The sequence below is a fragment of the Eleutherodactylus coqui genome, chromosome 8 (assembly GCF_035609145.1).
Source record: "Eleutherodactylus coqui strain aEleCoq1 chromosome 8, aEleCoq1.hap1, whole genome shotgun sequence".
In the NCBI taxonomy this organism is placed as follows: Eukaryota; Metazoa; Chordata; class Amphibia; order Anura; family Eleutherodactylidae; genus Eleutherodactylus; species Eleutherodactylus coqui.
Genome location: NC_089844.1, coordinates 37,877,582 through 37,949,670, shown reverse-complemented (window position 1 = coordinate 37,949,670; position 72,089 = coordinate 37,877,582). Strand labels below are relative to the sequence as shown.

At 45.9% G+C, this 72,089-nt stretch overlaps 1 protein-coding gene across 2 annotated transcripts; it reads left to right on the top strand.

The window, feature by feature from the left end:
- The first annotated feature begins 41,900 nt into the window (after positions 1 to 41,900).
- DES (desmin) lies at positions 41,901 to 70,770 on the top strand. 2 transcript variants are annotated; one of them, XM_066575509.1, is made up of 10 exons: positions 41,901 to 42,525; positions 53,529 to 53,589; positions 53,760 to 53,855; positions 54,328 to 54,489; positions 54,599 to 54,724; positions 54,974 to 55,194; positions 56,507 to 56,550; positions 56,649 to 56,731; positions 64,202 to 64,237; positions 66,207 to 70,770. In XM_066575509.1, the coding sequence occupies exons 1-9, from the start codon at positions 41,993 to 41,995 to the stop codon at positions 64,208 to 64,210; spliced, it is 1,335 nt and encodes a 444-aa protein (XP_066431606.1). In that variant the 5' UTR covers positions 41,901 to 41,992; the 3' UTR covers positions 64,211 to 64,237; positions 66,207 to 70,770. The 2 variants fall into 2 exon arrangements, with proteins under 2 accessions (XP_066431606.1, XP_066431605.1); XM_066575508.1 differs by lacking the exon at positions 64,202 to 64,237 and having other exon boundaries at positions 41,902 to 42,525.
- Positions 70,771 to 72,089: the final 1,319 nt, after the last annotated feature.

The window sequence follows — 72,089 nt, the reverse complement described above, 5'->3', positions numbered from 1 at the left end:
TATAACTACTATAAGGCCTCATGTCCACGGGGAAAATCGGGCCCGCTACGGATTCTACATGTAGAATCTGCAGCGGGTCCCTCCTGCCCCGCGGACATGAGCGCTGAAAATACAAATAAATGACAATAAACTCACCTCCCATCCGCTCCGTTTCTTCTCTTCGCGGCGGCGTCATCTTCTCTCGTCGCGGCCGGATCTTCATTCTTCGGCTCGGCGGATGTGCACGATGACGTCGGTGACGTGCCCCGCGCATGCGCCGGGCCGAAGCAAAATGATCCGGCCGCGGCTGAGAGAGTATGGCGAGGCGCCGAAGAGAAGAACCGGAGCGGGTAAGTAAAATGTGATTTTTGTGTCCCGCGGATCCGGACGGCTTCCATAGGCTTCAATAGAAGCCCGCGGGAGCCGTCCCCGCGGGAGACCCGCATGAGAATGGAGCATGGTCCAGATTTTTTCATGCTCCATTTTTTTTTAAATCACTTTTATTGACGATCCGCGGGTATTTATCTACCCGCGGGTGGTCAATGCATCCCTATGGGGTACGGTTCCGCGCGCGGGAGAAGAGTTAAAATCCGCTGCGGATTTTAATTCTTCTTTTCCCCGTGGACATGAGCCCTAATACTGCTCCCTATGTACAAGAATCTAACTACTAAAATACTGCCTCCTATGAACCAGAATACTTGTCACAGAAAGGGTTTAGAGTGTCCCTCTTAAAACTTAGCTTTTATTAATAAAAATGTATATACAAAGGATTTTTTGTGAATCCTAAAACAGACACAGATACAGACAACAAAAATCAGGATGTATGTACTCCTCATCTAGGTGGTACTCTCTACATTTTGGGAGTCTACCACACCAAATTTTTCAATTTGATTATTTGTACCTGTTTGTAGTGGAAACGCGTAGAACCTTTGTACTTTGGAAATTTAGTACCTAATCAAATTTGGCTGGGTCTTTTTCAATTTCCCTTCTTGCTGCCTAGAAACATGGGGACTTACGTGGCATTGACCAGGCTATATCCATCATCCTTTTTCTCTTGGTACATACATCCTGATTTGGGACATTCATGTTCTTTATGCATTGATGTGTGTCCAAGATAGGAGTTTATCAGACAGCGACCTTTATAAGATATAACCGTGCACCGTTCATTTAAGCACAAACTGTCTTCTTGAACAGTACGCTAGCTGATATAACTATTTACAAGTCAGGAACTTGATTTTTCAAAATTGACCCTTGAAATATCCCCAGCCAATAACTACCTTTTAGGTACTGGGTAACAGGATTCACTTATCCGCTAAGGGAGGTTTTTTTTTCTTTTACCTAAAAACGTCTCCCCAGATACCTGACTTTGGCTTACATTTTTTCGGGAGATAACGCCGGTCACGTTATACTAATTTTTGTTGTCTGTATCTGTGTCTGTTTTAGGATTCACAAAAAATCCTTTTTATATACATTTTTATTAATAAAAGCTAAGTTTTAAGAGGGACACTCTAAACCCTTTCTGTGACAAGTATTATCGACATCCAGGTGTTTATCCTGCTACTGTGAAACACCCTATGTACCAGAATATAACTAATTTAAAGGGGTTGTCCCGCGGCAGCAAGTGGGTCTATACACTTCTGTATGGCCATATTAATGCACTTTGTAATGTACATTGTGCATTAATTATGAGCCATACAGAAGTTATCAAAAGTTTTATACTTACCTGCTCCGTTGCTGGCGTCCTCGTCTCCATGGTGCCGACTAATTTTCGGCCTCCGATGGCCAAATTAGCCGCGCTTGCGCAGTCCGGGTCTTCTGCTGTATTCAATAGAGCCGCTCGTGCAGAATGCCGGCTCCATGTAGCTCCGCCCCGTCACGTGCCGATTCCAGCCAATCAGGAGGCTGGAATCGGCAATGGACTGCACAGAAGAGCTGCGGTCCACGGAGGGAGCAGACCCCGGCGGCCATCTTCAGCAGGTGAGTATGAAGATGCCGGACCGCCGGGATTCAGGTAAGCACTCTCCGGTTTGTTTTTTTAACCCCTGCATCGGGGGTTGTCTCGCGCCGAACGGGGGGGGGGGGGGGGGGGGGGGGTTTAAAAAAAAAAAAAAAAACCCGTTTCGGCGCGGGACAACCCCTTTAATACTGCTCGATTGTACAAAAATATAATTACTATAATACTGCTCCCTATGCACAGGAATAGAACTACTATAATATTGCTCCTATGTACAAGCATATAGCTACTATAATACTGCCCGTATGTACAAGAATATAACTACTATAATACTGCTCATATGTACAAGAATATAACTACTATAATACTGCCCGCTATGTACAAGAATATACCTACTATAATACTGATCCTATATATAACAATATAACTACTATAATACTACTCCTATGTACAAGAATATAACTACTATAATACTACTCCTTTGTACAGGAATATAACTACTACAATACTGCTCCCTATGTACAACAATATAACTACTATAATACTGCCCTCTATGTACAAGAATATAACTACTAAAATACTGCCCCCTATATACAAGAATATAACTACTATAATACTACTCCTACATACAAGAATATAACTACTATAATACTGCGTCTGATCTACAAGAAAAAAACTACTATAACACTGCCTTCTATGTATAAGAATATAACTACTATAATACTGCCTCCTATGTATAAGAATATAACTACTATAATACTGCTTCCTATCTATAAGAATAAAACTACTATAATACTGCCTACTATGTACAAGAATAAAACTACTATAACACTGCCTTCTATGCACAAGAATATAACTACTGTAATACTGCCTCCTCTGTATAAGAATGTAACTACTATAATACTGCTTCCTATGAATAAGAATATAACTACTATAACACTGCCTTCTATGTACAAGAATATAGCTACTATAATACTGCCCCTAAATACAAGAATATAACTACTAAAATACTACTACTACGTACAAGAATATAACTACTATAATACCGCCCTCTATGTACAAGAATATAACAACTATGATACTGCCCTCTATGTACAAGAATATAACTACTATAATACTGCCCACTATGTTCAAGAATATAACTACCTTAATACTGCCTCCTATGTACAAGAATATAACTACTAAAATATTGCCTACTATGTATAAGAATATAACTACTAGAATACTGCTCCCTATGTGCAAGAATATATCTAGTATAATACTGCTCCCTATGTACAGGAATAGAACTACTGTAATATTGCTCCTATGTACAAGAATATAGCTACTATAATACTGCCCCCTATGTACAAGAATATAACTACTACAATACTGCCTGTATGTGCAAGAATATAACTACTAAAATACGGCTTCCTTTGTAAAAGAATATAACTACTATAATACTGACTCCTATGTACCAGAATAATACTACTATAATATTACTCCTATGCACAAGAATATAACTACTATAATACTGCTCCCTATGTACAGGAACAGATCTACTATAATATTGCTCCTATTTACAAAAATATAGCTACTATAATACTGCCCCTTATGTGCAAGAATATAACTACTATAATACTGCTTCTTATGTACAAAAATATAACTACTCTAATACTGTCCCCCTACATACAGAAACATAACTACTATAATACTACTCCCATCTACAAGAAAATAACTACAATAATGCTCCCCCTATGTACAAGAATATAACTACTATAATACTGCCCCATATGTGCAAGAATATAACTACTGTAATACTGCTCCTTATATGCAAAAATATAACTACTATAATACTGTCCCCCTACATACAGGAACATAACTACTATAATACTACTCCTATCTACAAGAAAATAACCACAATAAGGCTGCCCCTATGTACAAGAATATAACTACTATAATACTGCCCCTATGTACAAGAATATAACTACAATAATGCTGCTCTCTATGTACAAGACTATAACTACTATAATACTGCCCTTTTGTACAAGAATATAACTACTATAATACTGCCCCTATGTACAAGAATATAACTACTATAATACTGCCCCTATGTACAATAATATAGCTTCTATAATACTGCCCCCTATGTACAAGAATATAACCACGATAATACTGCTACTATGTACAAGAATATAAGCACTATAATACTGCCCTCTATATACAAGAATATAACTACTATAATACTACTCCTATCTACAAGAAAATAATTACAATAATGCTGCCCCTATGTACAAGAATATAACTACTATAATACTGCCCCCTATATACAAGAATATAACTACTAAAATACTACTACTACGTCCAAGAATATAACTACTATAATACCGCCCTTTATGTACAAGAATATAACAACTATAATACTGACCCCTATGTACAAGAATATAGCTACTATAATACTGACTCCTATGTACCAGAATATTACCAATATAATACTACTTCTATGTACAAGAATATAACTACTATTACACTGCCCCTATGTACAAGAATATAACTACTATAATACTGCCTCCTATGTACAAGAATATAACTACTATAGAGCTGCCCTCTATGTACAAGAATATAACTACTATAATACTGCCCTTTTGTACAAGAATATAACTACTATAATACTGCCCCTATGTACAATAATATAGCTTCTATAATACTGCCCCCTATGTACAAGAATATAACCACGATAATACTGCTACTATGTACAAGAATATAAGCACTATAATACTGCCCTCTATATACAAGAATATAACTACTATAATACTACTCCTATCTACAAGAAAATAATTGCAATAATGCTGCCCCTATTTACATGAATATAACTACTATAATACTGCCCCCTATATACAAGAATATAACTACTAAAATACTACTACTACGTCCAAGAATATAACTACTATAATACCGCCCTTTATGTACAAGAATATAACAACTATAATACTGACCCCTATGTACAAGAATATAGCTACTATAATACTGACTCCTATGTACCAGAATATTACCAATATAATACTACTTCTATGTACAAGAATATAACTACTATTACACTGCCCCTATGTACAAGAATATAACTAGTATAATACTGCCTCCTATGTACAAGAATATAACTACTATAGAGCTGCCCTCTATGTACAAGAATATATCTACTATAATACTGCCCCTATGTACAAGAATATAACTACTATAGAGCTGCCCTCTATGTACAAGAATATAACTACTATAATACTGCCCTTTTGTACAAGAATATAACTACTATAATACTGCCCCTATGTACAATAATATAGCTTCTATAATACTGCCCCCTATGTAAAAGAATATAACTACGATAATACTGTTACTATGTACAAGAATATAAGCACTATAATATTGCCCTCTATATACAAGAATATAACTACTATATTACTGCCCCTATGTACAAGAATATAACTTCTATAATATTGTCCCTTATGTACAAGAATATAGCTACTATAATACTGCCCCTATGTACAAGAATATAACTTCTATAATATTGTCCCCTATGTACAAGAATATAGCTACTACAATACTGATTCCGATGCACAAGAATATAATAACTATAATACTTTCCCCATGTACAAAAAATATAACTTCCATAATACTGCTCCAATATAGTTTTATACAATATAACCACCACAAGAAAATAACTACTATAATACTGCTCCCCTATGTACAAGAATATAACTGCTGTAATACTACCCCTATGTACAAGAATATAGATACTATAATACTTCACTTTGGGCTACTTACATAGTAGTATTGTAGAAGTTATATTCTTGTACATAGAAGTTAAAGTTCTAGTAGTTATATGCTTGTACATAGGGGGCACTATTACAGTAGTTATATTCTTTCTATATAGGGGGCAGTATTATAGTAGTAATATTCTTGTACATAGGGGGAAGTATTATAGTAGTTATATCATTGTACATAGGGGCTGTTTTATAATAGTTATATTCTTGTACACAGGGAGCAGTATTATAGTAGTTACATTCTTGTACATAGGGGCAGTATTATGGTAGTTATATGCTTGTACATAGAGGGCAGTATTATAGTAGTTATTTTCTTGTACATAGAGGGCAGTATTATAGTAGTTATTTTCTTGTACACAGGGAGCATTATTATAATAGTTATATACTTGTACATAGGGGGCAGGATTATGTTAGTTATATGCTTGTACATAAAGGGTCATAGTAGTTATTTTCTTGAATATAGGATACAATGTTATAGTAGTTATATTCTTGTACATAGGGGGCACTATTACAGTAGTTATATTCCTTCTACATAGGGCGCAGTATCATAGTAGTTATATTCTTATACATAGGGGGCACTATTACAGTAGTTATATTCTTTCTACATAGGGAGCAGTACTATAGTAGTTATATTCTTGTACATGGGAGGCAGTATTATAGTAGTTATATTCTTGTACATAGGGGGCACTATTAAAGAAGTTATATTCTTGTATACAGGGAGCAGTATTATATTAGTTATATTCTTGTACACAGGGAGCAGTATTATAGTAGTTATATTCTTGTACATACGGGCAGTATTATAGTAATTATATTCTTACATAGGGGGCAGGATTATGGTAGTTATATGCTTCTACATAGAGGGCAGTATTATAGTAGTTATTTTCTTGTACATAGGAGACAGTGTTAGGGCTTAGTCAGACGGGCGTTTTTTGCCGCGATTTGCGCATGCGCATGCGTCCGGCGATTTTTTAAAACCATTGCTTCGCAATGGTATCGGACACATGAGCGCTTTTTATGCGCTCGTCCGAAAAATTATAGTACAACAAAATCGCAGATCGCACCTATCTGCGATCTGCGATTCCTGTTCGCTTCTGTATATGCGCTCAATGGGGCCGGCGGCAGCAGCGCCGACCCCATTGAGAACATATAGAAGACAAATCATTCTTCTCTGCCACAGCTGTAACAGCTGTGGCAGAGAAGAACGATGTTTGCCCATTGAATTCAATGGAGCGGCAATACAGCCGCTCCATTGAAAGCAATGGGCTGCCGGCGTGCGCGGGGTGAATTGTCGGGAAGGGGTTAAATATATAAACCCTACCCTGCAATTCATGCTAAAATGTGTTAAAATAAAAAAAAATTGTATACTCACCTTTCCGCTGCAGCCGGAGTCCAGCCGCGGCCGCTGTCAGTTCTCCTGAACTGCTTCTCGGCACTATTCAGCCGGCGGGGCTTTAAAATCCCCGCCTGCTGAATGATCTGCTCTGATTGGTCACAGCCTGACCAATCAGAGGCCGGTTTCACTCACACACCCATTCATGAATTCATGAATGGGTGAGTGACTGCTGCCTCTCAGCGCTGAGCCAATCAGGGGCAGGTCTGACTCACATCCATTCATGAATTCATGAATGGGTGTGAGTGAGGCATGCCTCTGATTGGCTCAGCGCTGAGCCAATCAGGGGGCAGGTCTGACTCACACCCCCTTCACACCCACTGCAGGACGGCTGCCCGGAGCTGCAGGCAGAAGGTGAGAATGCAATTTTTTTTTATTTTAACACATTTTAGGATGGATTGTAGGTAAGGGCTTATATATTTAAGCCCTTACCGACAATTCATCCCGGGCTCGCCCGCAGCGCATTGCTTTCAATGGAGACGGCTGTATTGCCGTCTCCATTGAATGCAATGCGCTGGACAGCTCCGGCCCGTTTCTAATGAAACGCGGCTAGGAGCAGATTTTCGGGCGATTTGCGGGCGACTTGCGCGCACCGGTCACGCGATTTGCGGATGCGCATCCGTCATGCGATCCGCAAATCGCGGCAAAAAACGCCCGTCTGACTAAGGCCTTATAGTAGTTATATTCTTGTACATAGAGGGCAGTATTATAGTAGTTATATTTTTGTACATAGGGGGCAGTATTATAATCTTTATATTCTTGTACATAGGAGGCAGTATTATAGTAGTTATATTTTTGTACATAGTGGGTAGTTTTATAGTAGTTATATTCTTGTACACAGGGAGCAGTATTATAGTAGTTATATACTTGTACATATGGGCAGTATTATAGTAGTTATATTCTTGTACATACGGGGCTGTTTTATAGCAGTTATATTCTTTTACACAGGATGCAGTATTGTGGTAGTTATATTCTTGTACATAGGGGGCACTATTATAGTAGTTATATGCTTTTACATAGGGGGCAGTATTATAGTAGTTATATTCTTGTACATGGGAGCAGTATTATAGTAGGTATAGTCTGGCACATAGGGGGCAGTATTGTAGTTATATTCTTGTACATAGGGACAGTATTATAGTAGCTTTGGTCTTATACATAGGGGCAATATTATAGAAGTTATATTCTTGTACATAGGGGGCGGTATTATAGTAGTTATATTCTTGTACATAGAAGGCAGTATTATAGTAGTTATATTCTTGTACATAGGGGGCAGTATTATAGTAGTTTTTTTTGTACAATGGTGGGCAGAATTATAGTAGTTATATTCTTTTACATGGGGGGCTGTATTATGGAAGCTATATTCTTATACATAGGGGCAGTATTAGAGTGGTTATATTCTTGTACATAGGGGGCTGTATTATACTAGTTATATTGTACATAGGGTGCAGTATTATGGTAGTAATATTCTTGTACATGGGAGCAGTATTATAGTAGTTATTTTCTTGTACAAGGGGGGCAGTATTATAGTAGTTATATTCTTGTACATAGAGGGCATTATTATAGTAGTTATATTCTTGTACATAGGAGCAGTATTATAGTAGTTATATTCTTGTACATAGGAGCAGTATTATAGTAGTTATATTCTTGTACATGGGGGCAGTATTACAGTAGTTATATACTTGTACATAAGGGACAGTATTATAGTAGTTATATTCTTGTACATAGGGGGCAGTATTATACTAGTTATATTCTTGTACATAGGGGGCAGTATTATAGTAGTTATGTTCTTGTACATAGGGAGCAGTATTATAGTAGTTATATCCTTGTACATTGGAGGCAGGATTATAGTAGTTATATTCTTGTACACAGTTGGTAGTATTATAGTAGTTATATTCTTGTACATAGGAGGACAGTATTATAGTAGTTATATTCTTGTACATCGGGGGCAGTTTTATAGTAGTTATATTCTTGTACATAGGGGGTAGTATTATAGTAGTTATATTCTTGTACATAGGGGGCAGTATTATAGTGGTTATATTCTTGTACATAGGAGCAGTACTATAGCAATTATATGCTTCTACATAGGAGCAGTATTATAATAGTTATGTTTTTGTACATAGGAGCTTATGATTCTTTTATGCTAATATGACTCAATTCTGATTTAATATGTAAGCAGCAGTTTTCCTCTGGGGTTTATGTCATTTATGATTCATTTAGTATACTACACAGAACAATGGCCTTTACAGCAGGGTTCTACCCCATTAGAGGACCACCTATGGTGAGTTTAGTTAAAAGCTCTTGTAGGAGAAGACAGCACCCTTATACATTAGCTAACAACCCTGGTATATTTAAACCTTGTATAATAAAATGTCTTAATACCTATAACCAGTCATCTTAGAACAGTACAGAAGGTATTTCCTTCTTGTAAAGTCATATTAACACCCTATCTTATGTCATATAGCCAAAAGAGAGAGCACAAATATGATATAGACTTAATACTTTGGGTATGTGCATGCCAATGTTATAGATCTTTCTAGATGTTCTCACCTCTCCCGGCTCACTTGGAAAACAGAGCTAGAGTTACAGGGCAATAAAGAAATAAAACATTGCAGGGTATTTTATGTCATTGAATGACTGAAAGTTAATAGTAAAGATCCTGATAACTGCCGTCTCACGTCATCTGCTATCAGAAAGGAATGCACATAGAAGTATTCCCCACTTTAAAAATGATCCCCTGAAAATATGTCTACCGAGACACTCTATTCCATCAAGTGGCTATATATCAGTTTTTGCTGGTTTGTCTGCACAGCTTCTACATGGGTTCTCTTGCAAGTGTACCGAATGGCAACTTTTCATTAATAGTACCCCCATTATGGCAATTGCGAGGTTTGAGTATTAAAGTGTATTTCAGGACATTTACTACTGGTGACCTATTCTCACAATAGGTCATCAATAGTTGATCGGGAGGGGTCCACCACCTTGGAAGTGCAATGGGCCGGATATCATCATCATCGATGATCAGGGCCAGAATTGTAATAGCTAGCTTCTCTTTTATTGAAATCAATCGGAACAATGCTTCTTATTACAGTTCTGGCCTTGACCACCGATTATGACATTCGGCCCTGCTGCACTCACAACAGGTCAGATGATCAGTTGATCGGCGGGGATCCCACCACCACTGAGCAACCATTGATGACCTATCCTGAGGTAGGTCATCAGTAGTAAACGTCCAGGAATCGCCATTCAAATATGGCATCAGGGTAGCTACTCTGGTGCCCAGGTCATCACAGTGGTGCCTCCTTCAGTAGTGACAGGTGATGCGTCCTGTGCGACTACACCTACGGTTTAGCTCTCCCCACAATGCATTTTGCGCCATATATTGACATGTTAGTCAATTCTGGGAAAGATGGGTGACCACTCATGTTAGAACTGCAATAGCAGCTAGCTTGGTTGCTGCCCGCTGATGATTTTTCGTACAACATGCTCGTTAACAAAAGCTGGAATGTGTTAATGTAGTTGGTTACAGCTTTGGAGACATTTGCCCTTTCCACCTCCCTTCCCCTCCTTCGGTTCCAGCTGAGTCCTGTCAAAAAAATGGGAGAACGAAGAGCCTGGACTGGAAGATAAACATCATAATTCAGTCTAATAGCGCAGAGCAGCTGTCCACATCGCCAGGATCTGTGGTGACCAGAGATAATTAACCACTTCACTACTGGGGACCGCTAAAGACGTGCTAAAAATATACATAATCCAACTGAAATGAAGAGATAAAACTGTGGCCCCTTCCATCTCTAATAGGACACTCTGGTGCTCGTTGATCCTCTGACCCATCATTTGCAAAAAGGAAGAAACTTTTGGCTAATGTGTGGAACCCTGTGGAGAAGGATAGTGTGGGTCAACCTGATTTGGGCTCCCTTTATTTATGGGCCCCATAGCAGCTGCTTTGTCTACCTCTATGGTATGTGCATCTTTCACTGCTGCAATAATGGGTGCACTTAAGGTGATCAAAGGTTTAGCTTCAAAGTGAATTAGTCAGCGAACTCTATATTAGGAAATGGCTCACAGCACAATTCCCCATATATAGAGAGTTCAATTACAGTAGAACACCTCCACAATGTCTGTGTACTAATGTATGGTGCAGAATCTGACTGAAAGGGGTTGGGATGGTGCAATTGTAAAAGGAGCTATTTAGTTTAGATAAGATGGCTGAGGGGCGACCTAATAACTATGTATAGATATATTAGGGGACAATACAGAGATCTCTCCCATCTATTTACACCCAGGACTGTGACTGTAACAACCCAGCGCCCTTTAGAGGAAAGAAGGTTTCTACATCGACATAGCAGAGGGTTCTTTACTGTAAGAGCAGTGAGACAGTGAGACTATGTAACTCTCTGCCTGATGATGTGGCAATGGTGAACTCATTATACGAGTACACGAGGAGCCTGGATGACTTTCTGGAGCGATACAATATTACATGTTATATCACTGATTACTTCACAAGGGTCGGTGATCTGGGGATTATTCTGATTGCCAGATTGGAGTCAAGAAGGAATTTTTTCCCTTAGGGCGCCTACCCACTGGCGATTTTTTTTCCCTGCGATGCTAAATTGCGTTTTGCGTTTTTTCTGAAGAGCAATTAGTATAGAATGTGTTCTTGTCCATTGGGGGTTTTTTTTTCCCGGTCCGTTGCAATTTTTAACATAGGAACTGTCAGTTGTATAGGTCTCCTTATTTTTCTCTTAATGCACCCATGATTGTCAATGGAAATTAACGAAAAAGCCGCGGAAAAACGCGCAGAAAACGCTGCGCTTTTCACGCACGATAATCGGCAACGCCAGTGGGTAGGCGCCCTTAAGGGTGCCTACCCACTACAGTTTTTTTTCCCTGCGAAATTCGCAGCATTTTTTTCTCTGCAGGGGTCTATGGGACTTGTAATGTTAAAATCGCGACCGCGCAAAATCGCAATTTACCGCGAAATCGCGATTTTGCGCGATCGCGATTTTAACATTACAAGTCCCATAGACCCCTGCAGAGAAAAAAATGCTGCGAATTTCGCAGGGAAAAAGAGCGCTAGTTGGTAGGCACTAGAGATGAGCGAACGTGTTCTTCCGAGCTTGATATTCGTGCGAATATTAGGGTGTTCGGGATGTTCGTTATTCGTAACGAACACCATGCGGTGTTCTGGTTACTTTCACTTCCTTCCCTGAGACGTTAGCGCACTTTTCTGGCCAATTGAAAGACAGGGAAGGCATTACAACTTCCCCCTGTGACATTCAAGCCCTATACCACCCCCCTGCTGTGAGTGGCTGGGAAGATCAGGTGTCACCCGAACATAAAAGTCGGCCCCTCCCGCAGTTCGGCTCAGATGCCTTGTGAGTTAGATGAGGGACAGTGCTGTTTGTACCGGAGCTGCTGTAGGGAAAGAATTGGTAGTTAGTGTAGGCTTCAAGACCCCCCAAAGGTCCTTATTAGGGCCACTGATAGCTGTGTGTTGGCTGCTGTTAGCAGTGCCATTTTTTTTTTCTCAAAATCGGCTCTGCAGAGCGTTGCACCCGGCATTAGGGACAGAAGTGCTGCATAGGCAGGGAGAGTGTTAGGAGTGAGTGTAGCCTTCAAGAACCTCAACGGTCCTTTCTAGGGCCATATTTATCCGTGTGCAGTACTGTGCTGGCTGCTGTTAGCTGTGCTGCATTTTTTTTTGCTTCTCAAAATCGCCTCTGCAGAGCATTGCACCCTCCATTGATACTGCAGGGAAAGAATTGTATAGGCAGGGCGACAACACAGTTATTATTCATAGAATATACGCAGTGCTGCCTTTTGCTTGTAAAACAAATGAAAATAATTCTATTTGTCCTGCCTCTGTCCGTCCTAACGCCGGTGGACACGTGTCGGCTACGTGTGCAACCTGTAAAAATCAGACGCACCCAGCTACGTTTTACTCCTGGCTTCGCCATTTGCTTTCCTTAATTGGGAAAAAAAATACCTGCTCTGCCACAGTTAATAACTCTGCTACCCTCACGTTCTGTGACACATTAGCAGGAAAACAGCACAGTTATTAAACTTCTCATGTTCATAGAATATACGCAGTGCTGCCTTTTGGTGCAAAAAAACGGAAAATAATTCTATTTGTCCTGCCTCTGTCCGTCCTAACGCCGGTGGACATGTGTCGGCTGCGTGTGCAACCTGTAAAAATCATACGCACCCAGCTACGTTTTACTCCTGGCTTCGCCATTTGCTTTCCTTAATTGGGAAAAAAAATACCTGCTCTGCCACAGTTAATAACTCTGCTACCCTCACGTTCTGTGACACATTAGCAGGAAAACAGCACAGTTATTAAACTTCTCATGTTCATAGAATATACGCAGTGCTGCCTTTTGGTGCAAAAAAACGGAAAATAATTCTATTTGTCCTGCCTCTGTCTGTCCTAACGCCGGTGGACACGTGTCGGCTGCGTCTGCAACCTGTAAAAATCATACGCACCCAGCTACGTTTTACTCCTGGCTTCGCCATTTGCTTTCCTTAATTGGGAAAAAAAATACCTGCTCTGCCACAGTTAATAACTCTGCTACCCTCACGTTCTGTGACACATTAGCAGGAAAACAGCACAGTTATTAAACTTAGATTATTCATTCACTAGAGGCAGTGGGGCCTTTCGTTTTCAAAAAAGGGAAAAAATTATATTTGGCCTGCAGTCTTGCGCCAATTTATTAGCTGCCTGTGAAATCAAATCACTGGTAATACAGCATGCTGAGGGGTAGGGGTAGGCCTAGAGGACGTGGACGCGGCCGAGGACGCGGAGGGCCAAGTCAGGGTGTGGGCACAGGCCAAGCTCCTGATCCAGGTGTGTCGCAGCCGACTGCTGCGCGATTAGGAGAGAGGCACGTTTCTGGTGTCCCCACATTCATCGCACAATTAATGGGTCCACGCGGGAGACGGTTATTAGAAAATGAGCAGTGTGAGCAGGTCCTGTCCTGGATGGCAGAAAGTGCTTCGAGCAACCCATCGTCTACCCGCAGTTCTGCGCCGTCCACTGCTGCCAATCCGAATCCTCTGTCTGCTGCTCCTCCTTCCTCCCAGCCTCCTCACTCCACTACAATAACACCTGCTCAGGAGCGGGAACACTCCCAGGAACTGTTCTCGGGCCCCTGCTTAGATTGGGCAGCAGCGGTTCCTCTCCCACCAGAGGAGTTTATCGTCACTGATGCCCAACCATTCGAAAGTTCCCGGGGTCCGGGGGAAGAGGCTGGGGACTTCCGCCAACTGTCTCAACAACTTTCTGTGGGTGAGGAGGACGATGACGATCAGACACAGTTGTCTTGCAGTGAGGTAGTAGTAAGGGCAGTAAGTCCGAGGGAGCAGCGCACAGAGGATTCGGAGGAAGAGCAGCAGGACGATGAGGTGACTGACCCCACCTGGTGTGCAACGCTTACTCAGGAGGACAGGTCTTCAGAGGGGGAGTCAAGGGCATCAGCAGGGCAGGTTGCAAGAGGCAGTGCGGTGGCCAGGGGTAGAGGCAGGGCCAGACCGAATAATCCACCAAGTGTTTCCCAAAGCGCCCCCTCGCGCCATGCCACCCTGCAGAGGCCGAGGTGCTCTAAGGTCTGGCAGTTTTTCACAGAGACGCCTGACGACCGACGAACAGTGGTGTGCAACCTTTGTCGCGCAAAGCTCAGCCGGGGAGCCAACACCAACAGCCTCACCACCACCACCATGCGCAGACATATGATGGCCAAGCACCCCGCAAGGTGGGACGAAGGCCGTTCAGCGCCTCCGGTTTGCACCCCTGCCTCTCCCCCTGTGCCCCAACCTGCCACTGAGATGCAACCCCCCTCTCAGGACACAGGCACTACCGTCTCCTGGCCTGCACCCACACCCTCACCTCCGCTGTCCTCGGCCCCATCCAGCAGTGTAGTTCAGCGCACCGTCCAGCCGTCGCTTGCGCAACTGTTGGAGCGCAAGCGCAAGTACGCCGCCACGCACCCGCACGCTCAAACGTTAACCGTCCGCATAGCAAAATTCATCAGCCTTGAGATGCTGCCGTATAGGGTTGTGGAAACGGAGTCCTTCAAAAGTATCATGGAGGCGGCGGCCCCGCGCTACTCAGTTCCCAGTCGCCACTACTTTTCCCGATGTGCCGTCCCAGCCCTGCACGACCACGTCTCCCGCAACATTGTACGCGCCCTCACCAACGCGGTTACTGCCACGGTCCACTTAACTACGGACACGTGGACAAGCACAGGCGGGCAGGGCCACTACATCTCCCTGACGGCACATTGGGTGAATTTAGTGGAGGCTGGGACAGAGTCAGAGCCTGGGACCGCTCACGTCCTACCCACCCCCAGGAATTGCGGGCCCCAGCTCGGTGGTGGTATCTGCGGAGGTGTATGCTTCCTCCACTAAAGCACCCTCCTCCTCCTCCTCTGTCTCGCAATCAAGATGTGTTAGCAGCAGCATGTCGCCAGCAGTCGGTGTCGCGCGGTGTGGCAGCACAGCGGTGGGCAAGCGTCAGCAGGCCGTGCTGAAACTACTCAGCTTAGGCGATAAGAGGCACACGGCCCACGAACTGCTGCAGGGTCTGACACAGCAGACCGACCGCTGGCTTGCGCCGCTGAGCCTCCAACCGGGCATGGTCGTGTGTGACAACAGCCGTAACCTGGTGGCGGCTCTGCAGCTCGGCAGCCTCACGCACGTGCCATGCCTGGCCCACGTCTTTAATTTGGTGGTTCAGCGGTTTCTGAAATGCTACCCACGCTTGTCAGACCTGCTCGTAAAGGCGCGCCGGCTCTGCACACATTTCCGCAAGTCCCACACGGACGCTGCCACCCCGCGCACCCTGCAACATCACTTTAAGCTGCCAGTGCACCGACTGCTGTGCGACGTGCCCACACGGTGGAACTCTACGCTCCACATGTTGGCCAGGCTCTATGAACAACGTAGAGCTATAGTCGAATACCAACTCCAACATGGGCGGCGCAGTGGGAGTCAGCCTCCTCAATTCCTTTCAGAAGAGTGGGCCTGGTTGGCAGACATCTGCCATGTCCTTGGTAATTTTGAGGAGTCTACCCAGGTGGTGAGCGGCGATGCTACAATCATTAGCGTCACCATTCCTCTGCTATGCATCTTGAGAAATTCCCTGCAAACCATAAAGGCAGCTGCTTTGCGCTCGGAAACGGGGGCGGGGGAAGACAGTATGCCGCTGGATAGTCAGGGCACCCTCCTGTCTATTTCTCAGCGCGTACAGGAGGAGGAGGAGGAGCATGAGGAGGATGAGGAGGAGGGGGAAGAGACAGCTTGGGCCGCTGCTGACGGTACACCGGCTGATTGCCTGTCATCCTTTCAGCGTGTATGGCCTGAGGAGGAGGAGGAGGAGGATCCTGAAAGTAATCTTCCTAGTGAAGACAGCCATGTGTTGCGTACAGGTACCCTGGCACACATGGCTGACTTCATGTTAGGATGCCTTTCTCGTGACCCTCGCGTTGCACGCATTCTGGCCACTACGGATTACTGGGTGTACACACTGCTCGATCCACGGTATAAGGAGAACCTGCCCACTCTGATTCCCGAAGAGGAAAGGGGTTCGAGAGTGTTGCTATACCACAGGACCCTTGCGGACAAGCTGATGGTAAAATTCCCAGCCGACAGCGCTAGTGGCAGAAGGCGCAGTACCGAGGGCAAGGTAGCAGGGGATGTGCGTAGATCGAGCAGCATGTACATCCCAGGCAGTGCAACAGTCTTTAAGGGCCTGGCCAGCTTTATGGCTCCCCACCAAGACTGTGTCACCGCTCCCCAGTCACGGCTGAGTCGGCGGGAGCACTGTAAAAGGATGGTGAGGGAGTACGTAGCGGATCGCACGACCATCCTTGGTGACGCCTCTGCCCCCTACAACTACTGGGTGTCGAAGCTGGACACGTGGCCTGAACTAGCGCTGTATGCCCTGGAGGTGCTTGCTTGTCCTGCGGCTAGCGTCTTGTCGGAGAGGGTGTTTAGTGCGGCTGGGGGAATCATCACAGATAAGCGTAGCCGCTTGTCAACCGACAGTGCCGACAGGGTAACACTCATCAAGATGAACAAAGCCTGGATTTCCCCAGACTTCTGTTCTCCACCAGCGGACAGCAGCGATACGTAAGCAATACGTAGGCTGCACCCGCGGATGGAAGCTACGTTCTCTCTCACCATCCAAAACGGGGACATTTCTGCTTCATCAATCTGTGTCTAATATTCCTCCTCCTCCTCCTCCTGCTCCTCCTCCTGAAACCTCACGTAATCACGCTGAACGGGCAATTTTTCTTAGGGCCACAAGGCTCACTCAAATAATTTTTCTGAACAATTTTTATAAGTTTCAATGCGCTTAAAAGCATTGGAACTTTAACTTGAACCAATTTTTCGTTACACTGGGCTGCCTCCAGGCCTAGTTACCACTTAAGCCACATTAACCAAAGCGATTAATGGGTTTCACCTGCCCTCTTGGCTGGCCATGGCCAATTTTTGGGATGTACATTAGTACTGTTGATACAGCAATTTTTGTGGGCCCTCGCCTACAGTGTAATCAAATTAATTTTTAGCCCACCTGCATTACAGCTGACGTTACCTCAGCTGTGTTGGGCAATGCAATGGGATATTTTTGTGTACCGCTGGTGGGTTCCAGAGAGCCACCCATGCTGTAGGTGCACACGGAGTTTTTAACACATCTGTACACTTGTAAAGAACCCCAGTCTGACTGGGGCATGCAGTGTGGGCCGAAGCCCACCTGTATTACACACAACATTACTACCTCAGCTGTGTTGGGCAATGCAATGGGATATTTCTATGTACCGCCGGTGGCTTCCTGGCACCCACCCATGCTGTGGGTCCACAGGGAGTTGTAAATGCATCTGTGTCCAGTCCACTTCTAAAGAACCCCAGTCTGACTGGGGCATGCAGTGTGGGCCGAAGCCCACCTGCATTATGCACGACATTACTACCTCAGCTGTGTTGGGCAATACAATGGGATATTTTTGTGTACCGCTGGTGGGTTCCAGGGAGCCACCCATGCTGTAGGTGCACACGGAGTTTTTAATACATCTGTACACTTGTAAAGAACCCCAGTCTGACTGGGGCATGCAGTGTGGGCCGAAGCCCACCTGCATTATGCACGACATTACTACCTCAGCTGTGTTGGGCAATGCAATGGGATATTTCTATGTACCGCCGGTGGCTTCCTGGCACCCACCCATGCTGTCGTTCCACAGGGACTTCACAATAGGGAGTTGTACCTGCCTGTGTCTATGAATTAAAAAGCCCGGTCTAACTGGGGCATGCAGACACCTTGACAGAATGAATAGTGTGTGGCACATAGGTTCCCCATTGCTATGCCTACGTGTGCAGCTCCTGATGGCGGTGGCACAGGATTCTATTTCTCATTGCTTCTGTACAGCATTGTGGGCTATCGACCCGCCCCTTTTAAAGAGGGTCGCTGCCTAGCCGTGCCAACCCTCTGCAGTGTGTGCCTGCGGTTCCTCCTCATGGCAGACGCACTTCTAAATAGACATGAGGCTGGTGTGGCATGAGGGCAGCTGAAGGCTGCGCAGGGACTGTTTGGTGTGTGCTGTGGGGGGGAGGGGGGGGGGCGGTTGGTCAGCATGTAACCCAGGAGAAGTGGCAGCGGAGTGTCATCCAGGCAGTGATTGTGCTTTGTTGTAGCTAGTGTGGTGCTTAGCAAAGGTATGCCATGCTAATGAGGGCTTGTCAGAAGTAAAAGTTGTTGGGAGGGGGGGGGGCCCACTCTTGCCGGTATTGTGGCTTAATAGTGGGACCTGTGAACTTGAGATGCAGCCCAACATGTAGCCCCTCGCCTGCCCTATCCGTTTCTGTGTCATTCCCATCACTTTGTTGAATTGCCCAGATTTTCACACATGAAAACCTTAGCGAGCATCGGCGAAATACAAAAATGCTCTGGTCGCCCATTGACTTCAATGGGGTTCGTTGTTCGAAACGAACCCTCGAGCATCGCGGGAAGTTCGTTCCGAATAACGAGCACCCGAACATTTTGGTGTTCGCTCATCTCTAGTAGGCACCCTAAATGAGGAAATTTGGCTTCTATCTCATTGGGTTTTCTGTTTCCTCTGGATCAACATTGGTGGGAAGGTAGGGTAATAGGCTAAACTGGATGGACATGGGTCTTTTTTTAGCCCTACAAACTATGTTCCCTTAAAAAGGGCGCTGATGTGTGAATTTTGCACTGAAACTTCATTCCCCTTACGTTAATGTTTTACTTGTTTTAAACCCCCTCCCCGTCCCCCACACCACACCAACACCTGGCCTATTAAAACAAGAGTTTATATGATATATTCTTACTTTTAGGTCCTCATATTACTTTTATTTATTTCTCATATTGGCATCACATGATTTTATGTTCATATTTACCCTATTAATGATTTATTAGATTTTCTATATTTTTCTATTTTTTCTTTTTCACGCACTATTTCATTGCACATTTGTGATTTTTGTACAATGAGCGTGACATGAATGTATATTTTTGTGTTCATATTATATTTGTCTATTTCTATATTGGTGTCATATGAACTTACATTCATGTTTACATAATTATGATGTATTTACTAGAGATGAGCGAACGTACTCGTCCGAGCTTGATGCTCGGGCGAATATTAGCATGTTCGGGATGCTCGTTACTCGTAACGAGCACCACGCGATGTTCGGGTTACTTTCAGTTTCCTGTCTGAGACGTTAGCGCGCTTTTCTGGCCAATTGAAAGACAGGGAAGGCATTACAACTTACCCCTGTGATGTTCCAGCCCTATACCACCCCCCTGCTGTGAGTGGCTGGGGAGATCAGATGTCACCCGAGTATAAAAGTCGGCCCCTCCCGCGGCTCGCCACAGATGCCTTGTGAGATAGCTGAGGGACAGTGCTGCTGGTGCCGGAGCTGCTGTAGGGAGAGCGTTAGGAGTTAGTGTAGGCTTCAAGAACCCCAACGGTCCTTCTTAGGGCCACATCTAACAGTGTGCAGTACTGTGGAGGCTGCCTTTTGCAGTGGTGCACATTTTTTTTTTTCGTATATTGGCCGTGCAGAGCATTGCGCCCTGCAGTAATTATACAGGGACAGAAGTGGTGGTTAGGCAGGGAGAGTGTTAGGAGTGAGTGTAGGCTTCAAGAACCCCAACGGTCCTTCTTAGGGCCACATTTAACCGTGTGCAGTACTGTGCAGGCTGCTGTTAGCAGTGTTGCATTTTTTTTTTTTTCAAAATTGGCTGTGCAGAGCATTGCGCCCTGCAGTAATACTACAGGGACAGAATTGTGTAGGCAGGGCCAGAAGACACATATTATTGATTGAATATAGTCAGTGGGCCTTTTCTTTAAAAAAAAAAGGGAAACATTCTATTTGGCCTGCCTCTGACAGTCCTCAGCGTTCTGGGTACGTGTGTGGTGGGTGCAGAACGTAAATAAATCATACGCAGCCAGCTACGTTTAACAGCACTCTTGCGCCAATTTATTTCCTGCCTGGGAAATCAAATCACTGGTAATACAGCATGCTGAGGGGTAGGGGTAGGCCTAGAGGACGTGGACGCGGCTGAGGACGCGGAGGGCCAAGTGAGGGTGTGGGCACAGGCCGAACTCCTGATCCAGGTGTATCGTAGCCGACTGCTGCGCGATTACGAGAGAGGCACGTTTCTGGCGTCCCCACATTCATCGCACAATTAATGGGTCCACGCGGGAGACCTTTATTAGAAAATGAGCAGTGTGAGCAGGTCCTGTCGTGGATGGCAGAAAGTGCTTCAAGCAACCTATCGTCCACCCACAGTTCTGTGCCGTCCACTGCTGCAAATCCAAATCCTCTGTCTGCTGCTCCTCCTTCCTCCCTGCCTCCTCACTCCACTACAATGACACATGCTCAGGAGCGGGAACACTCCCAGGAACTGTTCTCGGGCCCCTGCTCAGATTGGGCAGCAGTGGTTCCTCTCCCACCAGAGGAGTTTATCGTCACTGATGCCCAACCATTGGAAAGTTCCCGGGGTCCGGGGGATGAGGCTGGGGACTTCCGGCAACTGTCTCAAGACCTTTTCATGGGTGAGGAGGACGATGACGATGAGACACAGTTGTCTATCGGTGAGGTAGTAGTAAGGGCAGTAAGTCCGAGGGAGGAACGCACAGAGGATTCGGAGGAAGAGCAGCAGGACGATGAGGTGACTGACCCCACCTGGTTTGCCACGCCTACTGAGGACAGGTCTTCAGAGGGGGAGGCAAGGGAAGCAGCAGGGCAGGTTGCAAGAGGCAGTGCGGTGGCCAGGGGTAGAGGCAGGGCCAGACCAAATAATCCACCAAGTGTTTCCCAAAGCGCCCCCTCGCGCCATGCCACCCTGCAGAGGCCAAGGTGCTCTAAGGTCTGGCAGTTTTTCACAGAGATGCCTGACGACCGACGAACAGTGGTGTGCAACCTTTGTCACGCCAAGATCAGCCGGGGAGCCACCACCAACAGCCTCACCACCACCAGCATGCGCAGACATATGATGGCCAAGCACCCCACAAGGTGGGACGAAGGCCGTTCACCGCCTCCGGTTTGCACCGCTGCCTCTCCCCCTGTGCCCCAACCTGCCACTGAGATCCATCCCCGCTCTGAGGACACAGGCACTACCGTCTCCTGGCCTGCACCCACACCCTCACCTCCGCTGTCCTCGGCCCAATCCAGCAATGTCTCACACCGCACCGTCCAGCCGTCGCTAGCGCAAGTGTTTGAGCGCAAGCGCAAGTACGCCGCCACGCACCCGCACGCTCAAGTGTTAACCGTCCACATAGCCAAATTTATCAGCCTTGAGATGCTGCCGTATAGGGTTGTGGAAACGGAGTCCTTCAAAAGTATCATGGAGGCGGCGGCGGCCCCGCGCTACTCAGTTCCCAGTCGCCACTACTTTTCCCGATGTGCCGTCCCAGCCCTGCACGACCACGTCTCCCGCAACATTGTACGCGCCCTCACCAACGCGGTTACTGCCAAGGTCCACTTAACAACGGACACGTGGACAAGCACAGGCGGGCAGGGCCACTACATCTCCCTGACGGCACATTGGGTGAATTTAGTGGAGGCTGGGACAGAGTCAGAGCCTGGGACCGCTCATGTCCTACCCACCCCCAGAATTGCGGGCCCCAGCTCGGTGGTGGTATCTGCGGCGGTGTATGCTTCCTCCACTAAAGCACCCTCCTCCTCCTCCAACGCAACCTCTGTCTCACAATCAAGATGTGTCAGCAGCAGCGCGTCGCCAGCTGTCGGTGTAGCGCGTCGTGGCAGCACAGCGGTGGGCAAGCGTCAGCAGGCCGTGCTGAAACTACTCAGCTTAGGAGATAAGAGACACACGGCCCACGAACTGCTGCAGGGTCTGACAGAGCAGACCGACTGCTGGCTTGCGCAGCTGAGCCTCCAACCGGGCATGGTCGTGTGTGACAACGGCCGTAACCTGGTGGCGGCTCTGCAGCTCGGCAGCCTCACACACGTGCCATGCCCGGCCCACGTCTTTAATTTGGTGGTTCAGCGCTTTCTGAAAAGCGACCCACGCTTGTCAGACCTGCTCGTAAAGGTGCGCCGGCTCTGCGCACATTTCCGCAAGTCCCACACGGACGCTGCCACCCTGCGGACCCTGCAACATCGGTTTACTCTGCCAGTGCACCGACTGCTGTGCGACGTGCCCACACGGTGGAACTCTACGCTCCACATGTTGGCCAGGCTTTATGAGCAGCGTAGAGCTATAGTGGAATACCAACTCCAACATGGGCGGCGCAGTGGGAGTCAGCCTCCTCAATTATTTTCAGAAGAGTGGGCCTGGTTGGCAGACATCTGCCAGATCCTTCGAAACTTTGAGCAGTCTACCCAGGTGGTGAGCGGCGATGCTGCAGTCATTAGCGTCACCATTCCTCTGCTATGCATCTTGAGAAGTTCCCTGCAAAGCATAAAGGCAGCTGCTTTGCGCTCGGAAACAGAGCCAGGGGAAGACAGTATGTCGCTGGATAGTCAGAGCACCCTCCTGTCTATATCTCAGCGCGTTCAGGAGGAGGAGGAGGAGCATGAGGAGGATGAGGAGGAGGGGGAAGAGACAGCTTGGCCCACTGCTGACGGTACCCATGCTGCTTGCCTGTCATCCTTTCAGTGTGTATGGCCTGAGGAGGAGGAGGAGGAGGAGGAGGATCCTGAAAGTGATCTTCCTAGTGAAGACAGCCATGTGTTGCGTACAGGTACCCTGGCACACATGGCTGACTTCATGTTAGGATGCCTTTCTCGTGACCCTCGCGTTACATGCATTCTGGCCACTACGGATTACTGGGTGTACACACTGCTCGACCCACGGTATAAGGAGAACCTTTCCACTCTCATTCCCGAAGAGGAAAGGGGTTCGAGAGTGTTGCTATACCACAGGACCCTGGCGGACAAGCTGATGGTAAAATTCCCATCCGACAGCGCTAGTGGCAGAAGGCGCAATTCCGAGGGCCAGGTAGCAGGGGAGGTGCGGAGATCGAGCAGCATGTACAGCACAGGCAGTACAACAGTTTTTAAGGCCCTGGACAGCTTTATGGCTCCCCAGCAAGACTGTGTCACCGCTCCCCAGTCAAGGCTGAGTCGGCGGGAGCACTGTAAAAGGATGGTGAGGGAGTACGTAGCCGATCGCACAACCGTCCTCCGTGATGCCTCTGCCACCTACAACTACTGGGTGTCGAAGCTGGACACGTGGCCTGAACTCGCGCTGTATGCCCTGGAGGTGCTTGCTTGTCCTGCGGCTAGCGTCTTGTCAGAGAGGGTGTTTAGTGCGGCTGGGGGAATCATCACAGATAAGCGTACCCGCCTGTCAACCGACAGTGCCGACAGGCTTACACTCATAAAGATGAACAAAGCCTGGATTTCCCCAGACTTTTCTTCTCCACCAGCAGACAGCAGCGATACCTAAACAATACGTAGGCTGCACCCGCGGATGGAGCATCGTTCTCTCTCACCATCCAAAACGGGGACATTTCTGCTTCATCAATCCGTGTATAATATTCCTCCTCCTCCTCCTCCTGCTCCTCCTCCTGAAACCTCACGTAATCACGCCGAACAGGCAATTTTTCTTAGGGCCACAAGGCTCACTCATATAAATTTTCTTAAAAATTTTTATACGTTTCAATGCTCTTAAAAGCGTTGAAACTTTAACTTGAACCAATTTTTCGTTAAACTGCGCTGCCTCCAGGCCTAGTTACCACTTAAGCCACATTAACTAAAGCGATTAATGGGTTTCACCTGCCATCTTGGTTGGGCATGGCCAATTTTTTCTGAGGTACATTAGTACTGTTGGTACACCAATTTTTTTGGGCCCTCACCTACAGTGTAATCATAGTAATTTCTATGTTCTTCGCCTGCACTCATGGTACAGAAAGGTGTGTGGGGTTGGCCTACACTTTAGCTACATAAATGTAACTGGGGCCTTGTCTATACTGCAGCTACTGAAATGTGAAAGAGACTGTTATCTCCCTAAACTGCTGCAATGGGAATGTTACTGGGGCCTGTCTTGAGTGCTACTATTACTGAAATGGAACTAAGACTGCGCTCCCCCTATACTGCTGCTAGTGATATGTTAGTGGGGCCTGTCTCTAATGCTACCGCTGAAATGTTAATAATTCTGGGCTCTGCCTATACCGCTGCTAATGGTATGTCACTGGGGTGTGGAAACAGAGGCTTCACAAAGACATGATGGCGGCGAGGCCATTTCCCACCAACGCTGTTACTGTTAAGGTGCATATAACAACAGACACGTGTAGAGGACACATAGTGCCTCCAAAACATCCCCCTCCTCCTCCAACAATGAAAACATTCTTGGCAAATACCTTTGCATTGGTACGTCTGGTGGCAGTCCAAGAATTTCACCTTTAACGACACAACAAGAGAGCACCACCACCATCCCCGCGCCACGGCCCACTTAATCCTGGCCACATTCCGAAAACCAACTACATAAAACCGCGCTACCAGGTCCGCAGTCACCACCACATTACCACCAACAAGGTTACTGTTAAGGTACATATTACCAGTCTGACTGGGGCATGCAGTGTGGGCCGAAGCCCACCTGTATTGTATCTGACGTTAGCTCTGCTGAGTAGGGCACTGCAATGGGATACATTTATGTACCGCCGGTGGGTTCCAGGGAGCCACCCATGCTGTCGGTCCACAGGGACTTCACAATAGGGAGTTGTACCTGCCTGTGTCTATGAATTAAAAAGCCCGGTCTAACTGGGGCATGCAGACACCTTGACAGAATGAATAGTGTGTGGCACATAGGTTCCCCATTGCTATGCCCACGTGTGCAGCTCCAGATGGAGGTGGCACAAGATTGGATTTCTCATTGCTTCTGTACAGCATTGTGGACTATCGCCCCGCCCCTTTTATGGGGGGGTCGCTGCCTAGCCATGCCAACCCTCTGCAGTGTGTGCCTGCTTTTCCTGTGGCAGACGCACTTATAAATAGACATGAGTGTGGCGTGGCATGAGGGCAGCTGAAGGCTGGGCAGGGACAGTTTGGTGTGCGCTGTGGACACTGGGTCGTGCAGGGGGGGTTGGGCAGCATATAACCCAGGAGAAGTGGCAGCGGAGTGTCATGCAGGCAGTGATTGTGCTTTGTTGGAGGTAGTGTGGTGCTTAGCTAAGGTATGCTTTGCTAATGAGGTCTTTTCAGAAGTAAAAGTTGTTTGGAGGGGGGGGGCCCACTCTTGCCGCTATTGTGGCTTAATAGTGGGACCTGTGAACTTGAGATGCAGCCCAACATGTAGCCCCTCGCCTGCCCTATCCGTTGCTGTGTCGTTCCCATCACTTTGTTGAATTGCCCAGATTTTCACACATGAAAACCTTAGCGAGCATCGGCGATATACAAAAATGTTCGTGTCGCCCATTGACTTCAATGGGGTTCGTTATTCGAAACGAACCCTCGAGCATCGCGATAATTTCGTCCCGAGTAACGAGCACCCGAGCATTTTGGTGCTCGCTCATCTCTAGTATTTACTATTTCTTTTTCATATTTCATTTTACTTTTTCTATATTAGAATTCTGTATCCTTTTTGGGTTCTTGGTATATGGGGTTACTTTGTTTCTATTATTATTAGATATCTGTTGTTATCTATATAGGACAACTCTCCCACTGGATTGCATCTATGGCGAGATTTCCCCTGCAGAAGGTAACAAAACATGCATTAGGGTGTTTCCCAGATCCATTCCTAAGTATCTTCCCTTGCATATGTGCTGGTACTGTTTGGGGTATTTATATATAGTAATTAGAGATGAGCGAGCATACTCGCTAAGGACAATTACTCGAGCGAGTATTGTCCTTAGCGAGTACCTGCCCACTCGGAAGAAAGGATTCGGGTGCCGCCGGGGGTGAGCAGTGAATTGCTGGAGTGAGCAGGGGGGAGCGGGGGGGGGGGGGGGGGAGGGGGGGAGAGAGATCTCCCCTCTGTTCCCACCCCGCCGCTCCCCGCCCACCACCGGTACCCGAATCTTTTCTTCCAAGCGGGCAGGTACTCGCTAAGGACAATACTCGCTCATCTCTAATAGTCATCTTTTGGTATTTTTACTGTTATATATATTTCCTGTTTGGACTCGGGATATTTACACATGTAAGCCTCTATATAGTAATTGTCTCTGTAGCTGGTTGTGTATTTGAGGCATACTCTTTATATATACTGTGCAGTACATTGCTGTGACTTGCTGTATACTTTTTTTTTTTACTTTGTTTTTCAGAATATTAACAAATTAGCACAAGTAACATGCATACTGCATTTATATAATGTTTCTTTTTTGTTTGTGAAGACAAGAGAAAAGGGGTATCTTCTCCCTTTTTTTGTAGAGTCATTTATAGTGTTTGGTGCAAGTTGAGCCAAGATCCCCATATCTTGTGAAATTTATCGGGACATCCCTTGTGCTGATATTTTTTCATAGGGGATTGTATAAACCAGCCCTGCCTAGCCTGACACCGAGGGCGTCTCCTCAGCCATCTACCTCATAGCAATTGTTTTTTCCACAAGCGGATATGTGGCGACGGCGTTTTTACATTTTTACACCCACTTCATATAAGCACCTGAATGGGCATTTTTCCGTGATCACGGCCAGCATTTTCTTGTCCATTCACACGACTGCGAGCGTAGTTTTAAGCGAAAAAATACAGCGCACCCCGGAAAACCCTTGCTTTGCGAAAAAACCTTGGGATACCTTCCAGTTTCTATATAGAGGCACCTGTAAGCTTTTCACAGCGTTGGACGCTGCAAAAATGCCTCCCCCTCCCTTCTCTTTCCTTGCTCCCATAGGAGTCTATATGGCCCGTCGGCGTATATTGGCCAAAACATAGATCCAGAACTATCTTTTAGCTGAACGAATTTGCACTGGCCGCGTATATGTTCTATTTTTCACGCTGCCAGCGTATTTACGAGCCGTATGTTCGCCTGTGTGAGCGGCTGCATTTGAAACTAATGCTTCACATGGGTACTGTATATGCGTCGGGGCGTGAAAACGCGCCGTATATGCGCTCGTGGGAATAAAGCCTAAGGAAGATTCTGGTATGGTGCGGCCACACTTCCTCATCCAGTAAACCAAACAGCCCTTTCTTTGGGTCCAGGTTAAGGGGTAACGGTAAAAGTGAAGACAAGAATGTAAAGACTTCTGTCCAAGAAGTTGTAAGGTGGAGACATCTATGACAAGATGATGTAGGGTCCCTCCCCATTTTATGTAGTCTAATCAGGGTTAGTTTGCTGTGCACTAGACACCTATTGGATCTGTGATTTATGTTCTATATAAAGTATTTGCAGTTTTCTGGCGCTGTACTCTATGTTTGTGTTACATGTAGTGTTAGAATAGCCATATATTTATGTTACTATGGGAGGCATTGATGTCAAAATAAAACAATGTTACAGCAAGCTTTCAAAACTTCTAGGTTTCTCCACCAGGCTCCATAGTCTAATGAAGAGACACAAGTAGTTTTGAAGGTTTGCTGTAACATCATTTCTTTTTATTAGCCATTAAAAGTTCTCCTATCTACAAGATTACTTTGTTTCTCTTCTAGAGAAGAATAGCATTTTGTTCTAGTGGCTAACAGGGTCCTAAACCACTTTCTAAGTACACATCTGGAAATCCTCCCAGCATACTGTATACCTCCGATGAAAGGCTGAAGTGCGGTGTGAACAGAACCTTATCCTGCAGTCAGCTCCCACACACAGCACATATCCTGTTGCCTGGAGGGGGATCTGATAGGCTCCTATTCTGGTAGCAGCCTATAAATACAAGAGATATGTGTATTCTTTTCCAGCCCAGGAATCCAAGGGTGGAGGGCGGTCAGGTGACCTTTAGGAAAGCCATAGTGATACGTGCATTGAGTCATTCAGACACTGGACGCCTGGGGTGTAATATAGAAAGGATGGGTTTACTACATACGCCAGAGTGATTCAGCACCACTAGATATAATTACAGGGATAGGACATCACTGGTATATAATTATATAGACCATCTTGGGTCTTTAGAACTAGTAATGATTTTAGCCAAAGCTGGGCCGCCATCATGGTAGTAGAGCTGGTACTACAAGTCAGCGGCCTAAACTCACCTGTAGGTCTCATTCACACAAAGAATAGCCTGAACGAAGAATAGCCGTGATCGAGTCTCGAGACTAGTTAGTGTTTTCTCGCCCATTCACACAGGCGTATCGCGGTAAAAAATGCTGCAGCGGGAAATTTTGTAGGTCAGAAAAACTCCTCGTAATGACTTATAATGCTTAAATAGAACCAGCTGTCTTCTTTTCCAAGTGCCAGAGGCAGCTAAACTCACTTTGAATCCCTTTTTTTCAACTCCCATAAGACTCCCTGGGAATCTTTTTTCGTCAAAAGATAGGTCAAGACGTTTCTTTTGACACAGCGTGAAACATCCTTGACTGAAAAAAGTCTGCAATGCGATGTTTTAAAGGTGCAACTTTTTTCATGCGCCTGAAAACCGCCCATGTGAATGAATGCATTGGAACCCAATGCTTAACATGGATGCGATTTTCAGCTGACGTATTCTTGCAACGAAATAGCTGTGTAAAAACGCTCCTGTGAATAAGGCCGTAGGCTGCCACTCACCTGGGAAGTACAAAACGTCACCTACAAAATCAAAAGGCCCTATGATGGACATATGTGATTCCCAATGGGGTATCTTTTATTTCACATGAAAGCCAAGTTTGCGTTTTTGGCTCCCCTCATGGTCCCACTAAATATGAAACACGTCAAGAGATTGGCCGGGTCCAGGAGGCTTTGGACTAGGGGAGTCTGGCACTTGTGGCCTCAGCTCCATGTGATGGTAGTTCATGGGGTGCTCGCTGTGGAAGTCCCTGGAGCAGGGGCTATGGATAGCAGCGTAACTATAGGAGATGCAGGGGATGCGGTTGCACCCGGGCCCAGGAGCCTTAGGGGGCCCATAAGGCCTCTCTTCTCCATATAGGGAGCCCAGTACTATGAATAAAGCATTGTAGTTGGGGGCCATGTTACAGGCTTTGCATTGGGGCCCAGGAGCTTTAAGTTACGCCTCTGACTATAGCTGTATGGCTGGTGCAATAAAGGCGTTAATGGTCGTTGCCACATAATGGCCCTATGGTTGCTTGCAATAACCTTTATTTCCAAATGATGGCAAAAGGTGAACTCAGGACTAAACTTCAAAATCTGAGACCAAAGTAGTAGTCGGCTGGCATGGAATCCAATTGGCCGCCGACCAAGCAGACACTGACCAATAACTTCCTAGTTCTTCCTCAGCCAAATACCAAATCCTGCGAATTCTTGCCTGAGAGACTTATTGTTACGGCACTCTGCCCCCCGAGCGCCAGTTGGGGTGCCCTGATCTCCTGCACCCCACTGTCCCTGCCTACTTGCCTCGGCCCTGGCTAACCCCAGGCGGACAACTGGGCGGCAGTCCCTGCGCTGGCTAGGGACCTGGCGACTACCTGGATGGAACTACTAACAGGGGACAGAGTGCCGACAGAAGAGGCAGGTGTAACAGACCAACAAAACAACTAGGAGAATCAAGGCTGGAGGTGTAGCTCACAGGCAAACGGAAGGATACTGACAAGCAACTAGGACAGACTAGAATAGACCTGACTAGAGGCTAGCAGAACCAATAACTGGCAGTGAGTTCAGGTCACTGCCAGCCTTTTAACTAAAAGCCTCCGCCCCGGGGCGGAGAGTGGGAGGAGCCGACTCTCCCACTGTTGCATAAGGGAGGTGGATGAGAGCGGGCGGCGCCCTACGGGCGGACACGCCCACGCCGCAGCACGCTGGCTGCTCCACGCTGCTGCACGCTGGCTGCTCCACGCCGCCGGGAGATCCCTGACAGCACAGCTCCGGGACGCCGAAGCCGAGCTCGAAGCGGCGCGCGCCGGCCGCGGGACCCAGCGCCGCCCTGCATGGTAACATTACCCCCCCTCTGACGGGGGACCTCCGGGCCCCCGGAAACTCGACCAGGCTTATCTGGAAAACGACGGTGGAACCGCCGTACCAACACGGGAGCATGAACATCACATGCGGCCACCCAGGAATGATCTTCTGGTGGAAAACCCTTCCAGGCCACCAAGTATTGTAGGATTCCTCGACACCGACGAGAGTCCAGTATCTCCTGGACCTCGTATTCGACTTCATCCCGGACCAGGGTGGGCCGAGGGGGACCGGAGGTGGGTATCACCGAAGGGACAAAAGGTTTCAGCAGCGACTTATGGAATACCCTGTGAACCCTCCATGTGGTTGGCAACCCCAGCTCGTAGGCGAGTGGGTTCACCACACGTGTGATGGCGAACGGCCACACGTAACGTGGCGCCAGCTTCAAGGACGGGACCCGCAATTTGAGATTTTTAGAAGACAGGTATACCTTCTGTCCCACCCTGTAAGGTTCAGACACAGACAGACTCTTCCCACTGCGCAACTGCATACGGGCCCCCGCTGCCTCCAAGTTTCTCTGCACCTCTTTCCATACTCCCCGAAGCGTATCTGTGGCGTCATCCGCTGCCGGACAGAGCGACGGAGTAGGGATTGCTGTAAGGAAGCGAGGATGCTGACCGTATACACTAAAAAATGGAGACACCCCAGTAGAAGAACAAAGGCGGTTGTTTAGTGCAAACTCTGCCAACGGCAGGAACTCTGCCCACTGGTAAGCCTTTTCGCTGGCAAACAACCGTAAATATTGCACTAAGTCTTGGTTCTTCCGCTCAGTCTGACCATTAGTCTGCGGGTGGAACGCTGACGAGAAGGAAAGCGACGTTCCCAGGTTTCTGCAGAAGGCACGCCAAAACTGCGACACAAACTGAACCCCGCGATCAGATACAATATTTTGGGGAACCCCATGTAGGCGAATTATTTCCTTTACAAAAATCGTGGCAAATTCTTTTGCCGAGGGTAGCTTTTTTAACGCCACAAAATGTGCCATCTTTGAGAACCGGTCGACCACCACTAAGATAGTGGTGCATTTCTGGGATTCTGGTAGGTCAGTGATGAAATCTACTGATAAGTGAGACCAGGGACTGGAAGGAACCGGTAGTGGTCTCAGAGGACCCTCCGGAGGACGCCGCCGACTCTTATTGCGAGCACAGACCGAGCAACCCCTCACAAAGTTGCGGATCTCCTGAGACATGCCTGGCCACCAGAAGTATCGGGAGCAAAGCTCCAGGGTCCCCTGGAACCCTGGATGCCCGGCGAGAGCCGACGAGTGGGACTCGTCCATGACTCTAGGGCGTAGGGTCTCTGGCACAAACCATCTGCCCTCCGGCACCCCTGACGGAGCGTCCTGCTGAGCATCCTGTAGTTGAGGGACGAAGTTAGACTCTAACACTGCCACCACCACGCCGGGGGCTAAGATATTCTCGGGAGTCATGGTCCCACTGTCTGGTACCCCGAAACTCCGTGACAGAGCATCCGCCTTCACGTTCTTCTCTCCGGGGATATATGTCACGACGAAGTTAAACCTGGCGAAGAACAACGCCCACCTGGCTTGACGAGCAGTGAGTCTTTTCGCATTGGCGAGATATACCAGATTCTTGTGATCAGTATATACGGTAATTGGGTGTCTAGCACCCTCAAGATGGTGTCGCCACTCTTCCAGAGCCCATTTGATAGCCAACAATTCACGGTTACCCACGTCGTAGTTGCGCTCTGCTGAATTGAACTTTCGCGAAAAGAACGCACATGGGCTATAGCCAGACCTCCCACTGACTTCCTGCGACAATACTGCTCCTGTCCCCACTTCCGACGCGTCTACCTCAATAAAAAAGGGTAGTCGTGCGTCTGGCTGTATTAGCACCGGGGCAGTCGTGAATGCCTTTTTTAGACGGCTAAAGGCCTCAAGGGCTGCAGGCGACCACTTACCCAAGTCAGCCCCCTTCTTAGTCAGGTCGGTCAGAGGTTGAGCAATAACTGAGTAATTTCTAATGAATTTGCGGTAGAAATTTGCAAAACCTAAGAACCGCTGGAGAGCCTTGAGGTTGTCGGGTCTGACCCATTGGGAGATAGCTGCTACTTTATCAGACTCCATCTGAATCTCTGTGGGGGAAATTACATAACCCAGGAAGGATACTTGTTTAGAGCCAAATGTACATTTCTCTAATTTGACAAAAAGTTGATACTCGCGCAAACGGGTCAGGACCAACCTCAGGTGCCGCACATGTGAATCCCAGTCAGGTGAGTACACCAGGATGTCGTCCAGATAAATGACCAGAAATACCCCCAGGAAGTCGTGGAAGACTGCGTTCATAAAACCCTGAAACACAGCGGGGGCATTACAGAGTCCAAAAGGCATGACCAGACATTCAAAATGTCCTAACGGGGTGTTGAACGCTGTCTTCCATTCATCTCCCTCTCTGATGCGAATTAGATTGTAAGCCCCCCTTAAGTCCAGTTTGGAGAACCAGTGAGCCCCTACCACCTGATTCAACAAGTCAGGAATTAGGGGCAAGGAGCACTGGTTCTTCACAGTGATTTTATTCAAGGCCCGATAATCCACACAAGGCCTTAGTGTCCCGTCCTTCTTCTCTACAAAGAAGAGACCTGCCCCGGCAGGGGACCTGGACGGCCGGATATGTCGGTTGGCCAGAGCTTCCGAGACATAGGACTTGAGGGCTTCATGCTCACGACCTGACAGATTGAAAATGGCTCCCTTAGGGATGGGACCGTCGGGAATCAGGTCGATACCACAGTCCCACTCCCTATGAGGGGGCAGAGCCTTAGACAGTCGTTTGGAGAATACATCCTGAAAGTCTGACAAATACTCTGGAATGAACACCGTATCTGCGGAGCACACAGCTATGGTAGACAGGTGATTGTGACACGATGACCCCCAATGAGTCAATTCCCGGGTGGACCAATCAAATTGGGGGTTGTGCAGTGCCAACCAGGGCATACCAAGCACCACATCAACCGACATTTTTTCCATAACCAAGAAAGACAGTTCTTCCGAGTGGAGGACCCCCACCGTGAACTGTAATCTTGGGGTCCTCCATCGTACCAAGCCTGTAGAGAGAGGGGTAGCATCAATGCTGGTAAAATGAATTGGCGTCTTCAACGCCACAAATTCCGCCATCAGAGAACGGACAAAACCCAGACTTATCAAGTTAGCGGCTGCTCCGGAATCAATAAACGCCCGCCCTGATCGGGAAAAATCCCCGAATCTAACATGACACGGTACCAAAAGTTTAGGAAGTACCTGAAGTCCTAGGCGATCCTCCCTGCAATCGCCTAGGACTCGGAGTTTTCCGCCGGTTCCGGCTGCTGAGACTTCAGTGGGCAGGTTATCACCCGATGTCCAGCTTTCCCGCAGTAGAGGCAGAGACGATGCAACAAACGGATCCGGCGTCGCTCTTTGGGGTCCAGCGGGTCCACCTCCATCGGCTCGGGCGCAGAGACTGGTAAGAAGGAGGAGGGACCAGGGCCACTGACCTCCCTGACTCTACGGGTCTGCCTGTCCTGCTCCCTAGACCTGAGCCTCCTATCTGCTCTCACCGCTAGCTCCATAGCCTCCCTTAAGGACCCGGGAACGGGATGGGAAATTAACAGGTCTTTAACAGCGTCCGAGAGGCTCTGCAGAAAAACATCCTTCAGCGCGCTATCGTTCCATGTCGTGTCCCCCGCATAGCGTCTGAAGTTGGAGCAATAATCCTCCACACACGACAACCCCTGCCGCAGCGCCAACAACCGTGAAACCGCCAACCCCGCTCGGTCCGGTTCGTCGAAGATACCCCCGAGTTCCTGAAAAAAGGAGTCCACGGACTGCAGGCAGGAGGAACCCTCGGGGATGGAGAAAGCCCATGTCTGTGCCGAGCCCCGCAGCAGGGACATTATCAGCCCGACCCTCTGAGCCTCCGACCCGGAAGAACGGGGACGCATGCGAAAAAACAGGCGACACGCCTGTCGGAAAACAAAAAACTTGTTCCTCTCCCCAAAAAACACCTCGGGAAGAGGGCACTTGGGTTCGGGGCTGGTTGAGGCGTCCGACCCCTGCGACACCCCCCGCTGCTCCTGGGCCACCATGCGGGCGGATAAATCCTGGATCACAGGCACCAGGGCCTGCAGCTGGTTCGTGAGGGAACTGATCGCCTCCATGACAAAAACGGTTTTAAAGGGCCAGTTATTATGTTACGGCACTCTGCCCCCCGAGCGCCAGTTGGGGTGCCCTGATCTCCTGCACCCCACTGTCCCTGCCTACTTGCCTCGGCCCTGGCTAACCCCAGGCGGACAACTGGGCGGCAGTCCCTGCGCTGGCTAGGGACCTGGCGACTACCTGGATGGAACTACTAACAGGGGACAGAGTGCCGACAGAAGAGGCAGGTGTAACAGACCAACAAAACAACTAGGAGAATCAAGGCTGGAGGTGTAGCTCACAGGCAAACGGAAGGATACTGACAAGCAACTAGGACAGACTAGAATAGACCTGACTAGAGGCTAGCAGAACCAATAACTGGCAGTGAGTTCAGGTCACTGCCAGCCTTTTAACTAAAAGCCTCCGCCCCGGGGCGGAGAGTGGGAGGAGCCGACTCTCCCACTGTTGCATAAGGGAGGTGGATGAGAGCGGGCGGCGCCCTACGGGCGGACACGCCCACGCCGCAGCACGCTGGCTGCTCCACGCTGCTGCACGCTGGCTGCTCCACGCCGCCGGGAGATCCCTGACAGCACAGCTCCGGGACGCCGAAGCCGAGCTCGAAGCGGCGCGCGCCGGCCGCGGGACCCAGCGCCGCCCTGCATGGTAACACTTATATAAGCTCTAAGGCCACATTCACACAGGCATATTTTCTGTCCGTATCACATTCGTATTTTATATGCACGCAATACATGCAGCATAAACTCCATTGATTTGCATTGGGGTACTCACATGAGCATTTTTTTTACGTACCATCCGGTCATGTGGAAAAAAAAATCACAGCATGTCTTATATTGTTCCATAAAATGGTCCAAAATCACCCATTAAATTCTATAGGATCGCATAAAACTACAGCAAACATGCAGTTACATGTCTATTCATTGCCTTTTAACACATGTTGCAGAGACAGTTGTTAACAAAATAGTGACATCAGTTGGGCCTTCTTGCATATATTTTTTTTGCATATGCAGCGCACATGTAAAAAAAGCACCTAGGCACCAAAAACACACTAAATACGCACATAAACACGCTATGAAAAGTGTGCACTGAAATCACATACGCCCATGTGAATCTCCTATAAATCCCATGAGAGAGCTCTTCCTCTCTGTCCTCCTCTACTTTTGCCGGACACTAGCATTTCCTAAAGGCACAGTAACTGCAATAAACCGCAAGGCAAAGATAAAACATCTGGTTCCATAATAGAAAGGAGTAATACAGCAGTAATTCACCTTCTTACTACCCAAAACATAAGAGGAAGGAGGAACGTACGACCCAGTTACAAATATATGAGAGACTGTTCAAAGACCATGTTATAATATCTGGAATTCAGGGGCCCGACTATCCGCACATATAGGGGCCACATACTTCTGATGTCATCCTTGATTCACAGCAGTAATGGCTATATGATCAACAGTACTATATAGATCAATCGATCTATCTATCTGGTGGATAGAATCTGCACTTCATTACTACAGATGGTTTTCATGCTCACTTTCACAAACTTGAGAAACTCTGAGAAAATGACAACTGACCTGTGATTGTGACTTATATGTAGTCTATTTTTATTGTAAGCTCTGCTGAGTCCTTCAGACTTATCCTGCCATTGTTTTTTTGGGCAGGGAGTAGCTATCAGACACCTGTTGTGGCCATCTGAATGTCTGCCATGTAATACTACATTTTCCCTGTAGTGGCCGCTGTAGGAGAAATGTCTCCTCTTGGTAAGTAAACCAGCCAGATCAGTTGATCACCTCGGTGACTCCTCTTTGATGAGACATCCCATGTAACTTTTGCTTTTTATTCAGTAACCTCCAAAAATCCTCTGAGACAAAAACAAAAAAAAAACAATACTGTGAAAGATTTTCTGTTCTAATTATATAAACCAAGAGTGTGACAATATGTATATATATATATATATATATATATATATATATATATGTATATAGATAGAGTGGGTTTAAGAATGGAGCAGCCATGTGTGCCAGCTGCTGCAAGAGGTGGCCTTATTTTTACATGGCACCTGTCCCTGTCAGTCTTCAAAGTCTAATTTTGAGGTATTTCCTATCCGTGGCGGTTGTGGTCAGACTGCTGAGTCAGAACAGAGTTTTCGAGTCCGTCACTAAGGCCAGCTACTCACTAGTGTATTGCAGGCATATTTTTGCACTTGTATGATGGCCCCAAATCCCAATCATGGTCTAATAAACCAAACTAAGAGCATCAGAGATCCCTATAAAACTATTAATCTGAGTTATTAGACCCCAGTTAGGCCAGTTGCAGGAGTGTAACAATTGGAGTCTCAGGGGGTGTGACCATGACTGGTCATGAAAGAGACCCAACCAGATCCATGGACAAGCGCTGCATTTCAACAAGTTTTGCATCCCCAGGCACTTCAATGCCTGGGTCCCAGAAGCGGCCAGGATTGCGGTTCAGGTGGTGTAATAATGTCACTACATTGCGCCACCTGCGCCAGGCTGTAGGCAGAGGTATAAGAGCAAGAGGAGCATGTCACAGGAAAGGGGTTTAGGTGAGTTTATTTCTTTATTTGGCACAATTAAGCCACTATTAATCTATGGAGCAATAAAGGGCTACTATTACTATATGGGGGCGCTGTAGGGACTGATATTACTCTATGCAAGCATTATGAGGTCACTGTTCCTATATGGGGGCACAAATAAGGGCAATATTACTATATGGGAGCACCATGGGGAGCATGATTATTGCATAGGGACACAGTAGGGTCCACTAGTTCTATATGGGGTACAATGGGGTAACTATTATTATATAGAGGGAAAAAGGGGGCATTATTATTGTATGGAGGCACAGTGTGAGCACAATTACTGTATGGGACACAATGAGGGCACTATTAGTTTATGGGAGCAAAGGGGAGGCACTATTACTACATGGGGGCACAATTGGGATGTTTTTACTGTGTGGAGGCACAAAGTGGGTAGCTTTACAATGTTGGGCCTAAAGGAGGAACTATATGTGGGGCACCAAGGGGGTATTATTACTGTCTTAAGGCACTGTGGAGTGCTTGTGTAGAGCGGAGAAAAGTGGGAATATGCTGGAAAAGTCAGAAGTCTGTCTGTGTGTTAAGTTCTTCAGAGATGAATCAGGACTGAAAGAAGTCGTGGAGGTCTGGGCAAGATGGAGAAGAAAAGTGAAAGCAAATGACTCAAGATGCTGTCACCTGTGAGTCATTGGTTTTAATTGTACTATAATGATCAGGTCTGCAAGCTGTAATGAGGTCTTAAAAATGTGCCACATTCCACTTGTGAGAAGATTGCCTTACACTGGAAATGCAAGGATTAACATTTGCATCACATTTCTTACTATATTAGAACTCTCCCCAGTAAATACATAAGCCTCGAGTCACCCCCTACTGTCAGGTTGTTCAAAATCGTATTTGGCCATTAATTAGTTATATCTGCTTCTGGGAAACATGACAACCAACATGGCTGCTTCCCAGAATCATTTCTCACACCTTCAGCCTCAAGTGTCTGGCCTCCTGTCCTTGCCTTGAACAGTTGACTCCTCTCAGGAACTTGATGTAATGCTGCAAAATAGAAACCCCCTCCTCCAAGTCACAAGACTAAATATCAGCCTAAGGGCGGCTTCACACGAGTATATGCGCAATTGCGCATGCCTCAGCGAATGCATTTGCGTCATGAAGAAGGTTTTCTTTCCGCACATATCAGCAGATTGTACGGCACCTTTTCTGCCCGCAGGGCATAGTTTTTTGTGCACAGAACCTAATCACAGCCCTATTTTAATGGCTGAATCGTCTAATGAGGTTCAGATCCATTCTTTCTCCATCAGAATTTTCACGTATCCCCTTGCGTTTTTTTTTTTTGCGTACCCCCATTGACTTCTATGGGGACCCTTGGTGTTACAAAAATAGAACATGCTGCGTATTTTTCTGCCAGACCAAAATATTTGCGCAAAATACAGAAACCTATTGACATCACATGGACAGAAAATACTCCCATAAGACTGTCCCCTTAGGCCCTTAAGATATAAAAACAAATCTTAGGCTTATTAAAAATCCTCTAGTAGGGTTCACTCATCTATAAATGGCACAAGAGCCAATTAAAATATGCAAATGCTATGTTTGTAGCTAATTTGCATTTAATAATAATATAACCTGTGTATGCAGCAATAAGTAATGCACAGATGTAGCAGAGCTAGCTCTGTCATGGACATCACCCCTTTACATCTGCGCTCTCTGTGCCTCACAACTTTGGATAAATCGGATACTTCAGTAGATTTATCAGCATGCCACTGTGAGTTGATGACAACTTCAGCTCTGCTACATTTGCCAAGCGCAATACTGGTTCATTATAAATATAGCATCTGACTGTTCAGATAGGGTAGGTGGCCATACCAGGCCACTGGTTGTGTTTCAACAAGGCAGATACATTGTAGCCATGTTCTGTTTCTACTGTTAACCCTTTCTAGGCCTACTTATAGTTGGAGAGATTGCATTAGAGTTCTATATGCTGTCGCTCTGAGCCTTTTAAAGCAGATCCCTCTTTTATGGAATTAGAACTGACTGCAGTCTGAAGTAGATCGGAGGGTGGTTCCACATCCTAGTCGGAACTTCCGGTCGGAGGTTTCGCTGCAGATCAAAATACTGAACAAAAAGCGCTGCAAGCTGAAAGCCAGCCAGCTGAGCGGAAAACTATTGGACCCCATTATAGTCAATAGGGTCCGTTTGGAGCTGTTAGACAAAGCCGTTGGGCTAGAGGGATTCCCCTTTCCTGCTCCTTGAACGGAGCAAGAAAACGGAACCCCAATGCAGATGTGAAACAACGCTAATGCATTTATTTCCATTTTAAGCAAACCCATGTAGGCTATATTTAGACGGGCGTCGTTAACGCGCGAGCTCCTTCTGACAGCGATATGCATAAAACGCAAACGTGAAAATGACACATTCATTCCATTGTGTTTAATTACATGAGTGATTTTTCTTTTGGACTAAGCCTCCCCTAATGGTCCAAAATAGAAGCATTGCAGTTAGAGATGAGCGAGCGTACTCGTTTAGGGCGTTTTTGCACTCGAGCACCACTTTTTCCAAGTAACTGGCTACTCAGGCGAAAAGATTCGGGGGGCGCCGGGGGTGAGCGGGGGGTTGCAGAGGGGAGAGGGGGGGGGGGGGGGAGAGAGAGAGAGCTCCCCCCTGTTTCCCACTACTACCCCCCGCTCCACCACACAGCCCCCCGCTGCGCCCTGAATCTTTCATCCGAGTAGTCAGTTACTCGGAAAAAGTGGTGCTCGAGTGCAAAAACACCTAAACAAGTACGCTCGCTCATCTCTAATTGCAGTAGCTCCTATTTTTAAGTGATTTTGTTTTAGAACCGCCCACTATTACGTATATGGACTCATTCACACGGGGAGCTAAGCGCATAAAAATCATGCGTGTAAAAAACTTGTGACTATTGGAACCAATGGTTTCCTATGGGAACGTTCAGATGTTTTTTGCTTAAAACCCCTTCATCTGAACGCTCCCACTGGAAACCATTGGTCCTAATAGCCGCACATTTTTTATGCGCATTATTTTCACACGTAGGTCCCCGTTTGAAAGAGGCCTAAGAGTAAAAAACGCATCACACTTGCCGGTAAATGTGATTTTCATGTTATACAATGATCTGTTTTTACTACTGGAACTACATGCGCTTTTTTTTTATGTGTAATACAATCGCAAGTACAGCAACGCGATGCGCTGTGTTTTTCTCACAAAATGCATCCAAATCGCTGAAAAAAAATCACAAGTTTAAAAATGCGAAATCGCTCCGAGTTTCTCGGACTGATATTACCCTTCCGCTTGTGAATATGGCCATAGACACATCCATTTAAAAATCGGAGCACGTGTTGCAGTTTGCAGTCCATTTTTTGTCCGTTTCACGGCTCGTTCACATGAACATTTTTGCGCAGCGTATTACACACACAGTTTTTACGCGCATTGTACGCAGTGAATAGAACTAGAGATGAGTGAGCGTACTCACTAAGGCAAATTACTCGAGTGAGCATTGCCTTTTGCAAGTACCTGCGCGCTCGTCTCAAAAGATTCAGGTGCCCGCGGGGGGCGGGGAGAAATGGGGGCGAGATCTCTCTCCCCCCCCCCCCCCCCGCTCCCCCATGCTCATTCCCGCAACTCCCCGCTCATCCCCGCCGGCACCCGAATCTTTTGAGACGAGCGGGCAGGTACTCGCAAAAGGCACTACTCGCTCAAGTAATTTGCCTTAGCGAGTACGCTCGCTCATCTCTAAATAGAACGCATTGGTTTCAATGGGTTCGTTTACATGATCGTATGTTTTCACGCGATGCATATTTACACCCGCCAAAAGCACATTGAAATCGATATGCATGTTTCACGCAAATACACTGTTAATTTGTATAACTGTGCGAACAAGTCCCTAATCTGTCTTTTTTTTGCTTAGCTGGGCGGTATGAGGAGGTTGGGCTTTTCCTACCCCTTCTGGTCACATGATACATGTTTTCCAGCACTGGATGTGCATGTCTGCTTAAAAACGGATCCGTTCAAAACGGAAGACAAATGGAACCAAACGGACAGCTTAACTTTTGCTTCCGCAGACTTCAATGCAACAATAAAAATGCACAAGTGCCCTCCGTCCGGTAACGTTTTTTTGTTATGCTGTACTTTAACATAATAACAGAGTATTTGAGTCTGACAAAAGCTTCCGTCCGTCCAGCTCAGCCTATTTTCCTGCAATGTTGATCCAGAGGATCAACTTAAAAAAGCAGAACGCAAACGTTACAGATGCAGATAGCAAAGAAATGTATCGCTGTCTGCGGGTACCTTTTTTTAAAAATTATTTTGATTCCGTTTTTCATTATAAAGGCATAAAACAAAACTGATTGCAGACGCAAATGTGAATTCACCCTTAGTCAAGAGTGAAAATAGTTATTAGTTGTTGATATGTGGGACCCTCAGCTGTTCCCGTTTTCAAGTCCCCCTTGTCCCTTCCCCTCTCTCGGTCATGAGAAGACATTGCAGCTGTTCATAAGACAATTGGACGTGATCTTTACTTACTGTGTGGGACGGGATAGAGGGTGGGTGGTTTGGGAAGAGGTGGGAGCTCTGGAGAGGGAGAGGAGGTATCTCATGTCACTGGTCAAGCCCGTACAGTACAAATAGCCAAGGACTCATATTTTCAGTCTTGACAATTCATCTCACTTCAATCCAGAGCCCGACCTCCAGGCTCATCGCTTCAAAGCCAAAGGCAAGTCAACCGCAAGCATGAGCCAGTCATACTCCTCCAGCCAGCGGGTGTCTTCCTACCGCCGCACCTTTGGAGGTGCATCTCCATCATTTCCTAGAGCCACCTTTGGATCTAAAGGAGGATCCGGCAGTTCCCTCTCTTCTAGAGTCTACCAAGTCTCCCGTGCCTCGGCAGTCCCAAGTCTCTCCAGTTTCAAGTCCACGAGGCTCACCCCGGCACGAACAAACTACGATGTCCTGGATTTCAACCTTGCCGATGCGATGAACCAGGAGTTCCTTCAAACCCGAACCAATGAGAAGGTTGAGCTGCAGGAACTCAATGATAGGTTTGCCAATTACATTGAGAAGGTGCGCTACCTGGAGCAGCAGAATGGCATCCTGGTGGCCGAAGTCAACCGACTCAAGGGCAAAGAGCCGACTAGAATCAGCGAGCTGTATGAGGAGGAGATGAGGGAGTTGAGGCGCCAAGTGGACATCCTGACAAGCCAGAGGTCAAGGGTGGAAGTGGAAAGGGACAATCTAGCAGATGACCTGCAGAAACTAAAACTGAAGTAAGTGCACTTTATCAGGAGTCAATATAGCAGATGGATGCCATGGGGGGTTGACTCTTTAAGGGTTTAGTCATACATGCGATTTTCCTGTCCAATTCCGAGATGGACAGAACTCGTACCGGAAAAGAAGCCATTCAATTGAATGGGTTAAGTCACATGAGCAATATTTCTCTTGGACCGATAGTCCTGAGTCAGAAAAATTGCTACATGTCCGTATCTTTGTGCGATTCTCCTTGATGAATCACCCATCATTTTTTATGGCAACGTTAAAAAAAACGTGTAGCAATCGCAAGCCATGCCATTTTCATGCGAGTGGGATAAGTTTTCGACACGGGTTACTATGGGGACCACATAGAAAAAAAAAGAACCAGGAAGTGCAGAGCCTAGAAAAATGTGCGATAAGAACGCGTAATAAAGACGTGCGTGAAAAAATTGCAAGAAAATTACATTAAAAATAGTTCTTCACTGTCCAAAATCGCGTAAGAGAAATAACTTAAAACTTCAAATGAAGCAGAGCTGAGTTTGTCACGCTTTGATATAGAACAGCAGCTTTAAATTCTGCATTAACGGTTATCATGTTGGCCACGCAGCTGCAAGGAGTTAAAAACTCAGCTCTGCTACATCAGCGTAAAAGTACACTTTTTTTCATTGTCTCTATTTATAGGATGAGAGTCAGAACTTAAGATCACCTGTTCACTGCGCATATTGTGTTATCTCTATTCCGTCCCCGTCCGTCCGTGTGTCCCTCCAGCTCCGCGCTCCCCCTGCGCTTACAGTCCATATCTCTGCAGTCACCATATAAGGGTCTTACCCCTCCAGGAATGTGGGAGCGGATACAGACATCACTGTCACCGACTTCCTCAGTAACTTCATGTTGTTCTTCAGCTGTGACCAGAGAGGACTTTAGTGCGGAAATTGAGGTTGGGGCTCCACCGTGATTTTGGTCACGTGACATGAAGACTGCATTAACACACTGCAACACTGCATGCAAGGATTTTCTGCAGGGCTGTGCTGCGATCAGCGATACGGCAGTCGCAAAATACAAAATGGTTGGATTTTGTGTCGTGCGACTTTTTTTGAGACTTTATGTAACCGCATGCATTTGCAACTGCGCCCACTCACTGCGACCGATATCCTGGTTCGGCAGGGCTAAAAATGCATGCGGTTACCAATGTGTAGAAACCAAGCCTTAGGGCGCCCACTAACTGGCGTTTTTTTTTCCTTTGCGTTTTGCGTTTTTTCTCAAGAGCAATTAGTTTTGAATGTACTCCTGTCCACTGGCGTTTTTTTTTTCAGTCCGTTGCAATTTTTAACATAGGAACTGTCAGTTGCATATGTGTCCTTATTTTTCTCTGAATGCACCCATGAATGTCAATGTAAATTAACGGAAAAAGCCGCGAAAAACGCGCTGAAAACGCGCCGAAAACGCTGCGTTTTTCACGCATGAAAATCGCAAACGCCAGTGGGTGGGCGCCCTTAGAGTGGATTCACACGGCAGGTATTTGCTCATGCAATATGCAGAAAATACAACCCATTGATTTCAATGGGCTCTTCCACTGCGGCCGGGCTCCCATAGAGAAGAGCGCGGCCGCAGCGGGAAAAAAAAAATAGACATGCTGCGGTCGGCAAATCCACGCTGCAGCAGCAGCTTCTGCTGGCTTGGCCGCAGCGAATTTGCCGTCCTATGTGGACGAGATTTCTGAGAAATCTCGTCTATTTGGCTGGCTAATCCCGGGATTAGCGGCCGCATGCAGATTTGCCACTGCGAAATTCCGCACGGAATTTCCGCGGCAAATCCGCCCTGTGTGAAGCCAGCCTTACGATTTTCGGCACACTATACGGCCATTAACAACCTGCAGTCAGTGAACACTTCATTGATTAGCAAGCCGTGCAGATTTGTATCACAGCAATGCTCTCAGGGGTATTGCTGCCACAACCAAGACTAGATCCAGCCGCATGGTGACCGCTACATGGGACCGTAACATAGTGGCGCATTCACACGGGGGTATGCAAGTTTCGCCCGGGATTGTCATGTGCAACCTACATCGGACAGCGCCCGGACACACATCCATGTGCGGCGTGATACCCGCCGGCAGAGGAGATTGCATGCCCCATTGTGGTCACTGATACGGACAGAACAAGACATTCTGTGATTTCTTTCATATGAAAAAAAAACGCCAGTCTAAATAGCCTAATTATCAATAATGGGTCCGTGGCTGTCCGTGAAATACGCAGATTGCACGCGGACAGGAAATGCACTTGTGTAAATGGACACTTAGAAATAATCTCATATCGTGATTTCCCACCGGTTCCTGATGTATATGAACTGCAACATGGGATGACTTTAATGCAGTTATTTCATTGATACTTAGTTATTAAGACCAATTACCCGGGTCCTTCCCTGTCCTCGAGCTTATATATGTTAGTCAGGGGTGCAGTGTAAAGCATGGAGGAGAACAGCCAATAGGAAGCATTTGTTGTATGTAAAGTAACACGTTCCTCATTGATTGGTCTTGAGTGATCACCTGACTGGCTAACCAACCTCATAATGCAGAAACGCTGGTGAGAACATTAGCTTTACATTAGCTTTCCATCAAGGATAAGCGGTGCTGAAGGTCACTGGCAGCCACCCACTCCCACTATAGACACAACATATATACGATGAGTCGGAACTTCTGTACTTGTTGTTTTTGGAAAAATGCTCAGACATGAGCAACTCAACGTGGTATTGATGGAAGATGCCTGGAGGGATGTTGAGCCATCTGGGGAGCCCCCTACAGCTCCTGGGTATTTGTAAGTGCAGGATCTTGGGTGTGAATTGGCCTCTCCATCACATCCCATAAATGCTCGATTGCACTCATGTCGGGTGACCCTGCAGGTCACACTATTCATAGGAACTCTCCAAAGTGTTCCTCAAACGAATTATGGACAAATGGTCACCAAGCAGTGAAACATAGCAGGCATCGGTCAATGATATGTTTAGGTGGACCAGTAGACCCAACCCACGCCATGAGAACCCCGCACACTAGTATGGAACCACCACCAGCCTGTACAGTGTCTTGTTGACAACTTGGGTCCATGGCTTCATGGGGTCTGCGCCACACATAAACCCAACTATCAGCCCGAAACAATTGGTACCGTGACTCATCAAACCATGCTACATGTTACCAGTCCTCTAGGGTCCAGTTACTTCATGAGACCTGGTGAGGCGCTGTGTCCTTTGTCACTGTGTTAACCGAGGTGCTCTGTTGGGTCTTCTACTTCCCATATCCCATGGAAGCTAAAGAACGCTGCGCTGACCTGCGGATATACATGTGGGGCCTCCTGCATTGAATGTGGATGTGATTTCTGCTGGAGTCACTTATCTGTTCTTAAGGAAAATTCTAGCCAGACACTGCCAGTCACGATCATTAAGCATCCGTCGGCGGCCACTGGACTGTCCACTGTGGGTGGTGGTGCCTTCCATGAAGTATTGCCGGTTCACAAGTGACACCATGGCCACACAACTTCAGAAGTGGTATGCCCCATCCGTCTGGCACCCCCTTGTTCGAACATGTTGCCTTGCCATGAGAACACTGGCCGGTGCTCAACTTCACAATGTTCCCAAGCTGTTCGCTGAGGTAACGCCACTTCTTAATGACTACATATTGCTATCCCATGACTTTCGGCACATCAGTGTATATATTTTGTAGCAATTTACAAACCACGAGAAAAAATATTGCAAACTGTCAAACTCAGCTCTGCTACATCTAAAGTCACCGCACTCAACACATGGCACACGGGCCAGACAATTGCTCTGCATCAAATGCCACCACGTGTCGCTCCCAGGAACAGCTGCTCATTTTTGAGAACTGGCAACTATTTATATCAATAAGCGGACCCTGGCGCCGTATTTCATATGTCCCCCACAAGGTCACATACTGTATCCTGTGACTGGCCCAGTGAAAGGCAACAGTGCCAGGTACTGTATACAGTAAGGCCTAGAAGTGGCATCTTCTTCAAGAAACACCTAGACAAATTGTTACCATTTTCCGTTAAAATCATAAAATTAAAGGGATTTTCTCAAGAATTGCATTCACATCCATGTCTGATTGTGGGGGTTCAGCTACCTACAATGGGGCACTCAGGAAGGCACAGACACCCCTTTGGCTCCTTGCAGTATAACGCCATCATCCTACCAGAGATTGTATGAACTGCGACACAGCCATGGCGGGAAGAAGCCAAGTCCGTTGTTCTTGGGGTTGGTGGGGGTCCCAGTAGTCGAAATCCCATGGTGCTGTCATTTATGGCACAGCTAATGGATACATCATCAGTGTGATTAAGGGCTCCTTCACACAAGCATAGCGCTATGTATTTGTGCCGTAAACGGTAGGTTTCTGTATGTGTTTTTTTGGATATTACTGTACTTTTTGGCTTACATATACGCTCGTGTTAAGGAGCCTTAACCCTTTCTAATCCACTGTCTGACGTCTTCCTACATTCTGACTGAAGCTTGTACAGCTCCAATGTCAGAAGACGTCCAACAGGGTATTCCTATCGTCTATTGCCAGCCACTCCGCTGTTGGAGCCTCTCTGGCGCACACACTGGCTTTAGCCAGCAGATGGCACCATTGTATAACAGCAAAAAGAGAAAGCCTCTTAGGAAGCCCTAAATCCAACATTGAATTGGAAAGGGTTAATGGGAGATCCTTGGGCCCTGTTCACATCACACTATTGCCCTCTATTTGCCATTTATGCCAGGAGAATCTCCCAACATATATCTCCGACATATAATAGGATACGTCGACCATACGGTCCATAGTGTAGATGGGCTTTACTCCATATCTATATATCATTATCCAACTTTCTCAGAAACAGCTATAACGGATGACCAGCTGATTGCCAACAGTAGGGGGCGACTCAAGGGCTTATATTTATATGGATAAATCAATGAGAAATGAAGAAAATACGGACAAAAATTACCGAAGAGCGGCCATACTTACCAATACAACGGCACAAGGGCAGTTCCCAGCAAAATACTGATGTACAACCACTCACTCTCCCATAGAGGCTGCTTAGTATTAGGACAGCTTCACACCAACGCATGCAAATTTGTGCATGCATTTTTGTGGAATTAATGATATTTTTTTTTGCGCTGTACCTTTTGCGCCCGCAAGGCATGTTCGTTTGCGGCAAACAAAGACGCAACGATTTGAAATGGCTAACGAGTCTTAACGCGCTCCAGATGCGTTCTTTTTCTGTGGATTTACGCAGTGTGTCTCGCAGCTCCTTGTATATTGCATGTGCATTTGCCACCCCTATTGACTTCTATGGGGACTTTTGGTGCGCAAATATGCAGGAAAAAAGGACATGCTCCATTTTTTTCAGCATCCAGAAAATACAAAAATATGAACGAACCCTTTGAGGTCAATGGGTTCTATTCTTTGTGTATTGTGCACGCAAATACGCCGTATGAATTGGCCTTATACTTGCACACAGATACGCCTTGTGTAGGGTGCGTCCCGCATGCAGGGAGAAATTTTACCAGATGAAATAGACTAAGAGCCCTTTCACACGGACCGATAAATTGTTCAGATTCCATCATCCAGCGGGTATCCGAACGATTATCGTTCAGTGTAAAGGCATCCCCTGACTGAATGACGAGTGAGAATTTGTTTGCTCCTTGTCTGTCATTCAGTTTCTGCATGCAGGAAACTGAACCACGGATTGGCCGGGTAAACAGGCAGTTGTTCAGCTATGACTGCCTGTTTATTGTGAATGGAGGTCGGCGGGCCGGAATGATCCCCAACCCGCTCCGCCTCCATTCATTGAGGTTGGCCTCACACGGGCGTATTTATTTTCGCATTTGCACTCCATATCTGCACGATGGGCGTTGCATTTTTGTGTGCATGTGTGCGTACTTTACTGGGTTTTTTTGCACATGCAAAAAAACACGCAAGCATGCTCCCATTGATTTCAATGGGCAATTAGGTTTAATTAGTTTAATATGTGCTCAATTCGCACATAAATAGGACATGATGCTTTTTTGTTTTTGCGCAATCGAAACGTGCGCTCAAAAAAAGAAAAATGCACATGTGATCAAATCCATTGAAATCACTTGCTTCTGTTCCCTGCATATTGCGCGTGCCAATATTGCACATGTAATTTGCAGTGCAAATGCGTTCGCGTGAATAAGCCGTCAGTTCGAGATACAAGTAGGTTAAATATACACTGTACATATGTAAGTTAACCGTCTAGGATGGACAATAGGACTATTCTGGGCTAATATAATCAGATACAGCAAGAAGGATACATACTGTATATTATGGCGACTTTGGAAAATACGTAGACAATTGCGGTTTTCGCTTGTGGGTTAAAAGTTGCAGCATGCTTCAGTTTCCTGCAGATTCCGCACACATTGAAGTCAATGGAAGCCGTTTGACCTGTGGCCCGTCTGTAATTGACATTGCGGTAAGGTCGCGGATTCCGCTGGAAAAGCAGTAGTTTAAAAAAATCTGTACTGCGCATGTCTGATGGCGAGTCGTGCGGACCATTCACAGTACAGATGAAGCAAACCGAAAGCAGGTACCCGCGGACGCTGCTGCTGCCAGGGCCGGATTCCGCTGCAGGATTCCACATGCGTTGTAAATTATTGGTTTTATATTCTGCTTTTTACTGGCTATCGCAGCAGGAGAAAATTGTGCAAAAATCGCACCATTTTCTCGGCCGTGTGGGGACAGCCTAGGGGTGTTTTTACACAGAACGATTATCATTCAAAAAAAAAAAAATCGCTGGACTGTTTGAATGATCGTTCGGCGTAAACACAGCCAACGACTGAATGATTATTTTGTTGCCTATCGTTCAATTTACGCAAGCATTAAAATCAGCGTTGGCTCCTTCGCTAATCGTTCAAACACCGATTATTCAGTCTCTCTCATTCACCGTTACAGCAAGACAAACGATCCTGTAAAAAGAACGATTTATCTTTGTGTTTAAATTGACGTCACGAACGAACAAGCAAACTGTGACATCGGGCGAACGAACAAGCAAACTGTGACATCGGGCGAACGAACGAGTACACTGTGAGATCGGGCGAACGAACAAGCAAACTGTGACATCAGGCGAACGAACAAGCAAACTGTGATATCGGGCGAACGAACAAGCAAACTGTGACATCGGGCGAACGAACAAGCAAACTGTGACATCGGGCGAACGAACGAGTACACTGTGAGATCGGGCGAACGAACAAGCAAACTGTGACATCGGGCAAACGAACGAGTACACTGTGACATCGGGCGAACGAACAAGCAAACTGTGACATCGAGCGAACGAACGAGTACACTGTGAGATCGGGCGAACGAACAAGCAAACTGTGACATCGAGCGAACGAACAAGCAAACTGTGACATCAGGCGAACGAACAAGCAAACTGTGACATCAGGCGAACGAACAAGCAAACTGTGATATCGGGCGAACGAACAAGTAAACTGTGACATCGGGCGAACGAACAAGCAATCTGTGACATCGGGTGAACGAACAAGCAAACTGTGACATCGGGCGAACGAACAAGCAAACTGTGACATCGGACGAATGAACGAGTACACTGTGACATCGGGCGAACGAACAAGCAAACTGTGACATTGGGCGAATGAACGAGTACACTGTGACATCGGGTGAACGAACAAGCAAACTGTGACATCGGGCGAACGAACAAGCAAACTGTGACATCGGACGAATGAACAAGTAAACTGTGACATCAGGCGAACGAACAAGCAAACTGTGACATCGGGCGAACGAACAAGCAAACTGTGACATCGGGCGAACGAACAAGCAAACTGTGACATCGGGTGAACGAACGAGTACACTGTGACATCGGGCGAACGAACAAGCAAACTGTGACATCAGACGAATGAACAAGCAAACTGTGACATCGGATGAATGAACAAGCAAACTGTGACATCGGGCGAATGAACAAGCAAACTGTGACATCGGGCGAACGAATAAGCAAACTGTGACATCGAGCGAACGAACGAGTACACTGTGAGATCGGGCGAACGAACAAGCAAACTGTGACATCGAGCGAACTAACAAGCAAACTGTGACATCAGGCGAACAAACAAGCAAACTGTGACATCAGGCGAACGAACAAGCAAACTGTGATATCGGGCGAACGAACAAGTAAACTGTGACATCGGGCGAACGAACAAGCAATCTGTGACATCGGGTGAACGAACAAGCAAACTGTGACATCGGGCGAACGAACAAGCAAACTGTGACATCGGACGAATGAACGAATACACTGTGACATCGGGCGAACGAACAAGCAAACTGTGACATTGGGCGAATGAACGAGTACACTGTGACATCGGGTGAACGAACAAGCAAACTGTGACATCGGGCGAACGAACAAGCAAACTGTGACATCGGACGAATGAACAAGTAAACTGTGACATCGGGCGAACGAACAAGCAAACTGTGACATCGGGCGAACGAACAAGCAAACTGTGACATCGGGCGAACGAACAAGCAAACTGTGACATCGGGCGAACGAACAAGCAAACTGTGACATCGGGCGAACGAACAAGCAAACTGTGACATCGGGCGAACGAACAAGCAAACTGTGACATCGGGCGAACGAACAAGCAAACTGTGACATCGGGTGAACGAACGAGTACACTGTGACATCGGGCGAACGAACAAGCAAACTGTGACATCAGACGAATGAACAAGCAAACTGTGATATCGGGCGAACGAACAAGCAAACTGTGACATCAGACGAACGAATATGTTAAAAGTTCCCTTAGTTGCAATATTCTAGACGATGAGGACAACATGGTTGACTCTAGTCAGGGCTGATTCTCCTACTGTCCACTTTTAGGGCTCATTCACACGAGGGAATTCCCTGCTCCGTACAAATATAGGTCTTGCTCTATCTTTGGTGCGCAAAGCACAGGAGTTTCCATAGACTTCTAAGAAAGCTTGAAAGAAAGGGAGGGGGAGAGAGTTTAGCTGCGCCGCTAAACCCAGAAGCACTGTGTCCCCGCGGGTATGAAGGGAAGCCCTGCCGCGGGCAAACCCTTTTTCTCTGCTGTGGGGAACTCCCTTTATCTCCGCTGAGATGAAGGGAGTCCCCGTCGATGAAAGGAACCCCTGGTAGATGAAGGGAAGCCCCGAGGAACACCCTTCATCTCTCTCTCCAGCAGCGCATATTTTCAGTCCCTCCTATTTGATGTCGAAAGAACGCGCCTGAATCTTGGGACTTTAATATGGAGAAATTGTATGTTCAGATGATTTTTCTACAGCTAGAGTTGCGATTTTTTTTTGTGCAGCTAATAGCTGCGCCAAATATAAGTCCACCTTCCCTGGCCTGAGAGGGCGTCACTGACCGCTTGTGTAGAGGATGGTTGAAACATGAGTCACAGAAGGCAGGGTGTTACATTGGAGCTACGGGCCATTTTACATGGCAAGATAAATTGGAACAGGCATGTGACGAGCGGTGAAGTAGCGGTCGTATATTGTGGCCCGACATGCATTTACACTAAACAATAGTTGGTTATTTCTTATGCTGTTGAATTAAGGGGGGTGTCCAATGTCCTCCCTGATGCATAGTAGCAGTTCTGCAGCTGTACTAAGCAGCCAGGAGCGTTGCGTATTATGCTTCGCCCCCTCCGGTCCAGTATCCCACCGAGTGAGTGGGGAGACAAGAGACTGGTGCTTGCCTAAGAAGCGCTAATGAGCATGAGAGAGGAGCGCTGCAGAGGACGCACCGAGGCGCATATGTGAGCGGGGATGGCTGGCAGTGTGGGCGGCATGTTCTGGTAACCTCAGCCAGAGGATGGGTGAAAGCTGAAAATATGTTAATTTACTGGAATACCCCATAGTCTTTTTTAACTATGGAAGTGAATGCAATCTATTGTTTGCTGTTATCAAGTTAGATTCTGACAGTACTCTTCAATGAGACGGGAACTACAGATGATTCCCTGACCACAACTGTATCTCCAGTGCTGATAACCATTCTTCTATTGATATAGTGTGTATGACAGCAGAGATATAACTTGATCGGGCCCCAATGTGAGACCTTTAACAGGGCCCCAAACTATATGAATCTGTTTATCGTATTTAAAGGGATAAACATGGCAGAGATGAGAACACTGCTGATTGCCCTTATAATACACTGTGGGTATGCCATAAAAGTCAGAGATGGGAATACCCCATTAACCCTTTTCCAAAGGTCCACCATACATGTACGGTGCACATCGGGGGTCATTGTATGGAGCAGAATTGTGATGTTTCAAAGGCCCACCCTTCACCCCAATCATTCCGCAATGAGATTGCACGTCTCATGGCAGCCATGAATGATCACCCATTAAGATGTGCCTGTGGCATTTCTTAATAGATTGTTGGCAGAATACGGTATAATGCAATATTATACTGTATAAGCGATCAAATGACCGCGAATTCAAGTCCACTATGGGAACTAAAAAAGAGTCAAAACAAGTAAATAAAGATTTCTTAATAATTAGAAAAAGAATAAAAAATAGTAAGAGTTTAAAATTAACCATTTTCCAGTTGTCACAACATAAAATTTAAAAACTGTAAAAATTGGCATTGCTACGTCCGTAAAAGTCCAAATTATTTAAAAAATTACATTTTTTTTGTTTCGTTTTGCTCTGCTTAGAAATTTTTAAAAGCTTTCCAATTATATGCTACATCCAACGGTACCATTAAAAAGGACAACTCGTTCCAAAAAAAAAAAAAAAAATCACAAAAAAATAAAAAAGTTGTAATTATTTGAAGGTGGCCAGGAAAAATAAAAAAAACCAAAAGGCCTGCAGTGGGAAGGGGTTAATGCCATAATAGCAGGCATCAGACGCATCCTATGTTGCATGGACTTGCTGCTTTATTCAATTATACATTTCCTTTGGGATCATCCATCACATCTTATACTATTACTAGTATGGAAAGGAGAAATATGAATGATTTATCATCCGAGTAACCAGCGCTGACCGGTTTGTGTTTCTCTAGGCTGCAAGAAGAGATCCAGCTTAAGGAAGATGCCGAAAATAACCTATCCGCCTTCAGATCTGTAAGTTGTATCGCTGCTGATTAAACCCCTAGTGGATCTTTTTTCTGTGTAACATGACCTTGGGTAATTCAGTTCTCTGGCCATAATCCCTATGTTCTCCCTACTCCCTGTGAAGCATTGTATTAATTTCCATCCTTCCCAACCAAAATTGTATCTTTTTACCCCTTCAGGATGTTGATGCTGCTACCCTGGCCAGGATTGATCTGGAGAGGAGGATTGAATCTCTTCAGGAAGAAATTGCTTTCCTCAAGAAGATTCACGAGGAGGTAAGAGTGGTCACCAGTGGTCTCCAAGACTGTAAGATGCCTATTGATGACCTATGCTCACGATAGGTCATCAATTGCTGATCGCCGAGGGTCTGCCTCTGGAGATCCCCGCCGATCACCTGATATTGGGCTGTCAGTGCGGAGAGAGCTGGAAGCAGACAGCTCAGTCCAGAGTGCAGCAGACAAGGTTGGTAATGCATTGAATTCAGTGGGAGCTGTGCCTGTAATACCACCCCAGGCCACTGCAATACAGACAGTGCTGTGTGCTTCCAGCTTTGTAGGCAAAGACAATAGGCCCAGTGAACAACTGGCCAGCGGGAATCTTGATTGGTGGACCCCTGCCGATCAACTTTTGATGACCTGTCTTGAGGATAGGTCATTAATAACTAGTAAAGACCGGGAAAACCCCTTTAATGCTTTCTTAGATAATATGTTCTCCAGTCATTGAGAAGGTTTTATTGTTTCTTCTCAGGAAATTCGGGAACTTCAGGCACAAATGCATGAGCAACATGTGCAGATAGAAATGGACGTGTCCAAACCAGACTTGACTGCAGCCCTCAGAGATATAAGGACACAGTATGAAACCATTGCTGCCAAGAATGTCTCAGAAGCTGAGGATTGGTACAAGTCTAAGGTGATGTCCAGATTTCTCCATAATGTTCCACTAGTGATGAGTTATTGCTGTCCTAATCCAGACAGAGCCAAAGATAGGGGCTTTACTTTCTATATCTTTTTTCCTTAAGGTGGCTGACCTCAACCAGGCTCAACAGAAGAACAATGAGAATCTTCGCCAGTCCAAACAGGAGCTGATGGAATACCGTCACCAGATCCAATCCTTCACTTGCGAAATTGATGCCCTCAAGGGAACTGTAAGTATCACATTAGAACTTCGTAACTTGTAGGGAATTATTTGCAACCCCATCATCCATGGTTCTTGACAAGATGATACTGCCTAATAGATTTAACATTTATATGCCAAATTTTCCATACATGACCTATTATAATGGGTTTCTCAAAAGATGCCTTACAGCAATAGAGTCTTCATAGAGCTTGGCTTGATAAGTTGGCATCTGATCTTCTACTATTGTTCCTCAGCTTATGCCCTATTATATTTTTAGAATGATTCCCTGATACGCCAGATGCGGGATCTGGAAGAAAGATTTGCCGGAGAGGCATCTGGGTACCAAGATACCATTAGCCGACTAGAAGAAGAAATCCGTAACCTGAAAGATGAGATGGCAAGACACCTCCGCGACTATCAGGATCTGCTGAACATTAAGATGGCATTGGATGTTGAGATTGCCACATACCGTAAACTGCTAGAAGGAGAGGAGAGCAGGTGAGGAGGGCAGATACACAACTAAAGACGACCAAAGCAATTAAGGCTCTTTATGCAAAGTACCAAACTCATCGGTACCCATAGATTGATGGCTTTCTCCCAATTGGCCCTATTTTGGCAAGCTCTTGACATCCTTATAGTTATGGCAACTTTTATACCAAATTTAGGGACCATCTGAACATCTTTAGACACCTTACACTGTATATAAGTATTTCTATAATACTACCCTACACTTCTACCAGTTTTAGTTGAATACAACTAAAGAATCAAAAGTAGTATTTAGATATGTTAATACTTAGTGGGGCTTCTTTGGCCCTAATGACATAAGATACTATGCGTGGCATACTTTCTACTAACATATGAAACACTTCAGCTGGTATTTCCCTCCATTCCTCCTCCAAATGTATGGCAAGTTCTCACAAAAAGATGGACACTGTTTATATTTCCTGATCCGAAGTTCCAGTTCGTGCCAAAGATGTTCAGTAGGTTCAATTTGGGACTCTGTGCAGCCGGTCAAATAGTGGAACATCCATATCTTCAAACCCACATAAAACAGCATTGGATGTGTGACAAGGCGGGTTGTCTTGTTGGAAGTATGGCCGACCATTCCCAGAGTATTGTCACATTGTTGGCAGCACATTATTGTCTAGAATGCCAGGGTACACCTCTGTGTTTATGGTTCTTGCCACTGCAACCAACGGACCGAGACCATGCCACATGAAACATCCCGAGACCATAACAGAACCTCCGCCATACTTAACTGTTGACAGAACGCTCTAAGGTAAAAGGCATTCCCCGGGGGTCCTCTACACCTGGGTACATCCCTCTGATTTGAAGATGGAGTACTGTGATTCATCACTCCATAGAACGTTTTTCCATTGCTCAACTGCCAATGACAACGGACCAATGTGACGGACCAGACATTTGCAGGAGGAATGGAGGGAAGTACCAGCTGAAAGTGTATTAGACATTGGTAGAAAGTAAGCCACAGAAAGTATATGATGCCATTAAGGCAAAAGGTGCCCCCCTAAGTATTAACATATAGAGATAAATACTACTTTTGATTCTTGCTCAGATATCAAATTACTTTTGGTAAGATAGTGTATTTTTGCCAAGACCCTAATGAGTGAAATCTAGTGAAAAAAAAACAGTTTTATAATGATCATCCAATGTTCATACTTAGTTATAAGATGTAGGCAGAACAGTTATAGGTGGAAGCTCATTATTTTAGATATTTCAATATTATAATGGATAACAAGGTGATGTATAAAGTTGATATTCTTAATAATGAGAAGATATTTTTGCATTTTAGGATCACTCTCCCCATTCAGTCATTTTCAGCACTGAGCTTCAGAGGTGAGATTATTATAATTTATTAAGTTTAATTATTTGTATAAATGCAAGAAGACTTGTCGCTGTTCAGTGATTTTTCATAGTATCCTTGCCTTCTGCAGAGACAAGCCCAGAGCAGAGATCATCTGAAGTTCACACCAAGAAGACAGTCATGATCAAAACCATTGAAACTCGAGATGGAGAGGTGAGAAAGAGATGAAATGGTCATACAATATTACCCAATAGTCACAATGTGAATAGGACTTTTATCATAAATTGTGACCAGAAAATTGCTCCATCATACACTGCATGATGAGAAAACAACACTAGATTGTCCATAAAGAAAATCATGCTTCTCGTATTCTCTGACACCGGAAACCTGTTCCTACTAGATACTAGCTATACATTCCATACCTACATCCGTGCTTCCCAATCTTTTTAGCCTTGATGCACTCCTGGGATTTTTTTTATTTTCAGGCACCCCAACCAACCAAATTTTTACAATAACAGGCTAAGAAAATCTCCCTGCTGCAGCATAATTACATCCAGAGCTTCACCACCCCTCCACACTGCAGAACAATCAGAACCAGAATCTCATGATCTCTCTCCACCACAGTATAATCACACTCAGAGCTGTATCATTCCTCAGACCTTCCGGAAGCAGTAATCAGAACCAGAATTTAATCATCTCTCTGTGTTGCAGTATAATCTCAGCCAGAACTTCACCACCCCTCCCCACTGCAGTGTAATCACATCCAGAACTTCACTATCCCTCCCCGCTGCAGTGTAATCACATCCAGAACTTCACCACACCTCCCCACTGCAGTATAATCACATCCAGATCTTCACCACACCTCCCCACTGCAGTATAATCACATCTAGATCTTCACCATGCCTCCCCGCTTCAGTATAATCACATCCAGATCTTCACCATCCCTCCTGCTGCAGTAAAATCACATCAAGAACTTCACCATCCCTCCCGCTGCAATATAATTACATCCAGAACTTCACTATCCCTTCCTGCTGCAGTAAAATCACATCCAGAACCACACCTCCCCACTGCAGTATAATCAAATCCAGAACTTCACCACCCCTCCCGCTGCAGTATAATCACATCCAGATCTTCACCATCCCCCCAACTGCAGTATAATCACATCCAGAGCTTCACCATCCCTCCTGCTGCAGTATAATCACATCCAGATCTTCACCATCCCTCCCCGCTGCAGTACAATCACATCCAAAGCTTCACCACCCCTCCTTGCTGCAGTATAATTACATCCAGAACTCCAGCACCCCTCCTTGTGGCAGTATAATCACATCCAGAACTTCACCACCCCTCCCCGCTGCAGTATAATCACATCCAGAACTTCACCATCCCTCCCCGCTGCAGTATAGTCACATCCAGAGCCTCACCACCCCTCCCGGCTGCAGTATAATCAAATCCAGAACTTCACCACCCCTCCCCGCTGCAGTATAATCACATCCAGAACTTCACTACCCCTCCCCGCTGAAGTACAATCACACACAGAACTTCACCATCTCTCCCCACTGCAGTATAATCACATCCAGATCTTCACCACCCCTCCCGGCTGCAGTATAATCAAATCCAGAACTTCACCACCCCTCCCCGCTGCAGTATAATCACATCCAGAACTCCACCACCCCTCCCCGCTGCAGTATAATCACATCCAGAGCCTCATCACCCCTCCCTGCTGCAGTATAATGACACGCAGAACTTCAACATCTTTCCTCACCGCAGTATAATGACATCTAGAATTTAAACTATCTCTCCTTACTGCAGAACAACCAGAACTTCATGATCTCACTCACCGCTGTATAATCACATTCAAAACTTCATCGTCCCCTCAATCTCCCCCAGCAGTAAACACATCCAAAACTTAAAAGGGCATTCCAGTTACTAAATGCTTGTTTTTCCAATTTTTACCCATCCACTGGATCCCAAGAATTGGAGGTCTCATTTACCCCACACTTCCTTCGACCTGCAGCACTGATCCAACCTGTATTCTGTCAGTTTCCATTAAGAGCAGCCATGTTTGTGCTCCATTCATTCCATTGGGGCTGATGAAAATAGCCAAGTGCTATGCTCCGTACAGCCTATTAATATGAATGGAACGGTCGTGCGTGCACGGCTGTTCTCCATGGAAATGGACAGAATACAGGTTGGATCGATGCTGCAGGTTGGAGGGAAAGTGGAGCAAATGAGACAACCAATTCTTGGGATCGAGTGGATGGACAAAAATTGGAAAAACAGGCATTTAGTAATTGGAATGCCCCTTTAACCATTCCTCTGTGTTGCAGTATAATCACATCCAGAATTTCACCATCCCTTCCTGCTGCCATAATTTCACATCCTGAACTTCACCATCCCTCTGCACTACAGTATGTTCACATCCAGAACTTTATCAAAACTTTATAAAACCTTCCACCAGTAGTAATCACATCCAGAACTTCACCATCCCTCCCTGCTGCAATCTAATTGTCATTGTGCGGTACTGCCACAGCTCACTTGTCACTGAGGCCATGCTAGGGCGCCTCCATCCCCAAAGCCTGCAGGCTGTGCTCAGTCCACTTCCACCCTGGCCTCAGCCCATAGGGCACACGTGCTCCTGACCCTCCTCTTGAAGGTCTAGTGAGTGCATCCCTGTCAGTTTCCCCACCAACTACCAGCAACTTCCTGCTATATTAGCCCTCTTTTGTCCATAGAGGGTGCCTAAGAAATCAGTGTGCTATAGCCATTGTGACAAAGCCCCTGTTCATTTGCATTCCGGTTTTGACTCCTGCCTGACCCTTGACAACTCTGATTTTTGTGCTTCCTGACCTTGACTCTGATTATTTGACTACACTATTGCTTGCTGCCTGCCCCAACCATCTGCCTGGACTTTGTTTCTGCAACTGTGCTGCCATCCCTGAGCATCGCCGTTTATATACTATGCTCCAGTTCACACAATCACGTATTGCGCCTCAGCCCTGTGCAGTGTAGCAGCCAAGACAGCTTGGAGACCCCAATGACCTATCCTGCTTGAAAGGTTCAAGAGTGAAAACCAGGGTTCTACAGGTGCTCCTCAGATAGCCCAAAGCCAATCCGGTGTATGGTGGATCCACATCCATCTACCCCATCTACCTGACAATAATCGCATCCAGATCTTCACCATCCCCACCACCACAGGATAATCACATCAATCCCATCTTGTAATAAGACAAGCCTTTTGCTTGCTGAACATGTACTTGGAAATCTCGATTTCTCACAGTGGCCGGAGCTCATCACAGATTTATAACATTTTGTCTCCAGCATTAATGTTTTTTCCAAAACTACTTTTGAAACTTGGCAGCAACTACATCGGTAAATCCCAACACGCAGCTGTAATACCTTAGTGTCAACCTAGAAAGGAATGGAATGAGAGTTGACTGCAGCCTAGAAACTGTATTCACCAAAGTAGCTGAAAAATCTCTTGTCACGTAGATCATGCTGGTGTGAAGATCAGACTGATGGCATCTACAAGCCTTCAGTATATATTACATGACATCATAGGTATATGGGAGCTTCAGTGTGGCAATACACAGCTATATAAAGTGCAAATAATCACCTCCAATTACCATGGCGATGGCTCCATAATTGGGGGGGTTTATCAAACTGATGCAAGTGTATTTTATGCTAATCTTATGAAAGGTCATTTCACTTGCAACTTAAGGGTTTACACTTCATTGTCCCATGAATGACAGATGGATGTGGATCTGCCTTGCCACACAGCGCTTTGACATTGGGCACTGATCGGGGGATTGGACCCGATAACCCTGGAGGTCCCTTCCAATTATAACATTCTATGATTCTATATGGAAAGGCAGCACCTAGGGTACCCTGGTTCCTCCCCTTGACCCCTATGAGTGGGATATGGTCTTTGCTGTGGGGTCCCCAAGCTATTACTCATACAGATAGCCCTAGTTGTGTGGCTGCTGATGCTGCACCAGGCTGAGGCGCAGTACCTGATGGTGAGTACTGCAGTGTAGTGGTCAGACAGGCAAAGTTCAGGGCAAGAATCATAGGTGAAGTAATGAAGTTTAGGTAGAAGGTCAGGGAAGACAACAAGCTATAGTTAAATCCAGTAATCAGAGTCGGGTTCAGGGAGCACAGAAGTCAGAATAGGCAGTAGTCAGAATTGTAACAGAAACACAATGACTGATGTGTTGACCAATTACTAAGCCAATATGGGGAGGATGCAAAATATAGCTGAATATGAGTGGGAATTGGTGAAGGATGGAATTAGGGAGCGCACGCTGGACTGTTAAGACAGAGGGTGGGAACATCTATGTGTCCTACGAGCAGCAGAGAGGGAGCAATATGAGAATGCCCAGTATGGGGTGGACAGAGCTTGGCGTGCAGGGCAAGAGGAATGGTGGCACCCAACCACAGCACCAGTGACAGGTGAGCTACTCTGGTAGCGTCCTATGACAAATATTATATATCGTATTATATATTGTATATCTGACAATCAAGGGCTCCTGAAAATAGATTTTACCGTCCAATTTGATATTTTCCGAGCCCTCCCACTTTTAGCTTTTTGTCAGACTTGTTCAGATTAAAGCTTCAAGTTTTGCTTCCATCTGAAGCTGTAGGTTCTCCGGACCTTCTGTTGAGTCACTCACATCGGCTCAGTTACATGGCCTCATCCTGCTTTTTATAGTGACTGCTGAATATACAGCAAGATACACGCACAGGACTCCACACTCTCCAACACTACACCCTCTGACATGGAGAGAATACAACAGCTGTTCCCTAAGAGTTTCTAAAAGTAAAGACACAACAGCTGCACTCTAGTAAAAGATGGACACGTAACACAGAGGATGACACATTTAATGTACATCTCTCTCCAGAAGAGTCAGGCTTCCAGATTACATCATGCAGAAAAGACACAGAAATGAAATGGCAAATGTATCACTAAGGCTGCTATGGGAGCTATGATAATCTCTAATGGGACCACCATGGAGTCATGATGAACCCCTGGTTTGCTCCATATCCCTTACTCATATTTGCAGGCTTCTTCACAGTCACTGTAATGTTAACAAGATGTCATCTGCCATCCTCTCCTAAAACCAGTAGATGAGCCGGATGGTGTGGAGCCGCAGAAGAACGTCTCATGGATGGGTTTTATAGATTCTTGAACCTTTCCCTCCATGTAGGTCACTGCCAAATATACTGATTACATACAAAATCCCAGCCAAATATCTACCAGGGGATTTGTATATCTTGATATTTGATGCTTAAAGTGACTTTCTCATTTCAGGATGAAATTCTGTCCCGGGACCAGAGGGTGGAGGGGGTATATTACCTGATATTAGCTGCACATAATCTTCTCCTCTGTCCCTCCGTTTTGCCCATTCCAGTCACATTTTCAAATGGACAAGATGGTTGCCACCACTTTTAGACAACCTAATAACCCATAGTGCATGACTACTGTTAGACTACTAATGTAATATACCTGCTCTGTGAATGGCCAGCACTGCTCATGTGATCAGCGCTGACCAATTACAGAGCAGCGCAGCCAGAAAATGGCAGCGTCCATCTTGTCCACCCGAAAACAGACCAGAACTGAAGTAATGGAGGGGCAAAGAATATCAAATCCAGGTAATTTATGCCCTCCAGTCCCGGAGCAGAACTTTGTCCCAAAACCAGAGGGTCACCAATGCTTAGGGTCCATGCACACAATGACATAAACCTTGTATAGTGGCACAGAGTCCCTATGAGTTTATATTAAGGTCCTTTAGATGCTCTGTATGCAGTTATATAGTAATTCTAATAACCAATTAAACAGGTTGTCCCTTTTCTAGCTGTTTTGCTATGGGAAGATAAAAGCACCATGCATTGCTCAGTGGCCCAGGTTGGTACTGCAGGCTGAGTCCTATTGAAGTGAATGGGATTCAGCCTGCAGTACCAATCTAGGCCACTGCACAATGTATGGAGCTGTTTGCTTCCTGCAGCAAAACTCTTTTGTATGGAACCTATTGGAAAAAAAACCTCCACATACCACTGGATGCCCATGGGGCATTGTATGGACCTATAAAGGGATACAGGTGGCATATTGTGGATAAGTACAACATGGATCTGTAATATGCCAAGTACACAGTCCTTTCAAAACGTATATAGAGTATATTTTGTATTATCCATATCTATGCCCTCCATGAGGCTTGAATGAAGATAAGCAACAAAGACAAATACTGTAATTGCTTGGAAAAAGGGGAGCAGGGGAAGGACACAATCTAAGAGTAGTAGTAATGAAACAGCATGAAGACTAAAAGAGATTGGGTTAGATTTACTATTGAAATCCATGCCGGTTTTATGGCGTAAATTGCGCCAGAAAACTGTCTTATGTGCAACAGATTTATAATGTGTTTTAGATGCTGTTTTTGCCATGTCTGAAAAATAAGCCTCGCTTCATGGAAGGAGCGTGGCTTTGTGGAAAAGGCGGTGTGTCCTAAATGCAGCATTGTGCACCAAAAATGCGCCAAAATTTTGTCACAAAAAATGTGAATATAATTCAATTAATAGGTGGTGTAAACATAGACTAGATAGACTAGAGATGGGCCAGATTTATCATCCAGCATGATACATTTGGCGCCTTTTAAGATTGTCTAGTCTAAGTCCGCACGGTATTAGTAAACCTATCCCTATGTTGGATTGTGCTATGCATGAGCACATGTCCACTTAGCATTTGACATCAGATGCATCATTACCTCAAAGCCGAGCTGATAACAGGGGTGACTTTTCCAGAGGCTCCTAAATGGTGGAGAAACAACATAGAAATGAAAGAATACATTGTACCAGCTAATCATTGGTGCTACTTCAAAGGTATGATCTAGGTACTTGAGCAAGAACATCAAGCCATTTATCTTTCTTACTAGGCAGTTCGACCTCGGATTGAGGTATTTGTTGGATATCTGAAGAAGAAGCATGTAGTAAGATTAATAAACAAATTCATATTTGTCCTCTTGTACTTGGATCATAGCTTTGACACTGAAAGTGAACCCGTAATTAGCTGGTATAGTCTTACAGTTCTATGTCCTTCATCAGACTTGGAATTGGAAACGCAATGAGATAGTTGTTAGAAGGCGCTCTCTCTCTCTCTCTCTCTCTAATTAGTTTATTCTCCCATTGCTAGAATAATGCTGAGTTAATTGAAACAGTCAAACCCTGTTTTGGGTTGAACCTTGCCAAAAGTTCGGTTTGGCGTGAACCAGAACCTTGGGTAGTTCTTGGTCAATCTCCCAAAATTTCTTCTTCTTTTTCCTTTTTTTAAAAAGAAGGAAAGAAAGAAGGAAGAAGGAGAATAGAGAAAGAAAAAGAAGGAAAAAGGGAAAAAGAATAAGGAATTGGAATCTCTTTCCTTCTTTTTCCCAGTTTTTCTTCTTTCTTCTTTTTCTTCATTAACATTGATACACCCCTAGGTAACCAAAGAGTGTTATAAAGGGCTTGTATGGCTCTTAGACAACATTATACACCAGTTTTAGGGGTGTTGGTGAAGTTCCAGTTCGGTTCAATGTCATTCGGGCCAATCCGAACGTTTTGCCCAAATTCCATGAAATGGGCGAACTGAACTTTTCAAAAGTTAACTTATCACTAGAGGAAATGCTAGTAACAGACACATACTTCTTATTGCCCCAGGAGAACTGAGCGCCTTACTGTTCCTCTGGAGCACTGGTAAGTCTCACTTGGGCACTTTCTTCTTGTTGCCTTCACTTTTATGGCCACATCACTCTTCAATTGTCCACTATATAGAGGTACTGTGTTCTGTCCACCATATTCAATTGTATATATTTACTGCAACATGTAAAGGTGTACTGTAATACTGTAGATCTGTGTATCACCATACCTAACCCTCCCACCACTCATTGCTGCTTAATAGTTGTTGCCTATGTTCTACCTTGCTATCTGTTCACATCTTGATACAAAGTCTAAAGCTGCAGCTATGGCAGATAATGACAGTGGTCCAATGATGTGAGGCTTGTTCCATTGTACATTGTATTATATATTGCTGCATCCTACTGAAAAGCAGCGGGCGGTATAATCCCGGGCATTTTCATTTTAATATATATATTTTTGGAAAGCATATTCCAATTGAGCAATAAGGAGTTTCCATAGACCTTAAGGATATTATATGGCACCAGAGTTGGACTGTCTCATGAGAGTGCCTATAGCACTGGCACCAAAGGTAGACTTGTACATGCTTTCCATAGATGGAGGATGGTCCTCAGAACCTTTTCCTCTGGTAGCCCCATATAACCCCAGTCTGATACTGCATCTGCTCATCATTGACCACTGTTGTAAGCTCACACTCACTGTCCGTCTTCTCAAATATTGGTGCAAATTTTCATACCTGCACAAGTTAATTAGTATAATATTTTGGGAAAATAAACTATTTTCTATAAGTTTAATAATTTCACCAGTATACCAGACATACATGAACTGACCATTTTATTAGAGCCCCAATCAGTTTCAGTGTGAATCCACATCAGAACGGGAAAATTCAGCAATATGAGTGACTTCCGAGGTCTGGTAATCAGTTGTATATTAGCTGGGATTACACTGCCAATCTTGTAGGGTTGGAGAGTATACTAAGAATGGTGTAAGCAAAAAAAAACCTCCACCGAGAGGATCCTCCATCTAATTTGGGGCAAATACAAGAAGTTTCCTATCCGTAGGGGCCGATATTCCTGCAGAACGATTCCTCACCTAGCGGAATCTACACATTGATGAATTGCTGCTCTTCTGGAGGCCAAAGGATGTCCAACATGCTACTAGATGGGGGTCTGTACTAATGTAGCTATTCAGTGTTGACATTTGCAGGATTTTTCACTTTGGACAATTCATTCTTCTATAAGATCTCTTAGTGATCAGTTGTAATCTGTGGGTGAAACTGATACCAAGTGTTCAGTTTCCCTGTAGCACCACCACTTGGAAGAATGAAGCATTACACAGTTCTCATTGAAATCTATGAACTGTCTATGGAAATCTAGAATGTGTTTGTAGCAGTTTTGGGTACAAGGGTGGGGTCTCAGGTGTAATGGCCACAGATTCAGAGAGTAGTCGAGGATTAGCCAGAAGTCAGCAACGGGAGGTCTCGGTTTGCAGCACAGAGGGATTAAGCAAGTAGCGTAGTCAGAGAGGAAGCCTGAAGTTAGTATCAGGAGATCTTGCAGGAATAGTGGAGGAGCGGGCAATGTGGAGCTTGACTAAACAATGCTACGAAGCAGATTAATCACGCGCTGGTACAGTGGCAGGGTAAGGCTTTAATAATGAGCCTAATCAGGGACCTAGGCGGGGTCAGGACCAGGAGGCAGGAACTTACTAACCAGGATCATGGAACAAGGCTGATAGTAATGCAAGGGTACTGTTCACAGACTGGATGGCTCAGTAGTGAGAGCCACCGACTGGAGAGCAGGTTTCCAGTTTAATTCCTGACAGTGTTGGATCCTTCAGCGTGAGAGGTCTTCTTTGGAGTCATTCTTAGCTCTGGCTAAGTGATGAGGGTCCTGAATAGTGGTCTCCCACTTTACACTCCCTAGAGCTCCACAGCAGAATATGGGTTTCTAGACAGTCTCAAATCATCCTTGGATCTTTCCTGCCATATAGCCTGTAGTTATTCTGACTTGTCTGTTTGTGTCCATAGGTTGTTAGTGAGGCCTCCCAGCAGCATCAAGAAATCCTTTGAATGGACACATGAAGATGGACCCCCACGGGAGTGACCACAGTGCACAGCCTGAGCGTAACCCTGCTGGACCTAGGTCATCTCATGCTGTATCTTCACCACACATCTCCACTACACTTTTCACTGCTTCTCCCTCAAACCATGGACTTCCAGGGGGGCCCAGTGTGTGTTAGGTCACCCCTTGCCCCATCTACAGAACTAATGCCCTATTGGAAATTTCTCATCATTGCAATAGAAATAAACTACTCAACACTTTCACAAACAATGGCATTCCCATTCATTTCCCAGGGAGCACAACCATCATGATTCTATAGAATGGTACTAATCCCGTGATGGACCTCAGTGTCCCTACCCTTCACCCACTTCTCTATGGGAGCACATTATACTGCGTCTCTCATGGATGCTGATCCACACTGTCAGTTCTAAATCTGCTTTCCTGCAAATATGGCTTCTTATCCCATCTTCAGACGAGTGACAGCAAATATCTCATTGCTTACCAGTACATAGGTGCCAAGGACATCATTGTCCTGCAGGATTAAGGGGATCTGCCTGTATTTCATGGTCATTCTAATGGCTCTATCTGAACCACAACCAAAAAAACCCCTAATTTTGGGCTGAATGGTTTACAATCTATCGCTGTTGCAAAATTATAACTCCCAATATGTTCTGACATTACTGTCTGGAACCTTGTAAGACCCTTCTTTAATACCAGTTTGCAATCTGTGGCTTCCATCTGTTGTGAAACTACAAGACCAGCAAAATGCAAGTTGCCTTACTGTGCCGAGACTTGAAGTTTCAAAACAGATGAAGAGCCACAGACTTTGGAGCACCTTATTTGCATTTAGGGTTGTAGCTATAGAAGGTGCAAAGGTAGCACCTCGGCCCTGGTGTCTAAGGGAGATCAAAGGCTCTTCTGCTACATAAGAAAACACAATTATCATAAATGGTACATAGTACGTGGAGACCATATTATAGATATAGCATTTGGACACAGCAGCTTCAAATTTTGCCTATTTTTTTCTACAGTATTTACCCTCTATAGAAAGACAATTATTATAACTCAGATCAGAGGAAACCAATTGCCCAGCGACAGCACTGGAGCTCCAGAGTTGACGAGGCACTTACAAGAAGGACTTGTACGCCTGTTCACTGATGTGCCAAAAGTGGTGGGACAAGAACTAATATGGTGTAGGACCCCCTATAACCCAGCAAAGTGCAGCAACTCAATGTGGCATCACTTCCACAAGTGGATGGAAGATGTCTGGAGGAATGTTGAGCTATCTGGAGAGCCACCCTCATCTCTGTAGTATTTGTAGGTGCAGGATCTTGGGTGTAAATGGATCCATTGGGCCACCTCTCCACCATATCACATGAATGCTCATTTGGGCTTATGTTGGGTGACCGTACAGGCCACGCCATTCATAAGAACTCTCCAGAATGCTTCTTGAACCAATTCTGGACAACTTGGCTCTGATTTCACAGTGCATCATCCTGCAGGAATATGCCACCATTGTGGGGTACATGAAGTCCATGATAGGCTGCAAATGGTCACCAAGCAGTGAAACATAGCAGGCACCAGACAATAACATGTTTAGGTGGACCAGTGGACCCAACCTATGCCATGAGAACACACCCATCACCAGTATGGAACCACCACCAGCCAGCACAGTGCCTTGTTGACAGCAGGGGTCCATGGCTATTATGGGGTCTTCGCCGCACATGAACCCTACCATTAGCCCGAAACAATTGGTACCGTGACTTATCGGACCACGTCACATGTTGATACTTCTCTTGGGTCCAGTTAGCAACCTCACGAGCCCAGTTGAGGCGCTGTGTCCAGTGTTGTGGTGTTAACAGAGGCATCTGGTGGGTCTTCTGCTCCCATGGAAGGTAAAGAACGCTGCACTGACCTACAGAATATGTATGTGGGGTCTCCTGCATTGAATGTGAAGGTGATTTCTGCCCGAATTGCTTGTCTGTTTGCAGGGAAAATTCTAGCCAGATGCCATTGGTCACGATTATTATGCATTCACGGATGGCCACTGTACTGTCTACTGTGGGTTGTAATGCCTTCCATCTGGCACCCACTGTCATGCCTCATTTGAAGTCTGATAATTCACATCACCTTAAAATGAGCACGTTGGCTGTCCTTGGACTTTTGGCACGTCAGTGTATAATCCTCACTTCATGTGTACAACAGACCTCCAACTGAGGAAGGGTCATGCACAGAAGTATGAATCCTACTTGGGATACCGAATTTTAGGTTTTTTCCTGGCTGCTTCCCCTCCACCTGTGTACCATATGCCTTTGTGAAAGTTGTGCTTTCCTAAACACAACTGAATCAGGAGATCTCACTGTGCATCACTACACATGATAGCGCCTTGTCCCCCCTTTTGTTTTTAAAGGGGTTGTCCCACTCTAAAGCACATATGCCCAATATATCAGTTGCAGCACTGCCACCTATTTCCCCATTGACCCTCCTGCAGGGCATTTTCACTGTTTCAAAGGACAAAGAGCGTAGTACTTCCAGCCAGCGCAATCTACGTTATATCAATAGTGACATAGCATTCATTGCGTGGATGGAAGTCCAGAAGTTGCAACCGAGTCATTATAAATGTGCATGCGCGGTCTATAGAGATGAGGAATGTTGATAGAGGAGAACATGTCTACTACTATACTGCTCTGCATCACTGGTCTCCAATCTGTGACTCCAGCTGTTGTGAAACTACACTCATTGTCCAAAAACCCATCCCTCCCATAGAAGTTGTCGGAATGGAATGAAACTTTTTTTTTCTGTGTGATTGTAACGTTGATATAAGTGATTACAATATCAGAGCAAAAGAATCATTTATTGTGGAGAACTGACCCCTTGTAGGGAGGCTCTAGTACCCTGTTGTACTGCCTCTAGCTTGGATACAAGATGTGATACAGGCGGGCATGGAGGCTCTGTTATACCACCTCTAGCTTGGATACGAGATGTGACATTGGCGGGCATGGGGGCTCTAGTACCCTGCTGTACCGCCTCTAGCTTGGATACATGATGTGATATAGGTGGGCATGGAGGCTCTAGTACCCTGTTATACCACCTCTAGCTTGGATACAAGATGTGATATTGGCGGGCATGGGGGCTCTAGTACCTTGTTGTACTGCCTCTAGCTTGGATAAAAGATGTGATACAGGGGGCATGGAGGCTCTAGTACCCTGTTGTACCGCCTCTAGCTTAGATACAATATATGATACGGGTGGGCATGGAGGCTCTAGTACCCTGTTGTACACCTCTAGCATGGATGCTTTTTGTGATACAGGTGGGTATGGAGGCACTAGTATCCTGTTGGGCTGCCTCCAGCCTGGATACAAGATGTGATACAGGTCGGCATCAAGGGTCTAGTACCCTGTTGTACCACCTCTAGCTTGAATACAAGATGTGATTCGGGAAAGCATAAGGCTCTAGTACCCTGTAGTACCACCTTTAGCTTTCATACAAGATGTGATACGGGCGGGCATGGAGGCTCTAGTACCCTGTAGTACCACCTCTAGCTTGGATACAAGATGTGATACGGGTAGGCATGGAGGCTCTAGTACCCTGTTGTATCGCCTGTAGCTTGGATACAAGATCTGATATGGGCAGGCAGGGAGTCTCTAATACCCTGTGGTCTGCCTCTAGCTTGAATGTAAGACACTGGCGTAACTATAGGGGATGCTTTTGCACCCGGACTGAATGAGCCTCAGAGGGCCCAAAAGGCCTCTCTTCTCCATATAGGGAGCCCAGTACTATGAATAAAGCATTATAGTTGGGGGCCCTGTTACAGGTTTTGCATTGGGGCCCAGGAGCTTCAAGCTATGCCTCTGATGTAAAATGTGATACGGGTGGGCATGGAGGCTTTAGTACCCTGTAGTACCGCCTCAAGCTTGGATACAAGATGTGATACTGGTAGGCATGGAGTTTCTAGTACCCTGTTGTACTGCCTCTAGCTCGGATACAAGATGTGGTATGGGTGGGCATGGAGTAGTAGTCTTCCCACAACTAGAGAACCACAGACTGCATACCTTGATATCTGTTAAAGGAACTGGAAGCTAAATGTGGTCTGCAAGAATATAAAACATATTTCAAAGGTTCTACAGGATTAGAAAAAGATGGCTGCCGTCTTCCATAAATAGTGCCACACCCGTCCATGGGTTGTGTTTGGTATTGCAGTTCGGTTTTGTTGAAGTGAATAGGACTGAGCTGTAATACCATACACAACCTGTGGACAGGTGTGGCACTGTTTATGGATGGAAGCGGCCTTCTTTTTCTAATCCTACATAACCCCTTTAAATAATAGCAGGTTTTTGAATAAAGAGAGTAAGAACCAACTCTCATGAGCTGCCAGTGTGGAACTACAAGTACCAGCATATCCTGACCGCTGGATGTAGGTGTACAATAGGTAACCTGCCACTGTAGCCTACAATACTGCAGATCTGTTACATTGTGTTCTTCTCATGTTTGACAGAACTGATCACATGAATAAACGTATTGAGATCCCTATCACTGCGTCCGCCTGTCTTATTTCCTCTGGAGAAGTATAAAAAAACTGAGCAATTCCTCTGATCTTTTTCTTGTATGTTGGATATCAGCGATTTAACATGTCAGAAATATGGAGGCTCCCAGTTCACCCCAAACCAAAGTTATCATCTGACAAGTGTGTAATAGTACGTTCACACAGCAGAATCTGATGCTGATTCTTCCACTTGGATTCCCCTTACAATGTTCGTGGCAGAAATCTAAGGCTACGGTCCGCGCTGGAAAATAGAGTATGCTGCGCATATTTTGCACGAACGAAATGCACGCGCAATACGCGGTAAAGAGAAAGCATTGATTTCAATGGGTTCGTTGACATAAGCATATTTTGCAAGTACATTTTGTTCACGCAAAAAAATGCACAGCGTTCTGTATTTTCCTGCACGCAAAAATAGCACATATTGAACTAATTAACTTAATTGCCCATTTCAATGAATGGGAGCATGGTTATGTTTGAGCATGATTTGCGCACTTAAAAAGTACAGTAGAAACACGCACATGTGCAACGCCCATTGTGCAAATATGTGGTGCAAATGCGAACACTGGGGTTATTTTCGTGCAAGTTTTTTGTGCGTCTCGCAATGCACAAAACTCAAGAAAGAATACACTAAGTAACAAAAAAACATGATTTTTGTGTCTAAGAAAAGTTTATTTGTTCCTGTTAGCTTATTGTAAAATAGAATGGAAAATAACTTTAATTTTTTAAAAAAGTTTGCTTTTGTGGTCAGGACGTCGATAAATAAAAATATATGATTTTGAACTTGGAATGTTTCGAGGACGTACACAGGGAGAAAAGAAATTACTAACAATCATGAGCCAAAGTCCTTATGCAATGCAGAGTATACAGTTCAATATTAATGAAGATGTCTGGTTCTTTCCATTAATCCCTTCCAGCTGCTCACTCTGCACATCTCAAGGAGGAATACAGTAGCGTCAAATTCCTGTTGCAAGTTCTGAAGTACGATCAGTAGGGTTGGGAGGTAATTGGAGACTTCAAGATGGTTGCTTTCCCAAAGGGTCTTCAAGGTGGTTTAACAAAGTTTTCTTGCTATCTTTGTCTTTGGGGTAGCAGAGCCAAAACTGAACACTGCCATCGACGAGACTGGCCTGAACGTATTGACTTCACTGTTGGACGAAGTAACGTCAAGTGGGAACCCCTAGTAGATCCTAAGATGATTCTGATGCCACCTCTTCACATGAAACTCGGGCTTATGGAACCATTTGTCACAGCTTTAGATAAAGAATCTACAGTGATGAAACATCTACTAAACTTCTTCCCGAAGCCG

Coding starts and splice junctions, on each gene's coding strand:
- DES (XM_066575508.1), top strand. CDS start 41,993: ATGAGCCAGTCATACTCCTCCAGCCAGCGGGTGTCTTCCTACCGCCGC. Junction 42,526..53,528: donor CTGCAGAAACTAAAACTGAA/GTAAGTGCACTT, acceptor GTGTTTCTCTAG/GCTGCAAGAAGAGATCCAGC. Junction 56,551..56,648: donor TTCAGCACTGAGCTTCAGAG/GTGAGATTATTA, acceptor TGCCTTCTGCAG/AGACAAGCCCAGAGCAGAGA.